At 35.9% G+C, this 72,089-nt stretch overlaps 2 protein-coding genes and 4 pseudogenes across 2 annotated transcripts; 5 read left to right on the top strand and 1 right to left on the bottom strand.

Moving 5' to 3' along the window:
• The first annotated feature begins 20,771 nt into the window (after nucleotides 1-20,771).
• Nucleotides 20,772-26,727, top strand: LOC127231385 (putative olfactory receptor 8G3; annotated as a pseudogene).
• A 7,579-nt stretch (nucleotides 26,728-34,306) lies between these two features.
• LOC127231250 (olfactory receptor 145) lies at nucleotides 34,307-39,134 on the top strand. The gene is made up of 2 exons (XM_051196739.1): nucleotides 34,307-34,394; nucleotides 38,278-39,134. Exons 1-2 carry the CDS (start codon nucleotides 34,307-34,309, stop codon nucleotides 39,132-39,134), a joined length of 945 nt encoding a protein of 314 aa, XP_051052696.1.
• Nucleotides 39,135-45,032: 5,898 nt separating this feature from the next.
• Nucleotides 45,033-46,018, top strand: LOC127231383 (olfactory receptor 147-like; annotated as a pseudogene).
• Nucleotides 46,019-59,131: 13,113 nt separating this feature from the next.
• LOC127231313 (olfactory receptor 8D2) lies at nucleotides 59,132-60,070 on the top strand. Its single transcript, XM_051196846.1, has one exon. The coding sequence runs from the start codon at nucleotides 59,144-59,146 to the stop codon at nucleotides 60,068-60,070; it is 927 nt and encodes a 308-aa protein (XP_051052803.1). The 5' UTR covers nucleotides 59,132-59,143.
• A 7,018-nt stretch (nucleotides 60,071-67,088) lies between these two features.
• On the bottom strand, nucleotides 67,089-67,825 carry LOC127231382 (olfactory receptor 149-like; annotated as a pseudogene).
• Nucleotides 67,826-68,143: 318 nt separating this feature from the next.
• LOC127231380 (olfactory receptor 8D1-like) lies at nucleotides 68,144-68,806 on the top strand (annotated as a pseudogene).
• The last annotated feature ends 3,283 nt before the right edge of the window (nucleotides 68,807-72,089 follow it).

Here is a 72,089-nt window from a genome sequence, read left to right as displayed (position 1 = left end):
TTCTCTCATATATAAATATTTATGTATATATTTATTTCTTGGGAATAGTTTTTAAATAGAGTAGTAATAGTTGACAAATTTAGTTAAGACTTTGAAATTTTAGTTTTTATTTTCTTAATTTTTAAATTATAATTTAATTACATTTCTCCTTGCTCTTTTTTTTACTCCAAAGTCTCTCATATTTTCCCCCACTTTCTTTTTACACAGTTATTTTTGAATATATATGTGTGTGTGTGTGTGTGTATTATATATGCTTGTGTATATGTATGCATACATACATATGCATTCCTAAATATAGCCTGTTTCATCTGTATAGTTTTACTTATATGCATGTTTTCAAGACTGACCATTTGGCACTAGACAGCTAGCTAGTATGCCCTTCCTTGGGGAAGAACTTCTGCTCCTAGCTTTCCTCAGTTGCCTATAGTTCTTCATGTTCTGCAACCCTATAAAAACAAAGATCTATAGCTATATTTTAATGTATAAAATGTGTTTTGACATACATATTTTTGTGGAATGGTTAAGCTTTGCTAATTTACACATATGCTATCTTGCTCATGTTTTGTGATGAAAACATTGAAAATCCATTATCAGTACTCTACCAACATTTAACATATGCTCACTGGCTTCAGTTAACATGCTGTGCAATACCAGACTGATAGCTGGGAAGCCAGAATGGGACTGACTCAGGCCCCCCTGAATATGGGTCTCAGCCAGAAGGACTGAGCAGTCTAAGGGACTTCAGACAGTGGAGCCACGATGTATCCCTGGAGCACAAAAGGACTTTGCGAACACATCCGCCATGGAGGATACTGTTTTCAAAAATGGATGCCTCTTTTAATTTGTATTCCTACTATGCAGTTGTTGCTTTTCCTTCCCAAAATGTGCTATGGTTTGTCAAATTACCTTAAGCCTTTGTCATAAAAGCTATTCTCATTGATGGGGCATTTATTCCCTTTTTCCCCAACTATCTAGAAAGAAAATAATTGTCCATGACAATTGCATGTACTTCTATTTGTTGGATGTTTGTGTTGTTCCTTTGTTTTTCTTTTTTTTAAAATTTAATTTATTATTTTACATGTCAATCTCAGTTCCCTCTTGTTGAAAACAGGATCAAACACCCATACATAAAACTGAGTCGAACTAGAACCCAGATGCAGATGGAGAGGACAAGACCATGTGGCAGAAATACATACAGACAGCTTACCTGAACAAGGAAGAGCTAACGGTCACTAGACTGATAGCTGGGAAGCCTGCATGGGACTGACTCAGGCCCCCTGAATATGGGTCTCAGCCAGAAGGACTGAGCAGTCTAAGAGACCTCAGACAGTGGAGCCACGATGTACCCCTGGAGCACAAAAGGACTTAGCGAACACATTCGCCATGGAGGGATAACTGCCTTAATCTAGAGACAGGAGAGAAGCCCTAGTCCCTACTTCACATGACCTGTCAGACCTACATGACCACTACTCGATGACATTCCCCTACATATGGAATTGGGGTGGGGGGATGGGAGGGTGATTAGAGTGCATGTGAGAGGGCAGAGAGGGTAAAAGGTAGGGAAGTAGGGAGGGAAGAAGGGAGGGAGTGAGGGAGGTTGGGAGGGAAGAAGGGAGGGAGAGGGAACTGGGACCAACATGTAAAATAATAAATTAAATTTAAAAAAATGCTTTGACTCCAAAATGTAAGTTGAAGGACAAGTTACTGGGGAAAAGGATTTCTATTTTTGTTTCCACAGAAAATGAAAAGATGTGGATTCCTTCCAGACTAATGTGGTTTGATCAAGCCAGACCGCCTGAAACAGAGTACCAGGTGATCCTACATTCAAAACAGCTGGACAAAGCAGCCTGACAGACTACAGCCAGGATTTCTGAATCTTCTTCGAATCCCGCATGACAGTGCCCCTTACCAGCAGGAAGTAGTTTGGAAAGAACAACGCCCAAATTCCCAAGTATTGTCTATAAATGTTTGTTTTCATTTAAATGGACTTGGTTATATAAAATAAAATAAAAACATGCTGTGCAATAAATTCTATAACTGCTTACTCTAATGTAACTAAAATGTTTATCTTTTAAATATAATTTTCCCCAAATCGAAACCTCTTATATCCAAACCTCTTATTCTAGTTCCTCCATTTTCCTCTGTTTCTGAGCATTGAATTCTTTTAGATTCCATAATTGGTGTTATATATTTAATACTTGCTTTCCAGCCCAGTTGAGTAATAATTCATTAAGCATGAGACGTATTTGCTTTACACACTCATCTGTTGATGGACCCTTAAATTGATCCTAGAGTCTGTAACAAATAGTAAAATGAACATAGTAGAACACACATCTTTTCAGCACTGCCTTTATATATTCTTACAAACCTGATGGTGGGATTTGGTGGGATTATTGGGTCTCATGATGAGTTTACTTTGGAGAAAAATAATACTGTTTTCAAAAATGGATGCCTCTTTTAATTTGTATTCCTACTATGCAGTTGTTGCTTTTCCTTCCCAAAATGTGCTATGGTTTGTCATATTACCTTAAGCCTTTGTCATAAAAGCTATTCTCATTGATGGGGCATTTATTCCCTTTTCCCCCAACTATCTAGAAAGAAAATAATTGTCCATGACAATTACATTCTCCCCTCCCATGTTTGACCCTACATCTTGAAAATCACAATATAAATAAATCATATTAGTACGCATTGTGACTATTATTACATACTTTGTCTCGTTCTCATTAGACTACCATTTCATGTCACAATTAATTTGATGGTCATATTTTATACATAAAATCATTGAATTTATTAAGTGATTTTACAAGTACTCAAGGAACAAAGGTCCCAGGCAATGGATTCCAGTATTCCCTCACAAACCACTTGTTTCTTATCTAACCTATGTGTTGTATTTCTTGAAAGGATTCTATTGGAAAATACTTGATGTCTCTGGACATCACAGTACTTTGTGAGACTAAAAACATAATATACTATTTATCTGTAAACAATTTCAAGGTTTCTGAAAAATATCTGAACCCCAGTTTATAGTTTTGGTACCTTTTTTGCCATGGAAGATTGGACAAGTTTCCAATGTTTGTTCAGTCACCTGCCAAACAAGAAAGAAACTGTCAAGGAAGCATTTATAATTATTTTGCTTCCTGGAATTTCTTAGTTTTTATGCATAAAAATTCTTTTAGTTTTGTTTATATGCTTCTGCAGGAAATTTTTGTGGGGCATTGCCTGGACATACATACAAATGAATATAGAGAACATTGCCTGGATTCTTTGTATTAACTATATAGTATACATATAGTATACATACAATTTCAACTATTTACTCATTTCACCTAATCAATTGCTACTGGAATTTAAACCTCCTGACTGTGTTAGATTATAGTATTATCACTCTGCTATTCAACTCAGACATAATAGAAATCTCAATGATGAAATGTGACACTAGTCCATACATACTTCTTTAGAGCTTAATGTATACTACTTTTCATATGTACAATGTTTACCAGAACACATTTGATTCTGTGAAATACATCGATTAATGTTATCATATTTTATACACATGAATATAAAAGCAGAGAGATTAAGCTATTTTCTTTGCTAATAGTTGCACAACTAGAATTAATAAATAATATGCAGACTGAATCTAGTGCCCTTGTTTTTAGCATCTTCTTTATATAGGCATCATTAATACAGAGAAACTACAAGAGCAAAAGTAACTGATTGTTTCTGCTTGTGGGGTCTTTCATGAGATTTTTTTTGGAGGGGTGGGGAGAAAGTACCGTGTGACCTAAGTTGTGAGTAATAAATGGATGTGGAAGATAAGTAAAAATTGACAAGAGTAGGACAATGAGCTGAGCCAGAAAACGTTGGGCACCCCTGGAAGCACTAAAGCAGAATGTGCGTATTATTGGAAACGATGTTTAGACTAAAAGAGGAGTAGATGTCAAGGATTTTGTGAAGAAAGATTTCAGGGGAATAGTCACTAGACTACTTGAAGAACCCTGGATTAAGGAGAACCGTATTCCAGTTTTATCAGGTAAGATCCATCATGATGCTTAAAATACCACAGTCCCCAAAATGTTCTTTGCTGTAAGAGATATTATATGGACATTTAATTTCTATAAAGCTAAAGAGAACTTGTTAATAGACACAATATTGCCAGGGAAAATGATTGACCAAATAAACTAAGTATGCATTCATTTCCAGCCGGTATCAAGATTAGAGGGGAATGGGTATATCATTAATAGAACCAATTATTCTGTCTTGTACTCCCAGAAGACAGTCTTACCATCTCAAGCACAGATGTAAAGTGTCACAGTCCAGCTACTTATCTCTGAGAACCCTTTGTCCTCCATTATCTTAGGACACTCAGGAACCTCATGGTAGGGTAAGAATGGCCCCCTACAACAGATCATGAGATTAATTTCTTTGACCTAAATAATATCAAATGTATAACTTAAGCTTGTTTCCCTCCAATGCAAGTAAATAGTGTTCCATTTTATTCCGTAATCTAACATAAAGCAGTAAATATCTTGGTTCCTTGTTTTCCAATCTTAAACTAATCATGATTAAGCATGTGATAAAAACGAGACGTAAATTTCTGTAGATTTTGTGAGAGTAACTAGAGATTGATGGATAAGCCACAGGAAAACTGAGTGCCTATCTAAAATAGGTCTTAAGTAAAAATAATCCTATCACAGAGGATCAGATAAAAGGATATTCTCATTTTGGGGCAGAGTTCACATAATCAGTAGGATGTGGTTGATTCTCATGTTTATAAGACAAGTGACTCACCAAGAAGATTCTTGTTGGTCATTTGGTCACAGACTTGGTGATTATTGTCATTGAATTTATTATGGTAGCAATCCAACTCTAGTTAGTGCTCTCAATCCACTGATTCACTTTTTCTGCTCACTGTATTTAAACTGTTATTTCCTATATTGTGATGGTTAGTTTTGATTGTTAATAACCTGGGAAGCAACTTGCATTGAATAATTGTCTAAAGTAGGGTGGTCTTGGGGTAGGCTGGTGAGGGATTTTCTTAGTTAGGTTGGATGAATTGGGAAAACTCAAGATGAACATGGGTAGGGCCATATTTAAAAAAAAAAAGAGAGAGAGAGCTAGAACTGGGTGGCAAACTGGCATGCTTGATTTATTTCATTGCTCTCTACTCTTGACTGTGGATATAATGTGACTAACTCCTTTATTTGCCTACAAAGACCAACTGTAATTTGGAACTGTGAACCAAACTTTTGCTTCCTTGCATTGATTTCATTGGTAGTATATTATAACAGCTGCAAGAAATGAAATCAAGATAATCATCCTGCAAAGAAATTAAAACAACTTTATCTTCCACTTTTATATTTGGTAGTTCTCTGCTAATTACTCAGATACTATGCTCATTGATGGAGTGATAATATACCTTTATATTTAAAAAGATATTAGAAAAAAGATATTAGAAATGATATTTATTTGATTTAAGAAATTGTACAAAGGCAGAGACTTCATTAGACTCATTTGCATTAATCTAATATTCTACATTATTTTTCAGAACTATTTTAATTTTTAAATATTTTCTGAATTTTGATAATCTCATTCATATATATATACATATATGTATAATGAAATATGATCATATTTGCCCTACATTCTTAAATTCACACTCGTTGAGTATTCACTCATCACATGCCCTCCAAAATTTATGTCTTATTTTCAACTTTAAAAACAGAACCCAATAGTGTAGGTAGTGCTGCCCAGTGCCATCTACTAGCACATAGTCAATACAGCAATGGCTACATCTTCAATAAAGAATCACCCCCCCATACACATCAAAACAGCAATAACAACCACAACAAGACACTAACCATTGCTAGTATTAATTAGATCCTGGAGATCATCTACGCCATCTGTGCTAGGATTTAGGATGACTTGACCTTGTGCAAGTCTTAGGCACCGAACAACAGCATTTCAAAACACTCTTGTATATAGCCTCTTACAGTCTTTCTTTCTGTTCCTTCTACAAAATTTCCTGAGTCTTGGTGGTGGTTGGGTGAACATATATATGCCTCATTTAGGACTGAGCTCTGAGCCTCTTCTTCTAAGCACCTGTACATCTTTATATTGATAACTGCTGTTCACTGAGAAAAAGAAGCTTTGCTAAACAAGATTGAGAGCATCCAACATCAATGGGTATGAATACAAATATATAGAAAACAGTTTGACAGTATTTAGCAAAATAACAATAGATTTCTACCCAAGGACCTATGACTTCTTCAACCATGGACATTTAGCATAGCCTACATTAAAAGGTATTAAATTCAATCCTCTACAGCTGGTCTTAAATCTAATTGGAAACCTGTTCTTTACCCTATAACAGTTGGGCCACTATTGCAGTAATAGTTTAATCTTGTCTACCAAGGCAGTACTGCAATATTCAATGTCTGGTACTAGATACAATATATCTTCTCTCTGAATAGCATGTTTGATTTGTCTGTGTCTTGTAGCCAAATTGTGTCATGGCAACAGAAATAACTTCTTAACCATATAATCATGGTAAGTAAACAATACAAATGGAAATGTTCTGTTGTGTTTTAGAGTCTTCTGAAGCCTCCTTGAACACTAAGAGAAGTGTGCTATATCTTATATTTGTGTTTTCATTTAATAACACATGTCTTCTTGGTGCATCATTGTCTACCCATGCAGAGAAATTTTTTCTTTTTTTTTTTAGACTTGTACTTTGAAAAATGTTTTGTAGTTAGTGAGTTTCCATGAGGCTTTTAAGTAGACTCTTAGTGTTGGTTAACCCACCTACCATCCCTTACTCTCCTCCATCTTTCTTAAATCCTTTTTATTCTCAGTATTCCTGTCACTTCTTTCTTTTCAAATGTGTTCTACTATCCTTCAACTTGTCTTCTAAGCTGGATTGTAGGATAGTAGGCTTCCATAACCCCTTTCTTTTGGTTCTACACTACTCTTCACCCCTTGACTTCCCCTATACTCCCACATCCCTTCCTGCTTGTGAATTTCTGTTCTTAGTATTCCACTTCAATAATTTTGATTTATTTGTAATCTTCTATTTCCTATTTAATGCACCTCCTAGACCTCCTTCTACTCGTTTGACTTCTATATTTTCTCTAAGTTAAAAACATAAACAAAACATTTGAAGTTACAATTGAGAAGGAACATGTGGTGTTTGTCTTTCTGAACCTGGGCACTTCCTCACCCTAGTTTTACAGTTGTATCCCTTTAATTTCGAATTTTAGTTTTTTTTAGAGCTGTGCCATATCACATTGTGTATACATGCCACTTCTGTTCCTTGTCCATCCTTCTGTTACTGAACACCTGGGTCAATTCTATTTCATATGTATTGTCAATAGAACAATAGTGGCATAGATATGCAAGTGTATCTTTATTATTGATCTATCCATACCGCATTGGTCTGCTGAGAATGTTGAGGTAGAAAATACTAGTAAGATATTCACCAGAGTACCTGCTACACATTAAAAGCTTAAGCAACACCATCTGAGTTTTTGTTTTGTTTGGGTAGATTCTAATGATCTTCAATTACATTTGATAAATCCTATTCCTTTTTAAATATGAAATAAAAAGCCAGAGGTAGTGCCTAAAAACTCAAATAATTATTGTACAAATTTATCTATTGAAATCGTTTTTGAATTAATCTTCTATTTTAGAAAGTATAATTTTAATTCATGAATCAAATAATCACTGTAAATTATAAGTTAAAAATTGAGTGATTTAGCTGTCTTTTCATAATGTGTATCCTTAATTATGGCATTTATCAAAAAGAACTACAACATTTAAAGAAAATTCTAAATCCAGATATAGATGCTTATGACTCTAACTCCAGCCTGTAGAAAGCCATGTTAGGATGCTGTATGTTCAAGTTCAGCTTGAGATATATACTAAGTCCAACAACAACCTGGGCGACAGTGCAGGACTCTGTCTCAAAAAGAAGGAGGAGGGAGGGAGGACACACACACACACACACACACAGAGAGAGAGAGAGAGAGAGAGAGAGAGAGAGAGAGAGAGAGAAAGCAGCTCAACTTCTATGACATTAAAAATGCAGATAATATAGCTAAAAGAGAAGAAAAATCTAAGAATGATTATGCATTATATTTGTATAGTACATCTTAAAATTATGACAGTAGAATTAACAGATAGGAGCTAACTTTGTCAAATGTTAATGTACAGATAAATTAAGAGACATAATGATGAAGATTACCTAGAACCAAACAAATACAAGAGACAAGTGATACCTTCTCCTATAATTTATTGCTTTTATTATTTTGAGGTAGACTTTAAGTTATTTCAACTTCAAGCAGCAAATGTTCTGGGTTTTGTAGTTACATATTTATTGCTGAATATCCTGAAAAAATAATTAAGGAGAAAATTTGACTTAAAATTTCTGGGATGTATAGTTTATCATAGTGAGGAAACCATGATAGCAAGCAGGAAAGACATGGAACCAGGGACAGGAAATTAAATGGTCACACAGCACCTGAACACAGGAAGCAGGAAGTGAGTAGAAGTTAGGGTTGTTCTTAGTGACCCAATTTCTTCAGTGAAGTTCAACCTCCTAACTGTTCATAATCTTTCCCCAAAGTGCTATGCTGGGCCCAAGTGTTGGAACACCTTAGCATACACAGAATATTCCCCACTTAAATCTACAACACTGATTACAAAATGTATGTCATAAATCACTGGGAATAACAAAACCATCATCTTCTGCTCACCTGTAGAAATGCATTATCAGGGAAACCAAAGCACAAACATATGTATACACATAATCTACCTGTGTACAACAGATCCTGTACCTGTTGATACTTAATTTTAGTAGCAAATTAAAATGTATTACAGGTAGGAGACACAGATATTTTCTTAGCTTTTCTAGTTTGTTACTAAACTCAACATGTGGAAAGTTCTAGAAATGGAAATTTGAAAGCAACCCTTATTCCTCCTTGGAACATCTATTTATGCTTTTCCCCCCTGTGTCTATTTGCTCTATATTGACAAACTCTTTCCTGTTCTTCTGAGATTACATTCTGTTAACAACAACAGCAGCAGCAACAAATAACAGATGGAGCTCCCAAAAGTCACATAAATAAATATAGTGGAAGTAGGAGGTAGAATTGGAACAAAAGTACAGTAGCTACTAAACTATCAGATAAAGGCAATCTGTTTATTTTCATGATTTCCCTTAAAACAAGAGATGCTTTATGCTGGTATCTGCAGCCCAGACTACAAATCATAAATCTTTTTGAATGCATATAGACTTGTTTGTGAGTTCCAAAGTTTTTAAATGCAAACCATTTGGCTTTATTCTTAGGACATCAGGTTGGTTAAGCTAAAAACATCTTATTACATCATTTGAAATACAGATATTACAGCAAAGTGTTTCCCAATAACTTGGGGGGATTTTCTCTGAGACTGTTATATTTTTTATAGTAAATACATTGTATATTAGAGAGGCAGACACAATAACTTTAAGAGACAGGATAGATTCTGATCCTGCTGGGGTTAGTGGTTAAGTTGATGAAATGTGGGCATTCGTCCAAACGGCAACGTGTGAGAGGGCATATATAGGCTGTTCAATTTTGAAACCACATGAAAAAAAGAAAATTTTAAGATAAATATTTACAAAAATTAAATGTACTATATGCAGCAAGAAAACTAAGCAAATGAATTGACAAATGAGAACAGTAGATTCTCAAAATAAAGCTTACCTGGATGTAGAGGGAAATGAGAGTTGTTGAAATGTACTCTGTATATTTTCAGAATTTGTGGATTTATTTATATTGAGATATAAGGAATAAACGCAACCACAATTTAAAGCACTATGCGGAGTGAGTCTCTGACTCAGGTCTAGCGAGTGGGATGGATGGGACAACATTTTCACAACTCAGAAACCTGGTGCTCCCTTTGAATGGGAACAGGGATTTTATGTCCCTGGAATTCTATGTCTCTAATTCTATTTATTGTAGTTCTATCATTAACTGTATCATTTACATTTTTATTCATCAAAACTAGAAATGCTCAACTGTTTACCTCATCCTAATTTAATGTTCTTTCTTAATTTACTAATAAAAGGCAAAACAATAAAAATCAGAAATCTATTAAATTTAACTCAATTCATTATTATATTTATTACTATTAAATTAGGCTCCTTCAGGCTATCTGAAGGGAACTGCAGTTAGAATATTTTTCCAATTTGTGTTATAAATTGGACTTTTGCTCTTCAGACTTCCTATATATACCAGAATATTTCTCAAACAGTTATATATAACGTGAATTAATAGTAAATTAACAAAATGCCTTAGGTCAGCACGTTTGATTATTGTTAAATAGATGTTTCAGGTCTGGATTTTCTGTGTGCAGAGAAAATTACGTTTCCAAGACAACAGAGCTGAAGGTCAGATGTCTAGGCAGACTAATTCACTGACTTCATTAGTATCACCCTGTCATCCTTTGGAACCACTGCTTGGTTTCTGCTGGCAACTTAACAGCATCATAGGCTAACTATTATTATGCTGATACTACTGATGAAAAAAATAACTCAAATATGTCAAAGCTGAGAGGACTAATTTGTAAGAGCTAAATCCTAGCCAAGGTTCTGTATCCAAAGTGCATCTCATTAGCAACTAAAGTGGCTTAATAGGCAGAGAATAACACAGCTGAGGAATGGTATAAAGTTGGAACTGGCAGAGGCTAGAGGGAGGATAATTAACTTGATATAATTTGCAGTAGCAACCTTATACATTTTCTATACTTCTATTTTAAAGATTAAAGGACATAATGTATCTTTTGTATTAAATTCCATAATAAATCCATTTTATTGTTTAAAAATATCCAAGCACTATTCCATCCACGTACTCTGAGTTACTTCAGACAGATAAAGAATATTAATTCTGATGCATTGCCAATCCCACATACACCTGGGGATACCCATTACTGACATAATATTCTGGAAAATTTAGTGATTTTGGTTTTTCCCTCTTTCTCTAACCCCACTCTCCATTTCTAGGAAATCCAATGGGCAACACAGTCCTAAGAAATAAAAGAACATTTGTACCAAGAAGAAGCAGAACTTTTTAGAAGTACAAGGAGACCAGCAGGAGGGCATGGACTCACCAGGAAAAGTAATGGTAGAAGAAGATATACACTGGTGAAAATGTTACAATGAAACCCATTATTTTATAGACTAATTTAAAACAAACTAACCATAATGGCAGCAGTAGCAAAAACAATACACCCTGGTCAATTAAAGATGGAGTTAGTGCCTGGGATTGTCCTAGGTGCTGACAATTGTTTCTGACCTGAAAGTTTTAACTGAAGAGCCATACAGGTAGGCACACACCAATCCCAAGCACATGTTTGTTGTTTGCTTATTTGTGTGTTGTTCACTTTTGTCTTTTGGAATAGAAAAGGTCCAAGCCAACTTCTGTGTTCAGCACTGAGCCCAGGTCTGTAGGTTTCATATAGGACACACATACACTTCGTGATAGGGCTTATCACAATGGCTACTTAGCACAAATGACCCATGTCACACTGAGATTCCAATCACTGTCATCCTTCACCCCAAACAGTGCCATAGGGTTTTTTTTCCCCTAGTAAAAATTTCTGTTTAGATTTGTTTTGTCTTCTGATGAATTTCTTTTATATCCCACTTCCAATGAATCCCTCCCAATGCTTAGTCAGATTTGTCTAGCTTTGTGATCTCTCAGGGCCTCTTAATCTCTGCACATGGTTTGGTATTCTGAAATCTCTATGACAATGCTTTAAAAAGTATGATTTTCTAATTGACTGCTGGGGGGGGGGTGTTGTGGAAACTGTGCCTACCGGGAAACCCCTCCACCTCCAAGGAAGTGACTCCCTACTGCAAAAGCAAAAGGTTTATATTGCTAAGAACCAAACAGGCTGGACCTCACTCTATCAGAAGAGTAAGCACTCCCCCCAACCTCCCCAACCCCTGCTACTTACAATTTCAAACTGTTTTTTAAAAAGGAAAAGGAAGGCTTGAAATCACTAGTCTCAGTTCTCAACGTTTCCAAGGTTACAGATTTCACAGAGTACAAAGTTTCCTTACAAGGTCATCATGGATCAAAGTGAAAAATAACTGTCATCATTTAGGCAAGATTGATTAGCACACCTGTAGGGAGTCTCTCTCTCTCTCTCTCTAATTTTTTTTATGATGGGCAGGCTCAGTGGCCTTGTTCTCAAGATAATGGGGCAGAGAGGGTGTTGACACAGCTGGTGGTGGGCTCTGGCTTTCTTCTTTAGCTCATGGGAACTGCATGTGGGCTCTGGTCCTCTACTCTGCAGTCAGGGAGTTACCTACTGACTGGAGTTCTCTAGTTTTCTCTTCTTGCCATAAGCCCTAATTTATACCTTTTAGTTATTAACTTTCCATCACAGAAACTATGGTCAGCTAACACAGCTCACAGGCATTCTCACAGAACTGAAGTGGGTTCTGATGCTACTTTGAAGAAATGCAAATTCATACCTGGAATGGTGGGCTTTCCCATAATGTCTGCAAACCCTAGGTGTGGTCCAAGTCTTACAACTTTGATATGAGATAAATCTTCACAATTAATTCACAGGAGAAGGTAGGTATTTATAAAATGAAGCGGTAAGACAATGGCAAGCCTGACAAAGCTTCCTGGTGCATTGTGGGCAGCTCATGATGATCACTCTTTTGTTTCTGAGAATGCAGCATAAGTCTAAGAAGGAATGAATTTTGGTCTCAGTTTGAGTGTCCTTTATTCTAGTCTTTGTTCATATGGGTGTGGATGTAGAATTATTTAATTTGAGCCATTTACATATTGTGTATATGCATATAAAATGTTTTCATATGAATACTGTATTTTACACAACTGCTGTATTTCCTGTTTGTCATGAATATTTTCCAGAACTTCTTGCAAAGGTAACCTTCCATATATCAGAATCAGAATTACAGCATGAATTTTTTTTTTATCAGTTTGATCGGTGCATAGTCTATTCTTAACAAAGCCAAGTAGATGTTGCTCAGGAAAAATGGAACAGCAGAGAAATTGCTATATTGGCAAATAGTATTTTAAATAAAATTGAAGTGACTCCAATTTGCCTTCCTGCTTAGAAAAAGATGCTTTTCTTATTTTTCCAAGCCAAATCCTTCATTATCATAAAGATGATCCCATGGCTACCTATGTGCAAATGACAAGGCAAAGAAAAATGAAGCAGATAAAATCTTTGGGAAGAAGTAGTAGTTAATTATCTGTTCAGTAACGATAATTGTGCTTTAAGATTTTCTGTACAAATGGGAATTACGACAGGTATTTAATTTTAAGAAGTGCTGTCAGATATTAAAAAAATGCTTTGCACTAACTAAAACAAATAAGGTTAAATATTTTAATGGCTTATTCAAGTTTCCTCAGTGTAGGAAGAATTAGGATTCAAGCACATGCCACTTCCAATTAAATTAAAACTGGTAATTATGACAAGTGAGAAGTGGTTTCTAACATTAATGAAAGAATTAACAAGTCAATGTAATAGAGTAAAAGAATACACTATAAAAAATTAAATACAAGGTAGACCATAACCACCATATATTTCTCTATACATAGAACATATTGATGTTCTTCCTAAGAACAAGAAAATTTATACACAAAGTTTTAAATTGTGTTGTCATCAGAGTTCTGTCAAGGTAGCTAGGAAACAAAATTGCCCTACACATATTATGTTGCTGTTCAAGAACTTGTTCTTTGATTCTTAATTCTCCCATTGGTATAATTTTTCATGGTATCAAAAAAGAAGCTAAGTACCCATGATAGACAGAATAGGATTTTAAAGCTATTTTACCAAAAGAGACAAAATTAAATGTTTATAATCCACCAAGGATAAAGAACTCAAGCAAACACAGAATGTTGACAGCTATGATCTTTAGAGGGATAGAGCATGGGGATGTTTGTAAGGTCAGGAAAGAGAAACAGCCTTAGCAAGAACGAACTCAATACTCTCTCTTTTATTAAGTTTGCCTTCAGTAAGTTCACACATGTACACAGTGTATAATGGCCACTACCACACCCTGTTCTTTCCTACCTCCTGACCACCTCTAGCTCCACTCCTCTTTCTCCAAAATCTTTCTGTCATGACATGTCTAATTGTTTTCCTTCCTTAGCTTATGTCTGAAAGTCCGAGTTCAAGCCCCACAATCCACAAAATGTAGAGAGAACCAGCAGAGTCCCATTAATGCAGCCTATATTCACTCAGGTTTGGGGCTGACCTCTCCTCTGGGATTGGGCACTACTAGAGACTGAACACCAAGGAAAACTGACTCTCTTTAACTGTGCAGCCATGAACAATGCAGCCAAGAACAATATAGCCCCTCAGCTAATTTTAGGGCCTCACATCTCTCCCTCATTCCATGGCAGACTTTTAAATTGGTGGATGTTGTGCAGGTCTTATGCACATAACCATAGCTCCAAGTGTTCTTGTGTGAAACAGCCATGCCATCTCCAGAAGGCAGCATTAAAAAGAAAAAGAAGAAGAAGAAGAAGAAGAAGAAGAAGAAGAAGAAGAAGAAGAAGAAGAAGAAGAAGAAGAAGAAGAAGAAGAAAGCATATGATAAATTTGGTAGATAACAGAAAACACTTTATGAATCTGTTTTAATCTAAAGCACATTTTCTGTAATAGGCTGAACAGCCATCACAATTTATTTCCATCTACACAGATGCATTCTTTAAACTTCTGTTTTGACATTTTGCTTAGTTAGTACATGTACATATTTATGGTGAATAGGTGTCTGAGTACTGTCATTTACACGTAATTCTGGCTTTCTCTCACTGAGTGTCTAACAGCCAAGCAGCTGCATGCTGTTGGCACATATCCTAGTCCCATTCCTTGTTGCTGCTCATCTTCTGTTCTGTCTGCCATGTTTGAGGTTTTTGACTTTTACCATCTATTAATAACTGGCTTAGGATTGCTTTGATCTTTTGCTGATCTCTCAGTCTGATGATCTTGATTTATACTGTTCTCATTAGTTGTTGCTTTAAACTTTCATTGGGTCTTAGAGAACAATCGCCTATCACAAGTATAGCCATACCTCTGCTAGGGTCAAAACCATATATAAGAGGAGAAACTTAGCTACTTTTAAAATTTATTGTTTCCAGGACTTGGAATGGAACTACTCATTGGCTAAGTACTCAAAATAAGGCAAGATTTGGTAGTTAAACGCACAGTTTTGTTTCATAAAGTCCCTTTTCTGGAAAGATATCTATTGGCAAAATGAACAGTTTATCATGACATGTTCAGACACAGATTTTCCATAATATATATTTTTTTTGGGAGGAGGGGCTTATGTATTTCAACCTGTTCTCAAACTCAATATAGGATCTTAGAAGACACTCCCAGTGTTAAATTACATCATACTCAATTTATACAGTATGGAGTTTTGGACCTAGGGCTTTGTTCATTCTAGGCAGATCCTCTGTTGGCTGAGCCACATCTCCAGCCAGTTTCTTACCGATCAATGCAGAAACATTTGTCTGATATTAAAATCAAAGATAGCATGACATACCCTGGCGGCCCAGGGATGCCAAATCCCTACTTCATCTCAGGCAACAACTGAAGTGTCAGTTACTGAAAGAAACTTCTTGGGTAGATTGCCTGAGAGCCCACTGATGATCTCTATGAGAACAATCAACATGTTAGCCCTGGGGAAATCTAGTGATGTTGGAATTTGATAGCACACCAGGCAAGAAGCCTGCCAGTTGGCATGGTAGGCTGGATAATTCTTCTCAAAGATGCAATGTTTTAATCTTGGAAGCAGCAGATATATTAGATTACATGGCAAGGGAGATTTAATGATGAATTTGGAGTTGAAATTGGGTTATCCCAGGTTATGTTGGGTACCTCATTCTAATCATAACTATTATTATAACCAGATGAGCAGATGAGATCACATTTTCAACAGTAATATTTAGTGTAACTAGCCCTGTTGAACTTCTAATCTCCAGTATCTAAGTTAATAAGTAGGTAAGAAAGTTTCCCTGCTGATCTTTTTTTTTTCCCCTGCTGATCTAAAACCTTCTGAGACGTTTTCTTCCTTAGTAGATATCTGAGCAGTGGGGCTCTATGGGTAAGCTTAGTGTCTGTGGGTGCCTAAGCCCTATGAAACAGATTAGCATCTCTGAGTGGAGATTTTAAGAGGACAGCAGGTGCTCACAGAGACATGGCATGTCCTGGAAAGACATCAGGATTACTGCCTTGTTCCCATCTGCTGTATTTGGGCCTCAGGTGAATGTACTTTCCCCTCATGAATCAAAACAAAACAAAACAAAACAAAACAAAACAAAAAAAAAAAAAAAAAAAAAAAAAAAAACAATTAATGCTAGTACTCCTGGCTCTCTGAAAACAAGATAATGTTTTAACTAAGAATTTCAAACCTTTAACATATTTAGAAGATGCCAAATATTATCCACTAAAAGTGAAGATGATAAATGAGTTGTTTAATGAAAATTATCATGAGAAATTACTTTAAAAAGATCCACAGCTTTAACCCAAATGCACACTCATCACACACACACACACACACACACACACACACACACACACACTCAAAATTAATATTCAAAGTACTTCCCTAATAGAGAGTTCTGCAACATTTCTAGAACGGGTTTAGTTTGTTACTACATAAAACAATTATAAAGCCACATATGTTGTTTCTATTTGGGGGAAGTACAATTAAAGCTAAGGTTTGTGGAGAAGTTGAAATGCCTGACATGTCCTGTAAATTTATGACAAAAAGGAAATAATAGGTCTAGTATTGGAAATAGACTTTGCAGGGGATTTTTAAAACTAAAAATATGTACCAACGTAAATGTTCAATCATAACAAAACAAAAGATAACACAAAAACCAGTAAGCAAGCTGAGTAAATTCATTTGTACACACTTGTTAATTAAGAGTTGAACATATAGAAAATCATTACCATTGACAGCAACTAAATATTCTACATTTTGTTATGTGAACATGTCTGATGGAGAGATGAGTTTATCTATGTAACTAACATAATTTATAACCCATAACCCAAAATAACACTCTTGTCACCTTTGTGTATGAGGAAGGTTTTATGCATTTCTGACTTAGCTTCATATTTCCTGTCATAAAGACATTCACGTGAGGTCCAGGGGTGTTCTTCCAATATGTTTTGTTTTTATTTCAGTTTCTTCTTAAGCTTGCCTTTGACTATTGGCTTTTGTGTAGATCACCTATGCAGCTCACTCATCCCATCCAGAGCACTTTCCCAAGAGAGCTTTGTACCACTTCTAGAATGCATCCATTTGTTTGTAACTTTCTAAAAGTTAAAAAATTATATTTGATTCATTTCTGCTTGAGAAAAATAATGCGTCTGTACCTTGATACTTTTTATTCCTTAAAGTCAGATGAGTAAAAATTGCCTCCCCAAAGATTACCATTTTGTTTTATTTAAAAAGATCACTGTTTACACTAGCTAAAACATAATATCAAACTAGTACAAAAACAAGGAAAAGAAATGGAGATGTAGAGACACCATTTTAAATAGGTTTTACATGTTGGTGATAGATCTGTTCTTTAATTCACATGTTGATCACAAGCTTCCTTAGTTTTCTCTGATTTCCATCTTATACTTGAATTTGCTTTCAGACCAAAACAAACACATTGTAACAACACAGCCTAGGTTTCCAGTTGATTGATGATTTAAAACCTGGATCCTCCAGTTCAATTTTAATATAACTATTTTATCTCCTTGTTGAACATTTTGCACAGTACCTGGTTCATGGAACCTGAATTCTGGGCCATTTATCACATATGCCCTGCCTTGGTCTTGTCATTTCTGCTCTGCACAACAGAGTCATTCATTTTTGTGGGTCCAAGTTACACTCATAATAAAGAATGTCCTCTAGACTTCCTGCCTCCCTTCTCCCTCCTCCCTCATCTCTCTCTCTCTCTCTATATATATATATATATTTAATATATATATATATATTTAGTATATATATATTTAATATATATATATATATATATATATTAAAAACAGGGTTTTCCTACCTGACCAGCATAGACTTTCCTCACACTCATGGTCTTCCTGCTCTCCTATCTTAGCCTCTCAAGTGAGGACATCTCAGGCATATACCCTCATCTACCTTCTAATTTCCTTTTTCCTTTTCTTTGGAAGTGTAGACTATTCCTAGCAATTAAAACTTAGAAGAATAAATTAATGAGTTTATGAAGCTAGGATGACAAAGGATATTATTTGTTTGTTTATTTATTTATTTATTATGTGTAAGTGATTGTGTGAATATATGGCATGTGTGCAGTTGCTCACAGAGGCCAGAAGAGAGCATTGGCTTTTCTTGGATATTAAGACATCCCATGCATGTGCTAGGAACAGAACTTGGGCCTTCTGCAAGACTAGGAATTGTTCTTACCCACTGAATCATCTCTTCAACCTCATGACAAAGACTTCTAACTAAAGATATTTCAAAATGGAACCTCATGGAAATTTATACAAAATGAGAAAATCAGAAAGAATATAGCAAAATATCTCCTATTCAGTTTCAGCAAAACTCAAGTGTTTGATACCTGCTCAAATCTCTGATAACCTATTGCAATGCAATGGGAACTAAATACTCTATTGGTTACTTACTCAAAGTGGTCAGGGTAACTATGAAACCAGAAGTTCCCACTAGAATTTACTTGTGTTCATTATGATTTAAATAAATTTTAATTTTTAGAGATCAGTAATCTTTTATAATTTCCTCTAAGTTCTACTTATATTTGTGTTTAAGTCAAAGAAAATAACACATGCAAACTCTGCAGACTGTATATACTGTACTTTAAGCTTGTAATGAAACAGAAATCCATTCACATTTGAAATTCTTGGTTATAAGATGATTTTTATGCTTTGATTCTTAGTAACATGGAGAGCAGGGGAATTTGGCATGCTCTTTGATAGGCATGTCCAGCACTTAATCCTTTCTACTTTAGAATCCTGTTCTGGTAATGTGAGAGGAGGCATGCTTGTACTGGGCTGTCTCCTGAAAGCTTTTCCATAGCTCATTTTATCATGACAAAGGAATGTAAAAAGCAAAAGCACAGCTGTCCAGTGGCTACAGTAACTCCCAAGTGTGACCTTCCCAACTAAACCAAACCAAATCAGTGTTTTCACCATTCACAATCTTCCTTGAAGGCCCCAAGGGTTGCAGAGAAGGTCTGAGGAAGAATATATCCAATAGGCTCCCTTTCTCTTTACATCATCCCTGGGTCCTCTGTCCTGTTTTGTGCTGTCTGTCTCTGCAGTGGGAGAGTAACTATGGTTGTCCTCCTCTCTGTGGATCAGTTTAACAAATACTAAGCATTCTTTCCACATATGCAAGCTATGATGCAGTCTATTGGATCAATAACCCATAAGTTAAGCTTCATTCCAGATTCTACCCTAGGATAAGTATTCTGTAAATCATGCTCTATCTTCCCCTGGTAGATGAAAGCAACAGCTCCAATTATCAATACATTAAATGAACAACCCTCATATTTATGTACAAATCTTTTTATCTACTATAATATTTATAATATTTGGATTCAGTGAAAATTGAATGATTAAAATAGTTATATTTACTTAGTGGATATACCTTTTATAATATAAAGCTTAAAAAATTAAATGAATAGGTGCTCTGATGTTAATCTAAGGAAATATGTTTAAATTAGATGATGAAGATATGAAAAAAATTCAATATATTTAAATATAAATTTTCACTATTTTAAATATCACTGATATTCATTCCATGCTTTAAAATTTGTGTCTACCAGTTGATGGTAGAGTAAAAATAAAAAATTTAAATGAAATAGACAATGATTTCTACAATACGGCAAAAATCTTATGTAACCTTTTCTATCAGTTTTAGTACTCTATAATCACCAAGGCACCTGTTAGCTTGCAAAGTCAACTATGAAATTTCAGTAGTATGCTGTTATTATAGAATGTGATTTTCTTGTCTGTCAAAATCTCTCTGAATACTATCTGATTGTATTCATATAAGAAGATGCAGACTATAGTCTATGTGTTCAAACTTCAGATGCAATAATGGTTAATCTTCAATGTGAAATTAAGTTGATGGGAGATGTCATTCTGTAAATATGTTTCTCTTATTGGTTAATGAATAAAGCACTGTTGGCCAATAGGAAAGCAAGATAGGCAGGACTAGGAGACAAGAAGGATTCATAAAGTAGTAGGGAGGAGTTTCAAGATATATGACCAACAGGGTAGAACTCCGGGACCTCTCTCCGGTAAGATAAGACCACATGGAAATCCTTAGATTAATAGAAATGGGTTAATATTTAAATTAGAGCTAGCCAAAAAGAAACACTAGTAATAGGCTAAAAGCTTTATATCTAATACAACACCTCTGTTATTTGTGGCTGATGTTGCTCAGGCTGGCGGGAAAACCTTCTTGTAACATTAAGTAGGTTAGGAATCAGTCAGAAGACATGTCTCTAGGTATCTAGGTTTCAGTGTTTCAGGAAGTTTCAAGTGAGGGGGCAGTCCACCTTGAGTATGGGCAGTACTACTTCATGAATGGGAGTCTCATACTGAATAAACAGTGAGACTGAAGAAGTCAATCTGAACATTTGTGTTTCTCTCTTTCTGCCTGCATCCTGAATGCAGGCAAGATGTGGCCAACTGCCTCCAATTCCTGCTGCAATGCCTTCCTGACAAGATGGATTATAGACTCTCAAACCATGAGCCAAGTGACCCCATCCTCTTTCTTGTCAAGGATTTTGTCACAACTAGAAAAACACCTAAAGCCAATGGTAAATGTGATGATACTACAGGTTATACAATGCATTAATGTACTTGGGTGGACTTTGCATTTCTGCTTTACACACATCTTACATGCTAAGGAGACACCATAGATGTAAGAAGCCAGAAACATACATATAGTTCAATAAGGAGAAGGAAAAGATACATAGTGTAGCATATTGTAAAACATAAAACCCCAAATGTCCCATCATGAGGTTGGTGTATATAGCATAACAATTAACTATAATATCATGTATCGGGGGTTTCTAGATACACACAGCCACATTGAATTTTTTGAACTATATTTCCTACTCCCAACCAGTGTTGTCTTTATCTTCTGCTTTTACATATTCAAGTTGGTAGTTACAGCAGAAAGTAAGATCATGCAGTGATTTGTTTCCCTGATGACCACATTAAAGAATGATCAACAAATAAGGATCAGTACTCTGGTTGATTATAGAAATAAAGCAGCTGTCATACAGTGTATGTACACATCAAATCTTTTCATAATATTTAAGAAACATACTTGATAAGGATTGCTACAGCTTACAACAGAGAGACTATTATACACAAGGACACAAGGGAGTTAGAGTGTCAAAAGCAACTTTTTTTTTTTTTTTTTTTTTTTTTTTTTTTTTTCTGAGACAGGGTTTCTCTGTGGCTTTGGAAGTTGCCCTTGTAGACCAAGCTGGCCTTGAATTCATAGATATCTGCCTACCTTTGCCTCCCAAGTGCTAGGACTAAAGTCATGTGCCACCACTGTCTGCTCTACTGCAACTTTTAATTGCTTTACTTCCCAGCAGTTGATCCGGATGAAGATTTTTCTCCAGGAAGTTGCCTTCTATAAATAGTTATGGGGTTGCTTATGTGTCAAAACTTTTGTGAAAATCATGTCGTTTTGGTGGGTTCTTTGGGTTGAAGCATGAGGAAGCTATTAGATGAATCCAACATTTGGCTCATAATGTACATGTGAGTCACATGGCGATGGGGATCTGCAATCTGATGCTGAAAGCAAAGGGGGCCAGAAATCTGTTTTGAATTACTGGCACCAGCTTCATCTGGAGTTTTTTGCCTCAGAAAGTACTCAGTCTCGCGTATATCTGCTCTGGACAGAGTTTTACAAATAACGAAATCTGAGTACCTAATCCCATTTGTCCTAGTATTTTTTAACCTCAGCATGTTGAAAGACCCTCATGCAGACTAGCATTCCCACCATGGGAGATTTCCTGACAAATCATCCAAAAGCCATCACTCACATGCTCCTGCGGCCACATCTGATAATTACTAATTGGCATATCTGTTCTTTTAGTTTTAATATGCAAGAGTGCTTGATAATATGACTACAAATCCCTCCTTGGGCACAGTGCAAAATAGGAAAATACTTTATCCTGTTCTGTGTACAGTCTGTTTCACTTTCTGAATGATGTTGTTAAATATCTAAACTTAAATCTACACAGTTTTCTTCTTTTAAAACTATTTTCACTAATTCAAAGTTCATTAATTTGATCTATCTAAAAACTGATAGTTTTGACATCTTGTCTAAGATACTATTATCAAAGATTACTTTCATACAGGGTTTTAATACTACTATATTAAGCTAGCATTTTCATGGAAGTCTGTTATATGTTTGAGTGAAGTTTTATGGTTGATTTGAGAAAGTGATCTAAAATAATTATCTCCTACTCAACTATATATTATTCCTGGATTATTTGTTTAAATTTTTTTTCTTTTTTCATTGAATTTTATGATTCCCTTTTAAAACACAATTAATCATTAGGGTAACATGGTGAATCATGCCAGTTCTAGTTTCTTAATCTCTGTTGCTATAATTTTGAAAGTGGCTTATAGTCTTATAACTTTGTATAATTTTTATAATGTGGAAACATGAAACTTCCTTACTTTATTCTTCTCTTTCAAACTTCCATTGATTATTCCAGGTTAACTGAATTTTTTATGAGTATTTTAAAGTCATCTTCTCAATATATGCAATTACAGGGAAAATGTTCTTCCAGATAACACATTGGACTGGAAAATCAATTTGAGAATGATAACTGCCATTTACATGAAGTTGATGCATTTGACACATGAACACAGAATCTTTTTTTGTTAAAAAAAAAGCATCTTAAAATTTTTGTTGAAAATATACTTTTTTCGTACAATATAACCTGATTATAGTTTTTCATCCCTAATTCTTCTCAGCTCTTCCCCACTTTCCCTTGTTTCAAAATCTGTACCCTTTTTTTTCTCTCTCTTTCATTATAATTCAAAAAGTTATCCAAAAATAATAAGATGAAATAAAACAAATCGGAGTAGGACAGAAAAACAAACAGAAAAGAAAGAAACAGAAAAAAAAAAAAAAAAAGAGAGAGAGCCAAAGGAAAACATACACACAGAAACAATGATGAGTCTCTGTGAATGGATGTGTGTGTCAGTCCTAATGTGTTTCAAAGGCTTAGTTTCATTGACATCCTCCATTGTCATTTGTTCTTATTTTCTTTCTGCCTCCTTTTCTGCAGATGTCACCTGAGCACTGAGGGGAGGAATTTTATGGAGATGTCCCATTTAGGGTTGAGTGTTCCAAGTTCTCTTATCTCTGCCCATTGTCTACTTGTGGGTTTCTGGTTTTTGTTCCCATCTACTACAGGAAGATGCTCCTCTGATGATGACTGAGCAAGATAATGATCTATGAGTACAGCAGAATGTCATTAGGAGTCATTTTATTACTTTAGCATAACAATAAGATGTGGTTTTCACTAGGCCACTGACCTATCTACTTTCATGTTCTTATGTACCCAAGCATGTTGGGCATGGGTTCCATCTCATGGAGTGGGACAAGTAGATAGTGGTTAGTTACTCCTTCAACTTTTGGGTTAGTATTGCACCCATGTGTCTGGCAAGTAGGTCACCATTGTTATTCAAAGAATTTATGGCTGGGTTGATGTTCATGTTTCTCTTTTGATAGTGTGCAGAGTTCCTTCTGGTTCCATGAAGGCTCTAGATAGGCACCAGCTTGACTTTTCTTTGTTTAATAAGTTATGTAGGTATTGTCTTCAGTAATAAGGTCATACCATCAGTTTGTGCAGTCAAGCCAACAGCCTTGGCAATAGCCTGGGTTGATTGAGGGTTTCAATGTGACACCTTTGGCCAGTAGCTTGATTAAATACAACCTATTCCTGGCATGGGGGGGTTTCATTTTGTGGCAAGAAATGTCTAGTTGGGACTTTGTCTTCTCTGCTATTTTCTTATTCCATTTAGATTTTGTTTATACATGTATATAGTTTAAGAAGTTTCTACTGTGTTAGCTTTCCAAATGACCCTAAGGTCAAACATCAGGGCAAGCAAACAGTGAGTATGCTGCAGCTAAAACATCTTGCAATTGGAAGTGCATAGCCTTTAATCATTCCTTATTATTATTATTATTATTTTTCTATTTGGGTCATTGCTTTCACATTATTTCAGTTGGGCTGTTTTGTTATTTGTTTCAAGTTTGTAGAAACACTATTATTTTGAGATTGTTTTAAATTCTGTCACCTTACATAACTTTAATTGTAGGTAGTACTTATTGCTTGTAGATTTGTTGGGGTTTAATATATACAATATTATTTAATTTACTATAAAATTTACTGTAATTTACAGAAACAGTTTTTATTTTTTCTGTCCTACCAATCTGCTTTTTTCTCCATTGTCTAAATTAGCTCCTACAGAATGAGACTGAAGAAATATGAAACAATTTTTTAATCTTTCATTATTATATTTAAATTAGAAAAAATCTGATTTTACATATGAATCCTAGTTCCCTCTCACTGCCATCCTCCCATTCCATTCCCCATCTTCTCCCTAGGAAAGGCAAGGCTTTCCATTATAAATCATCAAAATCTGTCAAGTCATTTGGGGTAGGGTCCAGGCCCTTCCCAGTGTCTCTAGGCTAAGGGAGTATCCTTCCATGGGGAATGGTCTCCTGAAGTCTGTTCGTGACTAGGGGTATATCCTGGTTCCACTGCCAGAGGCCATATAGACTACCCAGTCCTCCTGGTTTGGTCCTATGTTGGTTCCTCAGCTATCAGACTGGGGTCAGTAAGTTCCCACTTGCTCAGGTCAGTTGTTTCTATGGGTTTTCCCAGTATGGTGGCCTTGATCCCTTTGTTCATCACTCTTCCCTTTCTGAAACTGGATTCCAGGAGTTTGGTTCTGTGCTTAGCTGTGGATCATTCCATCAACTACTGGATGAAAGCTTTAGGATGGTAGTCATAAATCTCATTTTCAGGGAAGGGCATTTAAGGTAGCCTCTCCACTATTGCTTAGATTCCTAGTTGGGGTCATCTTGTGGATCTCTGTATATTTCCCTAGTACCAGATTTCTCTTTAAAGCTATAATGGCTCCCTCTCATGATGTGTCTGTTTTCTTACTCTCCTCTAATCATCTCCCCACTCAATATTCATGATCCCTCATGTTCTCCCCTCCCTCCTCTTTTCTTCTCTTCTTTCTCCTACCTCACCCTTCCCCTATGCTCCCAAGTTGTTTAGGGGCTCTTGTAACCTGAGGAAGGGATTGGAACTTTTAGACTGTCAGCTTTAAGTGTGATATTGATCACTGACCTTTACCAATACTGTCATTATCTCAAAACATCAAAAAGTACTTTCTTACTATAGTCCTAGTCTGATTACAAATTGGGCATGGAAATCTACTGAAATACTCAAGTCCAGTTATCAGAGTAATTTTTGTGTGATTTATAATTGGCTATTACATATAAGCACTCAGAGCAGGGACCATAAGTGACAATTGTTTTGTCTAATATGGGATTATATGCTTCAGGGCTCTGACTAAAAATATTGACTAGCAACATGCAGATAATTGAGATACCCGGTTGAGAAGACTTGAATTCTTTCAGAGTATGTCTTAACTTACTTTTCTTTCAGCATAGGATCCTAGAAGGAAAGGATATCATTCCACGGTCAAAGAGTTCATCCTCACTGGATTAACAGAGAAGTTGGTACTTCATTTGCCCCTGTTCTTTTTCTTCTTAGGAATCTGTGAAGTAACAGTCCTAGGAAACCTGGGCATGGTTGTGTTAATCCTGTTCAGCCCTCACCTGCACACCCCCATGTACTTCTTCCTCAGTAATTTGTCTTTTGTTGACCTTTGCCAGTCCAGTGTCAGTCATCACACCCAAACCTTTGTCATGGAGAAGAATGTCATTTATTATGCTGGCTCATTATTATGGCTCAGTTTTACCTCTTTGATGTTTTTGCTGTTTCAGAGTGTCATGTGCTAGCTGCCATGGCATATGATTGCTATGTTGCCATCTGTAACCCCTTGTTATATAATGTACCATGTCCTACAAAATGTGCTCCTGGATGGTTGTGGGGGTGTACAGTGTAGGCTTAGCTTGGCCATAGGTGAAACTGCCTGCTTAGACTGCTTTTATGCAAAGCTAATGATATAAATCACTACTTTTGTGATCATTTACCACTCCTGGAATGATCCTTCTCCAGTACATTTATTAATGAAATACTAGCTTTGCCCTTCAGTTAATTTAATATTATTTTCTCAGCTCTGACCATTCTCTCTACTTCTTCATCAGTGCCAGCATCCTAGGCTTTCCTTCCTACTGAGGGCAGGTCCAAAGCCTTCAGCACATGCAGTTCCCACATCTGTGCTGTTGCCCTCTTCTTTGGATCTTTAGCCTTCATGTACCTTCAGTCATCATCAGTCAGCTCCATGGACCAAGGCAAAATGCCATGTTTTTTTTATACCATTATTGTACCCATCCTGAACCCCCTGTTGCCCTGTGTAAATTTGTACAAAGATGACAATTCCTATGAAATGGGGAGCTTTGTTAAACAAAATTTTATAACTAAGGATGCAAAAGAGACTCAGCATCCTTATGAGTCTTAAAGGACATAGAAGAAACTCAGTGTATCTTCATGTGTGATGAAGGATATACATATAAGCTGTGCATCTTCATGAGCATTGCAGTTTTACTAGTGTTTGATTATTTTGAATAAAAATAACAAAAAACAAACAACAACAACAAAAAAGAAAAACAAAGGTGGTACTGATTGTGAGGATGGAGTCTACCACCTCTCTGGGATATTCCATAGTCTTCCAACTCAGAAATACCTGTATCACTTATAATAGTTCTTAAATAGAAAATTAATACATATGGTTGTTTTGCTTTATACGTGTGGAACACTGTTCTTTTTAGATGACATTTATTTTTGTGAAATCAGAGATTAAACTTTTGTCAGTAACATTTGAATTGTTTAATATTTGGGATTTTTGAAAATTTAAATGTCTTGAAACTATGGCTTTTAAATAAACAGTTTTAACCATTTGAAATATGAAATTCACAATCTTCTTTTTCATTGCATTAATTGAAATATGGTAGACTGTGTGTGTGTGTGTGTGTGTGTATTGAAAAAGATGAAATAATCCTTTATGCATATAAGGGCAGGAGTTGATGTCCATTCTGTAAACAAAAAGTATTGATATCTGAGGAACATGGAAAGAGAATTCCAAATCCCTCACTCTCTAAAATAAGCTTTGAGGATGTGTTAGTGACACCAAGTAGGCTCAATGTAGTTCACCTGAGAAGAACCATCACCATGAACTAGTAGCTGCTGTACCATCCATGGACAGCTCAGTTCTGAGACCTCCCTTGGGGTAGCAAATCCCAGGTGAATTCATTTGTCTCTCCACAGAGATGCTTCTCAGATCTTTGTAGACTGTGATCTTCTGTTTTGTTTCTGGGGTAGTCTACATAGCCTTTGGTATCTGTGCCAAAAAAAAAAAAAAAAAAATTAAAGAGTATTTAAGTATTTAAGTGTGGGGTCTTGTCTTGTTGTCTAAATCATCCCTGTATTTTTTGATTTATCTGTTGTCTGTTCCTTCATTAAAATGGCTGCTGTGACATCCCAGTTCTTAAACTTACAGATAACATGTATGTAAGGAGTAGGGTTTTTCCGCTCGACTCCAGTCTTGTCCCTCTGCTGCACCAGCCCCAATTAAAGCACTGAAACTCTGTATTTGATATAATGCTGCTGGCCAGTTACTTGTTTCTTATCGGCTAGCTCTGTCTTAATTATTAACCCATTTCTGTTAATCTAATATTTCCATGTGGTCTCCTCTTACCAGAGAGCCGGCTATCATTCTGCTCTCTCCAGACTCTCCATGTTGACTCCTCCTTACTCCTTCCTCTTTCCTCCTCATCTCCTAGTCCCGCCTATCTAGCTTTCCTATTGGCCAACAGTGCTTTATTCATTAACCAGTATGAGAAACATATTTACAGAATGACATCTCCCATCACATGTATTTAGTCAGTGTTTTAGATTTGTGATTTCATCATTGAACAATAGACTGCTGCAGCACAGGTCTGGCTTTAGCAACTGTATTTGGTTTACTATGCTCTATCGCCCCCTGGTGGACGATAAAACATTTTCCACTTGAGCTCAAGGGAAATAAAAACTGGGACATGGGAGGGGTAGAAGAGAGGATAGTATGGGGGAAACGATGTAATATCTTTTAATTAAATAAAAATAAATAAATTCAGGGACTCGAGAAGGTCAATCCAGTACTCATTCCTGATGGCCTGTGGACAGTTCATCCAGTGGTAACCTGGCACACTTTGTTCCCCTGATGCTTCCAATATCTGGTCTTGTGACCTTCACCTCTCTACTGCTCTGATCTTGTTTTCAGGATAGAGGACTGTCAAGATCAGAGGCATGATGTCCTTCTCTCTCCAAATAGCAGTCTTGTATCCCAAATCTCAGAGTCTAACCCAGTGCAGAGAAAGTTGGTGATGGGTCAGGTGTCAAGGGCCACCTGCATTGCATTCCCATGTGAAATATAGATCGATACCCCCCTGCTCATGGTCTATAGTAGACCATTCTTACATTCACTCTGCTCCTTCATTAGGTCATACAAAGGCATCTTTGCATACAAAGAAAGCAGTCTTTCATCTTTAAATTTTGTCCCTCACAGACCAGAGAACATGGGCAAATTGTAGTTAAGTTCTTTCCAGAATATAACATGAGTCACCTGTAGCACAGTTCCCAATAGAACTAAAATTCATCAGCACAGTTGTTCCTGTTCATGCTTCCATTGACATCCTGGTATTCCAAGAACATGTCATAATTGCCCATTAAGCCCTGCTTTCAGACTCCTGTGTTTCTGACCCACATCTCCAAAGTGCAGATTCCTATCTCAAACCCATTTCAGTACTCCACTACCTGGTCAGATACTCAGGACAGTTAACTGCTCTTGATACCTATTTCTTTGTCTTTACTTTATCCATGTGACTACAATACCAAAGAAAACCCACAACAGGGCACAGTTCATTTTTTCTCCCCATCAGAGAAGACACTGTGGATTATGTCTGGCTGCAGTGTTAGACTCATGATGAGACAAAGCATTGTATGGTTGTTAATAATCTTGTGTTAGTCAGGGAGTAGAAAGAGAGCAACAGAAGAGGATCCAGTGCAATCATCAAAGAAATGTCCCCAGTGACACACTTCCACCAGATATTCGCCATTTCCACCATCTCACAGAGCAGTATGTCTGTCACAAGCATTTAATACATGATGTTATGAGGAACAATTCATATTCAATCTGTAACACAATCTTTCTTTATATCTATATTTATAGGAACTTGACCCATATCTGTGAACTTATGTACACATATGTACATACACATATATTAGGGTAATGCGTGTGTACTGCTCTGAGATGTTTTGCAAGACTATGTATGTATTAATAATCACATTGACCTGAGCATTAAGGCAGCTTTTTAAAAAGCATAATAGTGGGAAATAGGCAGAAATTACAATTTATGACTTTTTAATTTTCTAAGTGCAGGCACAAAACATTTGAAGTGTTCAAATGAGTATGTGTGTCTAACGGTTTGTAGTAATTATGAGAACTGGTAGATACTACACTGTGAAAATATTAGCACAAACATGAAATTGATCCTAAAATGCAGAGAGAATTCTACTACAAACAGTAAAATATAAAATAAAATAAAGGAGAAGAAAAGTACAAATACATAGTTATTAAACTCAATTACATAAGAAAACACAATCAAAGGTTTCAGTAATTGAGAGAAATGTGACATAAGGATGTATTTTACCATATGGTTAACTTTCCCACATAGTGTTTATCTTTCATATCTCTACACAGACATACATTTACACAATAAAGAAGTCTCTCAATTATAATGAGCAATTTGGGGACCATCAGGACGTGACTGAGAAAGACTTGGGAAAGCAATTTTTATTTATATTTGTTATAATTAGGTATACTTGTAAACACATATGAAGATGTGTACATATTCCATATTGTGTTCAATTAGAAAATAATTCATGGGTTCTGTAGTGGCTCATAAGATATAATCTTTCTCTGTTTCTGTGTTATATAAGGCTTGGAGCGTTGATCTCAAGTAATGGCTCCAGACTCAACTTGCATCTTCTACTCTTGCCATCAGTCAGAATGATATGGAATATGAGAGCTGTTCCAACTTTAAGATAGTCTGGGAATGGGGGATCTTATTGCTGCCACCTATATCTTTGTGATAAACAAAGTTATCAAAACATAAGGTGCAGAAATGCAATGATGAACTTAATGATAGTGCCAAACTAAGGGCACTTGCTACAGAGTAAGAAAGAGAAATGAATATTAGAAAAACTATTCTTCACTTTCCATAGTTCATATTAAGTCAAAAATGATGGATTCTCTGCTGTACCTAGACCCCAATATTTGGGATCAGAATTGAATGTAGAAAAGAATAGTGGTGAAGTTGAACAAAATAGTATTTGCTATATGAATAAAATAAGCAATATTCCTGTATCTATAAAAGTATCTCAGAAATGAATATATCATGCTCTTTCAGGAAGCAGTAAATCAATATTATTTTAGATACATACTTAGAAGCTTATCTTCAATGTTCTATGCCCCTTCATCTAGAAAAGTGGTTTTTAGCGGCAAAGATCTCCTTTGTGGTAAGGAAGAGGCAAATGTCCCAAAGCTGTGGTGAGTCCACCTGGTTAAACCCTGCCCGTTGGGGAAGGTGGGGGAGAGGGGGCTTCTGCCGCCTGGGTGAAATCCAGGTAAATCCGCTTCTGATACCAGATAACGTGGTTAAATAAGGATCAGGATAAACAAATAGGCCAAATAGATGTTTATTCAGGGAGAAATAACTTACAACCTAGACAGATGAACACCAGAAAGTTCAACCTGATCCTCTCCTGTCCGAGTCACGCCAGAAAGAGAGCCTTTCCTGGCTTCCCTCTGACCTCCTTCCACAGGTCACTCCGCCCATGGCTCCACCCCCCAATGGGCATGGTCAGTGCCACAGATGAACTATCTCACTACAGTGGTTCTCAACTGTTATGATGCTGTGACTCTGAAATATAGTTCCTCATGCTGTGATGACTCCACTATGAAATTATTTCATTGCTAGTTCATAACTGTGCTGTTATAAATTATAATACAAATATCGGATATGCAGGGCATCTGATATACTACCCCCAATGAAGTAATGAAGCACAGTTGGGAACCACTAATCTAGATGAACTTTCTTGACTTTATCTTGTCTTTCCACCTTTTAATACCCACTAGTGATTAAATCTTATCCATTTCTCACTAATTCATGTTATAATCAGGTACACCTCTGCTTCATTACTTAACTCCTCTGACATGAATTTTAACTTTTGTCTTCAGACAATGTCCATATATTAGAAACCTGTTAAATTCTTGAAGGAAAAATACCATCTTGCAAACATTGACCAATAGTTCAGACCTGTTTTGATATTTACTCATGGAAAACTTCATCCACATGGTCTATGACTTATTCATTTACTAAGTTTATATTCTTTAAAATTTTTAAGGATAGGTATTAGTGAGTTTTAAAAGACCCTGAAGATTTGTTTAAAACTATACATCTAACAAAAACTTATGACATTCCAAAAGATTTATTCAAAATTATTATAATTACTATGTCTAACTTTACATTTTGTTTCATGAATATGGAGAAAAAAGTTAGATTTATCTTAACTCCAAACACTAAGTTTATATGAAAATGATTTTTAAAACACATGTTCTTCAATTTTTTTTTTTTAAGGGAAAAATGTCCTCACTTTCCATTGCTAGTCTGGTTAGGCAGTTCTTGTACATTATTTATGACATCAAATTATATTGGCATGGGGAATGAAAGCAAGCTGCTTTTATTAAACTCTCATGTAAAAAGTCTCAAGTAATAAGAATTCATAACCATTCTTATACAATATAAACACACTTTTGAGTGCAATAAAAATTAAAATGCTGGAAGATGTGGGCATTTTCAGTTTTCTTTTTTTTTTCTTTTTTCCTTTGTGATAAACCACTGTATAATATTTGTTTAGTGTATATTGTTTAAATTTCAGGAAGTTTTGAGTATTTTAGTTTCTTGGTCATGACATGTGTCACACACATGTATCAAATCCTATTATTATAAAGAGCAAGGAAGCACCCTCTTGACTATACATATAGAGACAATTTCCTTCCCTACTTTCCAATCTGTCTACTTTATTTCATTTTCACGAATGATTGTCTTAGTGAATATTTTAGTTTAAGATATAATTAAAGTGAAGTTATAGAGATCGTCTCTTATTCATCATCTTAACTGATCACTATTTTATTCTTTTACAATTTAGTGTGAGTTTTGTCATACATTTCTTGAGGATAGTATTTTAATTTTAACGCAAAAATCACTTTCAGTAGAAAGAAGAAAGTATTACACATAGGATGTGATGTAAAGTGTTCTCAGAGCAATTAATCAGCTATTACTAGGGTTAGTGGCACATGTCTTTAATTCCAGCACTTGGGAGGCAGAGGCAGGCAGATGTCTGTGAGTTTGAGGCCAGCCTGGTCTACAAGAGCTAGTTCCAGGATAGGCTCCAAAACAATACAGAGAAACCCTGTCTTGAAAAACAAACAAAACTTGAAAACAAACAATCAACTGTGTCAGAACTGCTGAAGGCTGGAAGAGACTAGGTACTAGTATAACCCCCTGCTATAGCAAAGGTCATAAAGGGCAAGGCTCTTTGTTATAATTTCTTTGGATGTCTCTTGTTTCTAGGTTTAAATCTTTGAAAGCAGAAAAAGACATATGCAGATAACTTGAGCTGCCCAAAATAATTTACCTTCTGTCTCATACTTCACTGAGGATATGACAACGAAGAATTCTAAATTTTTTTTCTATATAAAATTATCTTCCCCATAACAAAATGTTTAAAGTTGCTACATCTATTGAATGATGAACAGCATATGAAATGTTTTCAATGGGATAAAATTACTTTATATATAACAATATAAATTATTGTGGAATTTATTTGAATGGAGTGAGACATTTGTTGAAGTAAAAATGCTAAAGTGAATAAATTTAAGTATTGGCTAAAATTTACTTAAAAAATTAAGTAGTACCCAGTGTTGTGGCATAGTCATCATATCAGAGAAATTAGGGTGAATAGGCAAGAGGATTGTGAGTTCTAGGCCAGTTTAAAATAAAAAATGAGCATCTTACATCAAACAGACAATAAGAAACAAAGAGCAGAAATCCATGTCAAGTGTAAATAGAAAGAAATCCTACATCAATTACTTCCAGTACTTCATCCTAGGAACACTATGCATCCATGTATAGAAGCACCATGTATCCAGTACCTCAAGCAATGGTTGCTCCAGATGTCACTGAATTTTCACATTTGGAAAAAAAAAAAAAAAAAAAAAAAAAAAACTTTATATATCTTAAGAATTAGAAAAAAAAATAGAAAATTTAAAAAAAGTTCTCCATAAATCCCTGGAGAAAATAGATTTTGGATATCAATTCACTGTTTTTTAGGGAAATTTGCTTTCTCATGAGTATCTGCCATTTTTCCTCACTGATTCCCCCCCCCCCACTCTACATCTGAACTTACGGACATTTTTTTGAATCATAAAATTATGAACACTTCTACTGAAATATAGAATTTTATAATAAATTCATTTTTAATATTCAAGGATATGTTTAAAAACAATAATAATATCTACTTACTATTTATGTTAATAAATGAAAATTGTTACATTTATTTTAATGATCCATTAAGGTAATTATACAGAAAGCAAAAATAGTCTAAGGAATAAATAATTTCTATGTGGAATTTGTGTACATGGAAAAGAATAATGTCACTCAGAGAAATCTGCACTCTTTGTCCCATATATATATATATATATATATATATGTATGTATGTATGTATGTATGTATATATATATATATATATATATATATATATATATATGGAACACTTATTTTGTGTGTAGAATTGCCTTTCCTAGCACTAGCTCTGTTTACCAGGCTGATCTTGAACTCACAGAAATCTGGCTGCTTTTGCTTCCCTAGTGCTGGGATTAAAGAGTTGATTTACCACCACCTGGCTCAACCAATTTCTTTACCCCTTCAGAGTCTGAATGAAGAACATGGCAGCAGGAAACCATTGCACAGTGACTGAGTTCTTCTTAGCTGGGCTCACAGAGAAGCCAGGACTCCAGATGCCCCTCTTCCTTCTCTTCATAGGGATAAAATAGAAAATTATTTATTTATTTATTTTCTTAATTATCTATTTATAATTCACCATACCTACTCAATGTTGCTGCACCAGTTTGCAATTCCAGTAACATATCTTCTCCATAGTTTGTAATTTTGGTGTTCTTGAATTTATTTCAACTTAGTAAGTTAAAATTGTTAATGTTGTGATTTTGTTTGTTTGTTTATTTATTTTATATAACCAAGTCCATTTAGATGAAAACAAACATTTATAGACAATATTTGGGAATTTGGGCATCATTCTTTCCAAACTACTTCCTGCTGGTAAGGGACACTGTCATAGGGGATTCTAAGAAGATGCAGAAATCCTGGCTGTTGTCTGTAAGGCTGCTTTGTCCAGCTGTTTTGTATGTAGGATCACCTCGTACTCTGCTTCAGGCGGTCTGGCTTGATCAAACCACATTAGTCTGAAAGGAATCCACAGCTCTTAATTTTCTGTGGAAACAAAAATAGAAATCCTTTTGCCCAGTAACTTGTCCTTGAACTTAAATTTTGGAGTCAAAGCTTTTTTTTTTTAATTTAATTTATTATTTTATATGTCAATCCCAGTTCCCTCTCCCTCCCTCCCTTGAAGAACCCATCCTGATTGAGGTTACCCAGTCACAAAAAGGGGAACATGGTATGTACTCTCTCATATATGGATTTTAGACCTAGAGCAAAGGATCACCAACCTATAATTCACAACAACAGAGGAACTAGGATAGAAGGTGTATTCTAAGAGATTCATATAAAGTCCCTCACAGAAGGGGGAAGGGACAAGTCCCCCAGAGCACAGGAGAATTGGGGGGGGGCAGTGAATGGAGAGAGAAGTAATAGAAAGAGAAGGCGAGGAGAAGAATGTACGTGGGACTAGGAAGATTAAGTCTGGGTAGGGATAGAAGACAGATGTGGTAAAGAGAATGAGAGAGAGAGAGAGAGAGAGAGAGAGAGAACATAAAAGAAGTACCCATTATTGGTTTGAAGAGAAAACTGAACCTAATGAAATGTCTAGAGACTTACAAGACTGCTGCCAAGTAACAATTTGAGCAACCATGGAAAGGCTACCATAAATGCCCTTCCCAGATAGTGAGATCAACAACTAACTTTCTACCACCATGGAGCCCTCATCTAGTACCTTTTGGAAACAGACGCAAATACCCATACCTAAACACTGATTCATACTAGAATCGAGATGCAGAGGGAGAGGACATGACCAGTATGCAGAAACACATAGAGACAGCTGAACTGAACAAGGAGGAGCTAACTGGCCCCAAGAGTGATAGCTGGGAATCTAGCATGGGGATGACTCATGCCCCCCTGAATATGGGTCTCAGCCAGAAGGACTGAGCAGACTAAGGGACCTTAGACAGTGGAATCAGGATGTATTCCTTGTGCACAAAAAGACCTTGTGGACACATCACCCATGGAGGGATACTTCCTCATCCTAGAGACAGGAGAGAAGTCCTAGTCCTTACTTTACAGATTTACATGAGCTCACCTGGATGGTATTGCCCTACATGTAGAATTGGGTTGGGCAGATGGAGGGTAGGGTGGTCAGGTTGCATGTGAGGCTAAGAGAGAGGGGAGGAGGGATGGAGAGGTAACTGGGATTGACATATAAAATGAAAAAAATATTTTGTAAGGACAAATTTATGAAAAATATTCAAGCTTCATAATTGGCTAATTTGTTGAAAAGGAATGGTAATTTGCCATTTACTAGATTATCACACTTTTTAAAAATAGTTCCTTTTGTTTTTGTCAGATTAAAATGTAATTACATCATTTCCCCCTTCTCTTTCCTCTCCTAGACCTCCCATATACCCTCCTTGATTTCTTGAATATTCATGACCTCTTTTTTCATTAATTGTTGTTACGTACATATATCAATACCCATATGTACATATATATTCCTAAATACATAAGTGCAGTCTCCATATTGTGTATATTGTTGCTTGAATGTGTATCTTCAGGGTTGAACATTTATTTGTAGATAACCAGTTGGTATTCTCTTCCATGGGAATGACTATTCAGCACGCCTAAATTCCTATAGTTCTTTGTGTAGGATTGAGGTTTGTTGAGGTTTCTGTGTACAAGTTCAAAGAGAATGAATAATAATTTCATATGCTGCTTTTGGTGATGTGATTACAACATATACAAAAAGGGCTTAATATTAAACTTAAAAACAAATCTGGAACTTTATTATACTGAAATACAGTTATGGTCATATTGATGTTTATAGAAAAATCTGAGTGCATAATTTTTATGATAAAAGGGAAGTAGACTTTCCCCTTTGACAGATTAATTTATTAAGATACAATGTTAGTGACATTTTAAGTTCTTTTAGATCATAAAAGTAAAAGATCAGTTGTATGCTTTGCAAATCAAATGGGCAGCCCAGTAATAGTATTTGTTCTAAGAAAACAGGAAAATATAGAATGCATATGGGAGATATAAACATGAATAACTGAGGCTTGGTGGGGTAAACCTGAAGGGAACTGGCAAAGGAACATACTAAGACAAAATTAAAAACCAGTACTTGTCATAAAATACAGTGGAGAATATAATTATACATGATTCAATACTATTATATGTGGAAGATTGTTCATGAGCCTGTAATATTTTGGTAGCTTCTTACAATGATTTTAGTTATGTGTTTGCATTTGTAGCTATAAATGAAAGAAAAACAAGGAGAAGTAAAAGGGAAGTGCAAAATTTACTACCTCATCTGCCCTGGGGAATGTACAATCCCATAAGTGAAATTTGAGTTGATTATTATCCTTAAGGACACCAAAGTGAAATCATCCTTATTGGTCTAGAAATAATTTATTAAACCTGTTCTTCCTAAAGGAGTTTAATTAAGGAAGAGGATCCAGAAGAAGTCTCTATATCAAGTCCCAAAGATAATTCACTTACATCATATGATTTATATAATGCTACCTGGTATTATGTTGAGAAAAGAAATGGCAGTTGTTTAAATGTTTGTTTTCTAATGTAGAAAATGGGCAGAATCACAGCAAAAAAGGAAATGATGGTTTTTAACTCTCAGATGAAGTTAGATATTGAGATTTACAAATGCTTAGAACCTTTGTGTACAAAAGAGTAGGAACGTTAATTTCAGAACTGCCATTTCCTTCATAGGTAGAGCTATTTCCCTGCAGAAATGAAGGCAAAAGGTGGACCACAAACAAATATCTAAGCCTTCTAGGCAGAGGGTAAGTATCATCATTGTGCTTTTATTCCATGTGCTTTACTGCTTTATCCAGCTTTGACTAAGAAGTGTAGAGTGCTGAAAGGTTCTTGTAGGAGGAATGTAGATCCAAAGTTTTCAGTTTCTCCAGCGTGTTTTTTAAATCAGAGAACTATCTGTGAAGGTGACCCCAGCTCTCCTGACAATTTAATACTTGTTGTTCATTTTAGAAAGGAAATAGACCACTGTCAGTCTCTTCTATAGTTCAGTCCTCAAGATCTCTGTCCACATTGACTCACAATTTTAATCAGCTGTCAATGTAGTGAGTGAATACTGACAAGCTTAAACTTCAATGATAGAGACAAATAGAAGCAGAGGGATGAGAATGGCTGTGTGTATTCGCAGCACATTTCTCACATGTGTTTTCACTATGCTTAATCTTCCACCTGTGTCTCCCTCATAGAACCAGCAATAAATCATATAATAGTCATGTTTCTGGGAATGTTCTCTGGGCCACTGGATGCAGGATGACTATGTGTATCATAATTCTGAACCTGACTCTTCTGTCTTTCAGACCCTGATAGAAGAGAATGGACGCTAGGAACATTTCCTTCATTACTAACTTCATCCTGGTGGGTTTAACAGAATATTCAGAGACCCAGTTCCCCTTCTTCTTCCTCTTCCTAGGCATCTATGTTGTCACTGTGGCAGGAAACCTGGGCTTGCTCACTCTAATTGGACTGAATTCTTCCCTTCACACCCCTATGTACTACTTCCTCTTTAATTTATCTTTCATTGATCTCTGTTACTCTACTGTCATCACCCCAAAATTGTTGATAAACTTTGTTTCAGCCATGAACACAATTTCCTATGAAGCATGCATGACTCAGCTCTTTTTCTACTGCTTCTTTGTCAGTGCTGAATGCTATGTGTTGACAGCAATGGCATATGATCGCTATGTGGCTATCTGTAAGCCCCTGCTGTACACAGTTACCATGTCCCCTCAAGTCTGCTCTCTGTTGGCTCTCATTGTATATGTGGGAGCATTTATTGGTGCATGGGCCCATACTGGATGCATGCTGAGATTGACCTTCTGCAAGGACAATGTTATCAACCATTACATGTGTGACATCCTTCCACTGCTAGAACTTTCGTGCACCAGCACTTACATCAATGAGCTGGTAGTATTCATTGTTGTAGGTTTTGATGTAGGTGTGCCTAGCATTACCATCATTGTTTCTTACTCATTCATTCTTTCTAGCATACTTCAGATTCATTCCGCTGAAGGAAGGTCCAAGGCTTTCAGCACTTGCAGCTCACATATAATTGTGGTTTCTGTTTTCTTTGGGTCAGGGGCATTCATGTACCTCCATCCTTCCTCTGTTTTGTCCATGGATCAAGGGAAAGTATCCACTGTCTTCTATACCATTGTGGTGCCCATGCTCAATCCTTTGATCTACAGCTTCAGGAACAAGGAAGTCAAGGTTGCCTTGAGAAAAGCCTTGAGTAAGAAAATATTCTCCTGAACTGAGGGTAGTATTGGTTATTAAAGAAAATACCTGCTTGTTTTGAAATGTGAAAAGAAAGAGCATTGGGTTTGGAGTTGACCTGGCATGAAACTTTGGAACAATAAGGATACTCTATCATCTGACAAGGTGATTAGAAAAACATAAGTTAAATCTACATCATATTGGTTGTGGAATTTCTTTCTCCTTTCTTTTATCCTTTTCCTTCTTTTTATACTCATGGTAATTCTCCTGCCTCAGGCTCCTGAATGAAAGAATTATACTCATGAAACACCATGCCTGAATGTTTTCTTTCATTATAGTCAATGTTCTCCTCAGTGTTTCTGAGTAATTTCCATATCTTTTAAAGCACAATTACCAGTTAATTATAGGTTAAAATATTATTATCATGTAAAGAATCCCTTGTGAGACAAGTAAATATATGTATGTACATATATATAATTGTAAAATATATATATTTCATACCTGTAAGTATCATTGCTGCAAAACTGAATTCTCTAAGGCAAAGCTAGCTACTAGGTGACCAAAATTAACTATGGTGGGTTTGAAGGACTATAGACAGATAGGAAACAAGAATTATTAGCAAATCAGCTCTGAAAGAGGATCTCAGCCCTTTTGGAGAAAGGCACAGAAGACGTAGTAAGTCGCTGGTGGTTGCTCCCTTGCTTCTCTGCTCTTTCAGGTTCTTAACTCAATATCTGCCTCCAGAATTTTTGTTGATAAAGAATAATTAGTTCAGCTTTCAGATGTCCCTTTTTAAGGGGCAGGGCAGTGAAAAGAGTGATTTGAAAAATTTATGCATGAAGAAGTATACAAGGGTACAGTCATGTAGACTTGGATACACACCAACTGAAACAGCTATCATTTATTTATGGGAAATTATATTCAATATCTTTCCTACAAGAAAATTTGAAAATTATAAAATTAAACTAAAACAAAATAAACAGTCAAAAGGTAGAAAATACAATAGTTTTCACATCATTTGACCCTTAGAATGGGATGTTTTTGAGTCTAACTTTGATTCCTTAGAGAAAATAAATCTCTTCAAAGGCTTGAAAGAGAAACTAAATTACTCCATAATTTGTATTATTTAATTATGATCTCCCAAAAGGACAGATGGATTTTAAACAAATCCATAAAGAATTCATCTTCTTCAGGACAAAAAGCAAGCTTACTTTGTGGGCCTTATCTTGTCTTTATACTGAGGTATTATGGGTTTCCATCCTGTTCAATAGTGTGGGGAATTAGTCTCCGGATTTGAAAGACATTGAACTTATGAAGCACTCCTAATCTATAGTTACACAGTTACTGATTGAGTTTTCAAGAGCCACTCTTTGTCTTTTTACATTATGCCTTTAAGCTGTTGTTATCTAGCATAAACTCTATACTTAAAATTAATAATCATTTCCTCTTATTTAGTATGTCAAAACTAAAAAAAAATTGTTATCTAGAAACAAAAAAGGTCTCTAAAATTTTATGAGTATGATGTTCTAACATAAATATTTTTGAAAGAATATTTTACTCCAAAAGGCAATACTTTCCCATGTCCACAGCAACTTCACTATCATTGATCATCACCATCAAATTATTTTAGTAAGGTTCTGAGTTTATGCTACTTAACTTACTTTGGCAGAGCATATTTCCATTTATTAAGGAGCTTATAATATAGAAGGAAAAATCAGTAGAAGATGCTCACAGAAAATTCAGTGCAATGTGTTACTTTCTACAAGTCATTAGGGGTTTATGGAGATACAGGGAGGAGAATCCAAGTATATTAATGGGAAACATAGACGGGTTCTTGAAGAAGATAGTATGTGCAGACCTACATGAAGCAGGGCTTACCTAATTATGAAGAAAAGTAAAAAAGATGGTTGCTTAGGAAGGAGGGAATTCTGTACTTGTATCTTTATGTGTCTGTCCATGCATGCCAAAAGACAAATGATCTAAGTTCATTCTTTTTATATTAGCAGTATCAAATCCATTAACTTCCCTTCATAAAGTGGTTTCTGTGGGTATATTAACATTTTATTTGGTCAATGTTTTGTCATTTTTTCCTATGTTCCAAGGTCTCCAAAATATAATTTTATTTTCTCTTATTCTTGGTTTTTATATGAACTTTTCTTGGATGCCCAAATTATATCATTGTTTCTGTTGACTACTCATAGCGTGTAGCCCCATATTTCAAAACCTCTGGAAAAAATATTTCTAACTTTTTTTAAATTCAGTTTCTTTACATTTACTCTAGGACTAGGGTTAAATGGCTTACACATTCCCCCTTCAGTACATTTTATATTTGTGTGTCACAACTTTTTTATTCACATTAGAGCTAACATTTTTCTTAATTTTCCAGTTAAATATTCATAATTAATAAAGTTTTTGTAAATTCTGTTGAGACTAAGATATGCAACTTTGTATTCTCAACACAGCTTGACAATACAACTTAAAAGATTGTATATTATACTCTCCATTGCCTAAGTACCTTAAAAATGATATGTCCAAAAATTTTCAAATATGACTATCATTATTGCACAATTCCACCCCATAAATCCATCAAAAATAAAACAAAGTCAGGAAACATCTAGAGATATAAAACATATCTACACTCTCATGTCAAAAGAGTCACCCTTCACAATAGCAAAAGGTTCAAGTGACCAAATGTTTAATTTGAAAGATAAAATAAAAATGGCAAAGACATAAAATGGAATATAACGAAGGCTTAAGAAGGAAGAAATTTTATTGGTACCATGCATGGTCCTAACAAATATCATGGTCAGTGAGATAAGTCATTATCAGAATAACAACTGTGTGGTCTCTCTTCTACAAGGCATCTAAGATAGAATAATAAAAACCAGTGGAAAACCAAGGGATGAGGAATGTGATCAATGAGGATGAAGTTAGTCATAAGTCAGTAGCTTCTAGATGTCAACTGTGCAGAATAGTGAATTTAGTGGACAGTGTGGAAATATTCACTTCAAACTTTTATAAGAAGGTTTTTCTAATGTTACGCATTCTTACAAAAGCATAAAACTAACCAAAACCAATCCAAAGAAGTCAAAGAAATTTTGGAAGTTGATGAAATATTACCTTAATTATGGTGATGACATAATGTATGCAATCATAACCCAAAAATTATATACATAAATTATATATAATTTTTAGATACCAACTAAATTTCAAAAAACTGGAAAAATGAACATGTAAATTAAGTGCAATATTTCATCTAGAATTTTGCAAGTAAATATAAGACATTGTTGTAACACAAATACATAAAAGACCCAGAGACTGATATTTGGGTTCAAGCTACAAGCTGATGATCAGAAAATCAAAGCAGTTGGCACCTAACTTCTTACTGCTACCTCAGTCTGAATGGGCTGTTCCTGTCTCTACAAGCTCTTACCAAACCTCAGACTGTAATGTCTCCTCAGCATGGTTGGAGAATGAATGCCTCTCTGAGACCTTGCTTCTGTCTTATATACTTCCCTAATGTTGGAATTAAAGGTGTGAGCCACAATTCTCATTTAGACTGATTCACTCTTGTGTAGATCTGGGTGGTCTTGGACTTATAAAAATCCCTCCATCGCTTAATCCCGAGTCCAAGGATTAAACGTGTGCACCACCACCTCCTAGCTTCTGGTTGCTAATATTAAAGGTGTGTGCCTTTAGTAACTTGTGGCTGATGGCTTTCTGAATCCCCAGGCAACCTTTAATAAATCGTAAACAATATATCATCACACATTGTTCCTTCTCTAATAGAAATAAAAGTTATTGTAATTCCTAGCAATTTTTAGGTTGATTCTAAAGTTTTGGTGTCTATTAGTAGCCATTGTATTCATTAGGGACAGTGTAATACAGATAAATTCAATCAGAGACACTCTGTAATTATAAAACAGTCATCAAATATTACAGGGAATATGAGAACAAACATGATAAGTATGTCTATATTTCTAATCTATGCCCATTTAACAATACTATGAATAAAGCAGTGTAATATTAGTGCATATTACTAAGATTCCTTTTACATGTTGATTTATATCTGTTAAGTATTGTTCAAATAGTTATGCTATAATGTATTGTTAAAGCACTATTGTGGGGGAATGAAAAAGGCGAAAACAGCCTTTCTGTATGTTTTTACCAATTACCCCAAACTTCATGCATATGAAGGAAAAAATTGCAGCTGTTTTTGATGTCATGGAAATTCACTGAGATTTATGAGAGTTTTATTTTATACTTTTAACTTACCTATAAAGTTTAACATATTATCAAAGTACTATGTGGGTTTGTTATAAAAATATTCAGACATTCTAAAAGAATTGTGTTAGTACTATTTAGGTTTAGTAAGAAGTGGTTTTTAACAAAGTTTGACTTCTCAAGTGGAAATATTGAGGCTACAGCTAAATAATAAGACATTTCATCCTACTGCAGTCAGAAAACACCTGAACAGCCCATGAGAAGGATGAGGCTGATGTGCACATGGGTTGCGCTTAGAGAACCTTAGTTCTATATATCTATTTTCATTGTTTTCTACTTTAATGTAAAACACAGGACATGATCCTTTAGCAAGTATTGAGTCTACTTGACATTTGAGTGAAGGACTAAGAGCATCTAGAGAAGGTCTCTGAAGATGTCTCCTCCTGCATCCAATTTAGAGAATGAAGTAATGATCAAGGAGATGCATTCTGAGAGGAAGATTGTGTCTCTAAAGGGACTCTGTGCTCATCACTGTTCAGATGTAAACAGTCTGTCTGTTTCCAGGGAAAACTATTCAGGATATTAACTAATCATTGACATTACCAAAATATGACAACATTCACTGCATTGACCACCTAGACTGCTCATGTGATCATAAATGATAAACTTTCCTCTGTTGTGACTGCACTGAGCTTCTTGCTGAAGGCCAGAAAAATGCACACTTTATGTTCATCCCTAGAAGAGTCCCAGGACCACTCATGGCTACAAGCTGTGTCCTAATACTGCCAGTATTACAGAAGCCTGAATAGTTTGTGGTAACACTCTTCTATTCTCCAGTTTTGGAATTATCCTCATGCAAATCAATTTATTAATCAAATAAAATAAAGACTAGAAGTGAGTTCTAAAAAAAAACAGGTCTGTGAGTATGCTAATTTATACATTTTTAGAAATATATTTGATTAATTTCCATTTCTATTCATGTGGTATATTTTAGCATTTATTCCCTATCCCCATACTCTTCTCAGAGCCTCTTTTTTTCATATCCAAGCAATTGCATGCTCTCTGACTCTCTTTTAAAAAGTAAAAATGAAAAAATTCCCCAGGAATTCATTGAATCTGATTTGTCTTTTGTATCTACTCCATCTACTCCAGAGAATGAGCCCTGCCCTGCAGTGTGTTTGATATGCCCAGGGCCACTCATTTGAAGAAAATTAATTTTCTGTTTCACACCAGCACCATTTTAAGGAACGGTTTTATTAACTCTGAATATGAAGGTCTGCTGGGTGCAAGAGCTGCTGCATAATTAATGCAACATAGAAAATGTAATCAGAAAATTAGTTCCATTTCATAAGGTGAGCTCTCATTACCCTTAAATTTCCTAGGTACGTATGTACTCAGTGAGATTCTAATTATTTACCTTGAAAGAGGCACACATTTGTGATAACACATTTCCAGCAATTCAGAAATGTGTATGGCCACATCTGTAGAAAGGAAGGGAACTATACCAACGAAGACACCAGGAGCTAAATGGGTACCAGGCAACCTGGGACAATCTCTCTTGAAAAGAAATTTCTTCAAATTAGATGATGTTTTAGCTCATTCAAAGGTCTGAGGAGGAACCCCAGAGTCCAGAGGATAGATAGGAAATGTCTTAGTTAAGTTCAATTTTTTTGTTAATCTTTCCCTCTGTAGTTGAAGATCTATAGAAGAATGACAGATGGAAATTACACCCTGATGACAGAATTTATCCTGGAGGGCTTAACTAACCAGCCAGAACTCCAAATGCCTTTGTTTTTCCTGTTCCTGGGAATTTATGTGGTTACCGTAGTGGCCAATCTGGGCTTGATCACACTGATTTCATTGAATTCACACCTTCACACACCCATGTATTATTTCCTCTTTAATCTTTCATTTGTAGATATTTGTTACTCTTCTGTCTTTACCCCCCAAATGCTAATGAATTTTGTGGTAGAGGAAAACACCATCTCCTAAACAGGCTGCCTGACTCAGCTCTACTTTTTTGCTTCTTAGTCATTACAGAATATTATATACTGACTGCAATGCCCTATTATTGTTATGTTGCTATTTGCAAGCCACTGCTGTATAACCTTATATTATCTCCATGCATATGTGCTGTGTTAGTACTTGGGACATGTGTGATGTGATGCTTCAGCTCTCTGGCCCATACCCTTTGCATGGCAAGACTGACCTTTTGTGATACAAACCTTGTCAATCATTATCTGTGTGATATCCTCCCTGTGCTCCAACTTTCCTGAACCAGCACTTATGACAATGAGGTTGTGGTCTTTGTTCTGGTTGGCATGAACATTGTGGTTTCTACCAGAACCACTTTTATCTCCTAGGGTTTCATCATTGCCAACATCCTCCGCATCAACTCTACACAGGACAGAGCTAAAGCCTTCAACACCTGCAGTTCCCACATAATGACTGTATCCCTCTTTTTTGGAGTAGCTGCATTCATGTACATGCAGCCTTCTGATGTAGAATCTATGGATAAAGGAAAAGTGGCCTCGGTGTTTTACACAAATATTGGGCCCATGCTGAATCCCCTGATCTACAGTTTAAGAAATAAGGATGTCAAGCTTGTTCTGAAGAAAACTCTGAAAAGAAAACTATTTTCTTCAGCAGAAAGAGGAATAAGTAATTATCTTACTATATTAAGATTTTTATCATGACTAGATACTGACTTTAATCAAGACTGAATCAGTATCTCTATTAATTTAGAGTCATGTTTGCTTTACTTGAAATTTATCCATATCCTTGCTCTTTTTCTTACAACTTTCACATAATTACATAACTGAAACATTAATCAAAATTAAAAGATATTACTTTTTAATTTTTATATATGGAAAAAATGTTTATTGCTTCAACATATGCAGTTGGTTGATAAGCAATTAATCAAATAACAGCACACAACACTGACTTACAGTGTGAGGTAGGAGGTTTATTATGGCTGGGGACCCTGTTCTGCTGTGTGCATCATTGATGTCACAGTGGAATTCATATGACACAGAAACAAGCTCATATTTTCTCATAAAACAAACCTAATGAACAAAATTAGTGAGCTTTTTATAAAATTTGTTTCAACCATTATTTCATGTTTTTTGGCAACAGTTGCAAAATCTGCACCAATTTCCACTGCCGTAAGGGATTGATAAAGTTGAGCATAATGTTACCAGTATAATCATGTACTGAAGGTAAATACCACAGGCATCATCTACTTTCAACTTTTGATCTCAGTCTCGGAAGCATTAAGATATTTTTTGCAATGCATTTTTTTTCTTTTTTTTAAATTTAAATTTGAAAGAAGCTTGTGCAGCATCCCCTATCCCATCCCCTTTAGGCTCCCCAGGCAGCAGACTTCCATGGGGAGAATTCAAAGTCTGTCATATCATTTGGAGCAGGGCCTAGACCCTCCCCCCATCATGTGTCTAGGCTGAGGGAGTATCCATCTATGTAGAATGGGCTCCCAAATTCGATTCGTATACTAGGGATGAATACTGCTCCATTACCATAGACCCCATAAAATGTCCATTCCTCCTAACTAACATCCACATCCACATTCAGAGAGTCGGGGTTGGTCCTATGCTGATTTCCTAGCTTTCAGACTGGAGTCATTGTTCTCCCCATTGTTCAGGTCAGCAGTTTCTGTGGGTTTCTCCAGCCTGGTCTTGACCCCTTTGCTTATCACTCCTCTCTCTCTCTGCAACTGGATTCCAGGAGTTTGGATCAGTGTTTAAATGTGTGGGTGTCTGCTTCTGCTTCCATCAGCTACTAGATGAAGGCTCTAGGATGACATATAAGGTAGTCATCAATCTCATTATAGGGGAAAGACATTAAAGGTAGCCTCTCCACTACTGCTTAGATTGTTAATTGAGGTTATCCTTGTATATCCCTGGACATTTCCCTAGTGCCAGAATTCTCTTAAAACCTATAATGGCTCCCTCTATTATGGTATCTCTTTTCATGCTCCACTCTGTTCTCTTCCTGACTCAGTCTTCCTGCTCCCTTATGCCCACCTCTGCCCTCCTCTCCCTCCTAACTCTCTTTTCCCTCCCACCATGATCCCAATTTGTTTTGGTTATCTTGTCCTGCTCCCCTTCTCCAGGCAACCTTGTATGTCTCTCTTATGGTCCCCCTTGTTTTCTATCTCTTTTAGTGGTGTGGATTGTAGGCTGGTGCTAATCCTTCATTCTGTCTAAAATCCATATATGAGCAGTACATACCGTGTTTGTCTTTTGTGACTGGGTTACCTCACTCAGGATGGTTTCTTCAAGTGACATCCATTCGCCTGCAAATTTCAAGATTTCATTGTTTTGTTCCACTGTGTAGTATTCCATTGTGTAACTGTGCCACATTTTCTTCATCCATTCATCAGTTGAGGGGCATCTAGTTTGCTTCCAGGTTCTGGCTATTACAAATACTGCTGCTATTAGCACAGTTGAACAGATGTCCCCTTGTTGTATGCATATGCATCTTTTGGGTACATGCCGAATTAAGTGAATTTTTTGTTATAGTTATCAGTTGATGTATTTGGCCTCAGTAAAACTAATTTCTGTTTTTGCTAATATATTGCTAATAATTTTGCTAGTCTTTGTTGTGAACACAGTAACATAAGATATGCTGAATAGTTCTCATTTTCTTAGATACAAAGGTTCTATTTCTTTTGCCTCTGTTTAAGGGATTATCATCAAAATTTTAAACTTACTTAATCTAAAAAATTAAGAAATAGTTTAAATATTTATAAATTTCATGCTATGTCTATTCTTGCATATGGTCTCAAGGGAGTACATTAATATATATTTTTCAGAAGCTAAATCATGAGTGAGGATGTTACTTTTATGGATAGGAAGAAAACCTTTAGAAATAATTTTAATGTTGCTACTTTGGCACATCAGCACATGTGGAATATGAGAATGTTTAACTTAGAAAGCAAATAATTCTATTTTGATCTACATGGTAAAGTGACTTTTTTTTCTTTTTTTAAAATTTATTTTATATAACAAAGTCCATTTAAATGAAAACAAACATTTATAGACAATACTTGGGAATTTGGGCATTGTTCTTTCCAAACTACTTCAGACAGTACTTGGGAATTTGGGTGTTGTTCTTTCCAAACTACTTCCTGCTGGTAAGAGGCGCTGTCATGGGGGATTCGAAGAAGATTCAGAAATCCTGGCTGTAGTCTGTAAAGCTGCTTTGTCCAGCTGTTTTGAATTTAGGATCACCTCGTACTCTGTTTCAGGCGGTCTGGCTTGATCAAGCCACATTAGTCTGGAAGGAATCCACAGCTCTTAATTTTCTGTGAAACAAAAATAGAAATCCTTTTCCCCAGTAAGGTGTCCTTCAACTTAAATTTTGGAGTCAAAGCATTTTTTTTTAATTGAATTTATTATTTTACATGTCGATCCCAGTTCCCTCTCCCTCCCTCAATCCCTCCCTCCCTCCTTCCTTCTCTCCCTCCCTCGCTCCTTCCATAGCTCCCTCCCTCCCTCCTTCTCTCCCTCCTTCTCTCCCTCCTTCCCTCCTTCCCTCCCTTTTACCCTCTCTGCCCTCTCATATGCACTCTAACCACCCTCCCCTCCCATCCCCCCACCCCAATTCCATATGTAGGGGAATGCCATCCAGTTGGGGTCATGTAGATCTGACAGGTCATATGAAGTAGGGACTAGAGCTTCTCTCCTGTCTCTAGATTAAAGCAGTTATCCCTCCATGGGGGAATGTGTTTGCAAAGTCCTTTTGTGCACCAGGGATACATCCTGGCTACACTGTCTGAGGTCGAAGGCTTTTTCTGCATCTAGGGAGATAATCATATGGTTTTTCTTTTTCTGTTTGTTTATATGGTGGATCACGTTGATAGATTTTCGTATGTTAAACCATCCCTGCATTCCAGGGATGAAGCCTACTTGGTCATGGTGGATGATTTCTCTGATGTATTCTTGAATTCGGTTTGCCAGTATTTTATTGAGTATTTTTGCATCGATGTTCATCAGGCATATTGGTCTGTAGTTTTCTTTCTTAGTTGTGTCTTTGTGAGGCTTGGGTACCAAAGGTATTGTGGCCTCATAAAAAGAGTTTGGCAATGAACCTTCTGTTTCTATCTTGTGGAACAGTTTGAGGAGTAGTGGTATTAGTTCTTCCTTGAATGTCTGGTAGAATTCTGCACTGAATCCATCTGGCCCTGGACTTTTTTTTGGTTGGAAGGCTTTCGATGACTGCTTCTATTTCATTGCGGTTTATAGGTCTATTTAAGTTGTTTGTCTGTTCTTGATTTAATTTTGGTAAGTGATATATTGTTAGCTGACTCTAAAGGAAAAATATTAGAAAAAATGTTTGAGAAAGTAAAGGAAGTTTTACCTTGCTGGGGATTACAAATTGCACCTAAAAAATGCAAAAAGGAGAGTCTATCAACTACTTAGAATATAAAATAGGTCTACAGAAAATTAGACCACAAAAAGTACAGATCAGAAGAGATCACTACCAGACTCTTAATGATCTTCAAAAATTAGTAGGAGAGAATTCTCAACTGCAAACCACTATTGGAATAGAAGGGCATGAAAATTTGAAAATGGCCCTAAAAGGAGATAAGGACTTGAATAGTCCACAAATACTATCAGCTGAAGCTGAAAAGGAATTAGAATGAGTAGAAAAGGGGATACTAGAAGCACATGTGGACCATGTGGATCCAAACCTAGACTGTATTCATGTGGTGTTTCTTATGAAACATATTAGATAACATATTAGAATGGATATTCGTACCACATAAACAGAATAAAAAACTAAAAACATATATAGAAAAGATCTCTGACTTGATTATAAAAGGTAAATTAAGACTTCATCAGCTAACAGGAAGGGACCCAGAAGAAATTATAGTACCTTTAGCTAATGAGGAAATTTCCTCCTTATGGAAAGATAATGAATATTGGCAAAGAGCTTGCAGTAACTTTTTGGGAACGATTAGCCACAACTATCCCAAAACTGAGAGAATCAAATTCATAAAGAAAATGATTTGGATCCTTTCACACATTGTAAGAAAAACACCTATTTCTGGAGTTCATACATTCTACTCTGATGCAAAGAAATCAGGTAAGGCAGGATATAAATCAGGAAAAATTAGCAAAGTTCAAAGCCCTTACATTTCTGTACAAAAGGCAGAATTGTATGCCATTATCATGGTACTTATGGATTTTACAGAACCCCTCAATATAGTTATTGACTCTTAATATGCAGAGAGAGTCATTTTACACATTGAGACTGCGGAATTTATTTTTGACAATACAGAATTAACTTCATTGTTTATACAGTTACATGATACTATCAGAAAGAGGACTCATCATATATATATATATATATATATATATATATATATATATATATATATCACACATCAGATCCCATACAGTTCTGCCAGGTCCTCTAATGATGAAATTGATCATTTATTGATAGGAAGTGTGCTAGAAGCCTCAGAGTTTCATAAGAAACACCACATGAACACCAAAGGTTTTAAAAAGGATGTTTCTATCACTTGGCAACAAGCCAAGGAAATAGTAAGGAAATGTCCTACTTACTCATTCTATAACCAAACTCCTTTACCACCAGGCAGTAACCCTAAAGGTATACATAGGAATGAAATATGGCAAATAGATGTGTTTCATTTTGCAGAATTTGGAAAATTAAAATATGTACATCACAGTATAGATACATTTTCAGGGTTTCAATGGGCCACTGCTCTGAGCTCTGAAAAGGCTGATTCTGTTATCACACAACTATTGGAGGTAATGGCCATTATGGCCATACCTGCACAAATAAAAACTCGCAATGCTCCAGCATATGTCTCCAGCAAATTGAAACAGTTTTTTGAGTTTTATAACATAAATCACATAACTGGTATACCACACAATCCTACAGGACAAGCAGTGGTTGAGAGATCCAATCGTACTTTAAAAGAAATGCTCCATAATCAGGCAAGAAGAACCAAGACACCCAAACACAGATTACATAATGCTTTATTAACATTAAACTTTCTTAATGCTGATGAAAAAGGGAAAACAGCTGCAGAAAGACACTGGACAATTGAAAAAACTTCTGAACTAAATCAGCCAGTGTACTTCTAGGATTTATTGACCTCAGAATGGAAAGCAGGATATGTGTTATGTTGAGGTAGGGGTTTTGCACTTGTATCTCCAGGAGAAGAAAAACTATGGATACCATCTAAATTAATAAAGATCCGAGTTGAACAAGAGAAACATCTTAATGAAGAGAAATGACAAGTCATCCAACAAATTAGGTCCCATGAAATGTGCGGAGACCTCTCAAAGGTAGGGGAAGTGTTCTGTTCTTGTTGCTATAGGAAAACAGAGAAAACCTATCATCAAACAGCCAAAAGACACATGTAGGTACCTACAGAAGAGAAGACAGCTCTTCAGAAACAATCACTTAAGGAAGCAGAATCTGATATATGGTAAAAATATTTAATTCTAGTAAACTATCTCTATACAGAAATCTATTTCTCTCTACTATCTAATATTCCTGAAGTCCCAATTCATGTAAACCAATGCTGGCTTTCGAGATGGATTTGGCTTTCCTTCTCTAAATTCAAGCATGTTGTTAAGATTAAATTCATGGTTTCTGCCTTAAATCAAGAAGCCAATTGGTGTAAGGCAGAAGAAAACAAAATCTGGGGACTCATTTCTTATATGCAATTTTCTCTCTGAAATCCTAATTTTCTCACATACATTTTCATGCTTATTGTTGACTTTCCCTAATGTATACCTTAAAACTTGAAAATTCTACTTTAATATTGATGTGTAACTTTTCCACAAGAAATAATAACAATTATCTAACAGCAGTCTTTGAACTCTTTGGAAAGAAGATGGGGCCCCATGTCATCGTTTCCACTTGACTCAACCTGATGCATCTGAACTACAAACATCACCCTAAAACCCGTTTGAGACTATTTTGCTCGAGACAACTCATGACTAGCTCGCTGTAATGGTGCACCTTCTTATTACACCCTGGCCAGAGTTTCAAATAGAACTACAGTCAAGCATTTTCTGCCACACAGTAACTAGCTACATATGTCACAGCCAGTTCTGTTGTGAAATTTGGTTTGTAAAAATTTTCTTCCTACAGGATTCCATGGAGCAATCATCATCCCATTTCAGCAGGAAGTAACCTTGAGATAACAACGCCCCCTTTCCCTACCCTTGGAAATTTGGGATAATAGTCATCTTCTTTGGGTTGGTCTTAGTTATTTAGGGTTGGGTATGGAAGGTGGTGCTTAGACTTGGGTTTATCTTTTAGACAGGAATAGGGTATGGTTGGGAAAGGTATGGTTTAGATGGGATATAGGTAGATTAGCCTATTTTCTTGTGAATTTGAGTAAGAGTGAGATAGTATTTTACAGCTTACATTGTTATATATTCTTATCTGTGGTAAGCTATGTAAAATTAAGTTTATATTTTGTTATATTGTGTGAAATCTTTCCATTTATGATGTTTTATGCACATTATTTTTACCATTTTCTACGCATGTATACTTATGTTCAAGACATTTTATATATTGATACAATTTATGCACATTTATTCTTGCCATATTCTATGTATGTATACTTTTCTTGTATTCAAAACATTTTGTATATTGATACAATTTGGGATATTTAACATGCTGCCCTTTATAGTTCTACCTCTTGTCTTGACATTCTACTCTACTTCTATTTTTGTGATTTATATGTATGCATATGTATATAGTTATATTGTTTAAGTATTTGTTCCTGCTTTACTCAGGGAAATTTCAATCAGTTATTTTAGCTAAGTTCCTGAGTATTACAGATTATCTTCACTCATGTTTCCTGTACCTATGAGATTAGTCAGATATAGATGCTTAATCTTCAATCACTTCATAGACATGCAGAACATGGCATTTAAATGTTTTAATATTAGTACTCCGTTGACATGAGACACTGTTGCTCCTGACAGCACTGTGCACTTTCCCGAAAATATTGAACACTGTTGTTGCCCTTGCTGGAGTTCATTCTCACCTCAGCTAATGGCCTGTTGGGCAAAGAACTGCCCCCACCTTGACCACTGATTTGGACATGCAGTCCTATGTGCTTGCAGGAGACAAATATAGAAGACTGCTTGACCTTGCCAAGTCAGGGTAAGACAGCCATTCTACCTCCCTTCTGCTGTTGTGGTCTGTCAAGTTCTCTTGGCCTTAGCCAAAACTGGGTGTACCAACATTGCTGTGAGACCTAGGGTGACTGTCCAGGTTGCTTGCTGTTTCTGTCCTTGCTGCACCTTTTGGAAGTTGCCCATCGGCACTTCCTGTCTACCCTAGTATCGTTATTTTCCTTCTCAGGTCTTGATGAGGTTGAAGATTAAACTATCACAACTATAATTCTCTCTTCCTAGTTAGATATATTAGGTACTAGACTTACGTTTTCCAGCTTAGAAGAACTCTATTGTAAACTCTATTATGCCTTCACCCTAGGACTAGATATGTAGGTCATTTTGTTCTCGATTTTCCTTTTCTTAGAACACACTTGTTATTCACTGTTTTGTATATAGTTTTGTATTAAGCCTAAATATTTTCTTTAGACTAAAAGGGGAATTGTAGTGAGATAGTCACTTTGTCTCTTTCTGTAGCACTGACCAAGCCCATTGGGGGGGTGGAGCCATGGGCAGAAGTGACCTGTGGAAGGAGGTCTGAGGAAGAACCAGAATGCTCTCTTACTGGCGGGACTCAGAAAGGAGAGCATCCGGTGGAACTTGCTGGTGTTCATCTGTCTAGGTTGTAAGTTATTTCTCCCTGAGTAAACATCTATTTGGCCAATTTGTTTATCCTGATCCTTATTTAACAGCAATACCTAGTATGGAAAGAATAGTTGAACAAATACTCCCACTCCTACTCATGCAATTATTGTTAATTGTTAGCTGCAAGGTAGTCAGAGACAGATTTCTCTAAGAATGTAGCGCTGGTATGTCAACCATACCAAAAGAAGACAACTCATAAGAATATCTGTGCATCACCAATTAATAATGAGTTTTAAATGAATTAATTAATATCAATAAAATTTCCACAAAGTTTTGTCATTAGAAAATTTGGAGTTGATCTCAAAAAACGTTTCTTGGAGTAAATATGATCAAAACAGTACCTAAGAACTAATTAATTTTTAAACTAAAACTAAGTATGGCGGTGCATGACTTCTCTGGAGGATGGACAAGACATGTCATGAGTTTCAGGTGAGCTTGGGTAACAATAAAATCCTGGTCCAGAGTATGCTTTATTTTAACCAAGCAGGAAAATATGTGAAAGGGATACTAGAAGCAAGATCTCACATGTTTTGTGTGGCCAATGGTTTCACACAATGTTAACGATTATGAGGTTCTAGGTCATAAAGCATAAATTTGGGATTTGAACAAGTAGTCTAAATTAACGAAATTACTGAGGTAAGTCTTGTCTCATGGGGAAGGATGTTTTAATTACATTTAATCTTTTAGCAATAGTAGTTGCGACACTGTGTATCTTCACAGATTCTGTGATAGAAAACATATAAGCTAGTGAATAGAGAAATCTAGTTATTTCTCCAGAGAGTAAACCCCTTTAAGACTGATTGGCATCTGCTAGAGTTAACTTAAGATAACAACAAATGAATTCCATGACTATCCATCTAGTTTACTGATCTGTGTAAGAATGGACTCAAATATCTGTAATGAGCATTATCAGTGGGAACCACAGGACCCAACTCCTCATCAATGACATATCAAAAGCAGAAGATATTATCTTCCCTACAGAGTGACTTTGGTACCCATCTTTGTGGACATCCTTGTAATGTCCTTTATCACTTTTAAATTTATTTACCTTGGAATTTATTAACCTCTCCTGCCACTTGATTTCTGTTTTAGGGGACTTGAGTTCTGTCTTCCCTCTCTTGTGATAGTCTTGGATTAAGTACAATATCTTTTCTTAGCACTCAATAAACATTTGTTGTATTTGAGTAATTTCCAATAAATAAAATAAAATAACATAATTTGTAAATTATGTTATTGTAGGAAGACAGCATAGGATTTATTATCGAGTTTTGTTAATAGTGCTGAATCCCTGAGGCTCTGAAATGTTACTGAGATCATCACAGCTCTAGTTCATTTCTTTATTAATTGTGTATCACACATAGGCCAAATCTTCAGAGAGTTTGTGCTCCTTTGGGAATGAATTACTTTTGTATTTCTAAATCCAGGCTCAACATTTCTAAATAATATAGGATCTCATTGTTTGAAGCAAATATCTTATGGTGAGTAGATTCAAATTTTTTAGAGAGTTGAATAAGTCTTGAATGATATGTGAGTGGTACTATTAAAATTGCCTTAACAGTAATTAGCTCATCAATACTGTAGATTCATCTTGCTCACTGTAACACTGTATATACCAAAGTTTAGAAATTAATTTAACAATTATATTGACGTATCTCTCTAAAAGGAGGCTCTCATAATATAATTACCACTGAGGTAATTAATTTGTAGTTAATGACTAACAAGAAATCACCCACAATTTGATGCCATGCAGAGTATTTCCACAGTAATGTTAAAATCTTTAACACTACGCTATATTATGTGATATAGCATTTGTTTTATAGATTATATACAATTACTTTTTATGTGACTTTAGATACAAATGCTTTAAAAACAGAATAGAAAAAAATTATGGTTTAATATATTCTCATTTGCTCACTGTCTATCTGAATGCACACTGTTCTAGTTATTTGTTTAAAAGTTAAGGATTTATAGTATTTCCATATTTTAATTAAGGAGGGAAGCAAAATCTCAACATATTTTCAGTCTCTATATCTTTATCTGTCAAACTATCCATCTACCTGCGTGTGTGTGTGTGAGTGTGTGTGTGTGTGTGTGTGTGTGTGTGTAAATGCTGATTTTTTCATGGGTAACTAAGTAGACTTTGTGGGCATCTGTATCCTTACATATTGAGTATTAGTTGTCTGTCTTGCATTCTCATTCATACATATCAAGAATTGCAGCAGACAAGTTTTCCATCTGATACCATTATGTAATGTGGAACTACAAGGATAGTGTAATTGTGGGTGCCAAAATAAGGGAAAACACATTAAGCACCAAAAATCAATATCTCATTCTCTGCCTACAGAAAGGATATGTCCTATGAAATTGGAAGTTGTTCATTTTCACCTCCACTACATATAATATCTTATTTTCAGTCAAAGATTTCATATGTAATATTTTATCTTGGTTCATTTGTGACTCTAACTATGGATTACTTTGGTAGGAAGTATAAATATTGTGTCAGGCTATCCTGCCCCTTTGAGATGACAATCAATGTAATAAAAAAGAAAACAAAACAAAACAAAAATTCATGTAATTTTTATCAACTATTTGAATGTCTCTGTATTCTAAAAGGATAAGATTTTCTGATATCTATATAACTTTAGATTGAGGAAATATATTTATACAAATTTTCCAATTGAATTTGTAGACACCTTCCATTACTGTTAATCTGAACTTCCTGCAATGGCTCTCACTTGCCTCCCTAAATCTTTCTAATTTTGCTTCATTTTGAGCTCTTCTTTATACATCAAAAGTATTTCCTAAGAAAGAATGATGCTAAGAGTTAACAAGAATGAATGAATAAAAGAATTAATCCTAGCACTTGGATATTATGATCTCTATATTGGTTTTGTATAGATATTTTCTTGTATTTTTTTGTAGCACTGAGGTTTTAACTCACTAAATAAGCATCCCCAGACAAGGGAGATGTTCATGCTCATCTCATATTGAGCGCTACCAAAACACACACTGATGGATTTGCTTGCTCCACCATATGAACAATTTAAACCTCAAAATCATATGTACTTTACCTGGAAGACACATCCCTTACAAAAGGAAATTCAGTGAGTAATATTTCCACTTAACCAAAACTGTGGTACCTACTAAATGTCACAAACTGTTGTGTACCTTTTCCTGCTGTGATGCATGGTGTGATGGGATATCTACAGGTGTAAATTAAGAATCTCTCAATCTAATTCATATTTTCAACTGATCTAGTGCAGAGCATCCATCTGAAAGGATTACAGAAGTTGTAGAAGGCCTTCAGAAACTTAGGAAAAACAGATTTCTCTATTATTTTAGGATATTAAGAATGTTTTCCATACAAAATAAAAGTAGGTTATTTATTGTATGTATGTTATTTTCTACATTTATTTTTCTCAAATGTTAAAAAATGTTCTTTTAAACCATATTGATATCGTGACTTTATCTATTTTCCTCTAATGAAATTTCTAGTAATATATTACTAATATTGCTATGATATAGTATTTATGGTAATTTTATGTGCATGGGTGTTTTGCATGCATATCTATCAATGCATCATGTACATTCCTGGTGCCCACAGAGACCACAGGAAGAAACTCTGGGACTGAAGTGTTATATGGTTGTAAGTTGGCAGGTGGGCACTAGGAAATGAACGCATGTCCTCTGGAGGAGGAGTAATCAGCGCTCTTAAGTGCTATGTTGTCTCCAACACCTGTAGAGACAGTTTCCATATAAAATTATTTAATTAAAATCATCACAATTAACTTTTAAGAAGCATATGTTATAACCATTGAAATTTCAGTGATACCAAATGAATAAATAAGAAAGCATGGAGTTCTGATCTAATGGATTTGAGAAATTGGTGAGTTTGGCTTCAAGTACTGCAAGGAAAATAAGCCCCTAAAGGAATCAGTGAATTATTAGTATTTCAGATATTGCACCTGGAAGTCAGCTCTGCTTTGCTCTTTCAAAGACAGGGCTGGCCTCAGCTGTGCTTTATGGTCAGACAGTAGCAGTACATTTCTGTTTGTTACATCCATACTAAGGAGAATGCCTTAACCTATTCTGGCTTTCTCTTCTGAGAGAAATATTGCAAATCTATGGAGAATAGACGAGAAATTTCTATAATCGTTTTCTTTTATAAACCCACTTTATTGTGTATCCTCCCAGGTTTAGAGATTGTGATGTTGAGTCATATAAATACATTGAGAAAACTAACTTATCTAAACCCTATTGGAAATTAAGTTTTGTAAAGTGGATGATTCCTTTGGCATGTACTCAAGTGAAAATGATATGTAGTCTTATTTTTATTATACAAACAAAATATTCAGAGATTATGCTTATTCTTAACCTGTAGTATTTACAGAATCAAGTTTATAAGTAAAGTTAAAAGACACTGACAAAATAATGGGCAGTCAATAAGGTGGAGTGCAACCAGGACTGCTAAATTCAGCCTTTGTCTATAAGCCTTTAAAGCTCATGAGGTCTCGACCCTACACAAAAAATCACAGACAACAGATTTGCTGAAAGCAGGAGAAATCACCCTTCCTCGGGAATTGCACAATGCTTGCCCACCCATTTCCAAAGGGTAATCCCTGTAACATTCATGCAAATTAAACAATACAGGGTAAACAGGTTGTAATAAGGAATGCATATGAATATACACATATGCATATATCCATGTAACAATACTTAATGAAAAGGTGGTTATGATTTTTTTTATGAAACAAGGAGAATAATATGGGAAGGTTTTCAGGTACGAAAGGAAAATGATGTATTATATTATAATTTCATGAAATAAAATAATTAATGTTTTAAAATGGTCTATTGAGTGCACAAAGGTATGGGAGAAATGAGATTGTCAGAAAATGAATCCATCAAACACAAGCAGAAAATAAAAGCGACTATCAACCCTTTCTCTCCCTTCTCCTTATAGATAACATTTTATGAGTACTGGCTACTATGAACCATTCTGCAGTGACTGACTTCATCCTTGAAGGGCTGACAAAACGTCCAGAGCTTCAGTTGCCACTCTTCTTCTTGTTTCTTGTAATATATTTGGTCACAGTGGTGGGGAACTTTGGCATGATCCTTTTGATAGCCATCAGTTCTCAACTTCACTCCCCAATGTATTATTTCCTCAGTCATTTATCCTTCATTGACCTCTGCTACTCCTCTGTCATAACACCTAAGATGCTGGTGAACTTTGTATCTGAGAAGAACATCATCTCCTTTCTGGAGTGCATGACTCAGCTGTACTTCTTCCTCATTTTTGTCATTGCAGAAGGCTACCTCCTGACAGCCATGGCCTATGACCGCTATGTTGCCATTTGTAGCCCACTGCTTTACAATATTGTTATGTCCCAAAGAGTCTGTTCCATAATGATGGCTGTGGTATACTCACTGGGTGTCTTTGGGGCTACTGTCCATACCACACGTATGACAATGTTGTCCTTCTGCAGGTCTCATATTGTCAGCCACTATTTTTGTGACATATTGCCCTTGTTGACTCTGTCATGCTCCAACACCCATATTAATGAGATATTGCTATTTATTATTGGTGGAATCAATACCCTGGCACCTACACTGGCTGTCATAATCTCTTATGCTTTCATTTTAACTAGTATTTTTCGCATCCGTTCCAGTGAAGGACGTTCCAAAGCCTTTGGCACTTGTAGCTCCCATATTCTTGCTGTGGGAATATTCTTTGGGTCTATAACATTCATGTATTTCAAGCCTCCTTCCAGCAATAAGATGGAAGAGGAGAAAGTGTCCTCTGTGTTTTATACCACAGTGATCCCAATGCTGAATCCCCTAATATATAGCCTAAGGAACAAGGATGTAAAGAATGCATTGAAAAAGCTACTTGGGGTAAGGCTGTCATCTTAAAATTGAGAGAAAAAAAGATGAAACATGAGAAGTTAACATCTTTTCTTTGAATTTTTTATATACCATGAGAAAATAGTCATTACTTGAAAAATTATTATTTTATGTTTTTGAGAATGTCTGAGACACTTTTAGCATTATCAAACAATATAATTTACTGATATATAGTATAAGTACAAGAGAGAGACTAGAGTCATGAAGTCACACACCTAGGCATTCCAGTTGTTGCAAGAAGCTCAGAAATGTTTGTATGAATCTAGGAGGATAGAAGAGCAGTTTAATAATCAGGTTCATCAGTAATTTTAAAGTTGTCTCTAGAAATGTAGCTTAACAAATTCCTGTAAATCTAAGCTATTGCATTTAACCAAATAATAAAATCAACTTCAAAAAATCAATAGAGAGTTCAAGGCAATGATTTGTGATTTTGTCATTACTTTATGAAGAGTGGTTTCCCTCATATTCCACAGCATAATATAAACCATGTGTCAACAGAAAGAGTTGCAGTGATAGAATAACTATCACTGAATATACTAAATAATGGCATAGAAATGAGAAATGTGTGTGGGGGGGAAGGCTTGGTGTTTTCAAAGCGAAGGCATATTCTACATCTACACCTCTTACATTGAGAAAAACTGAAATTATTTTCTGCAGATTACCCCTCTGATGTTTTTCAGCCTTTAAATGTTTACCTTGAGGTGGGTTTTCCAACTTCATCAAAGTGTGTTTTAAATGAAAAATTATATGTGTAGTGTAGTTAAATGTAATTGAGATATATATATATATATATATATATATATATATATCATATATACATGTATATATATGGCAGTTAAATAAGGATCAGGATAAACAAATAGGCCGAATAGATGTTTATTCAGGGAGAAATAACTTACAACCTAGACAGATGAACACCAGCAAGTTCCACCGGATGCTCTCCTGTCCGAGTACTGCCAGTAAGAGAGTGTTCCTGGTTCTTCCTCTGACCTCCTTCCACAGGTCACTTCTGCCCATGGCTCCACTCCCACAATGGGTGTGGTCAGTGCCACAGAAGGAGGCAATGTAACTATCTCACTGTATATATATATATATATATATATATATATATATATATATATATATCATATGACTGAAGATTTCAAAGCTGGGTGTTGGTGGCCCACTTTATTCCCAGAACTTGGGAAGCAGAGACAGAAAAAAAAAAGACTGAAGATTTCTCCAATTTCTGCAAGGTACCTAAGAAAAAGCTATAAAATTTGATTCATAATTTCCCTAGATGTCACTTCATCAATTAAATGCTCATTTATCCAAAGTCTCATCCCCCTTTTCATATTATTTCACTCCAACACTACACCTCTTATAGGGGTAAAATGTGTGTTTATACTGAATACACCATATTAGGGAAGCATCCTGGAAACATAAGGGGAGTCACAAAGAGTAGAAGAGGGCTCTTTGGAAAGGAGGTTTTCCAAATGAACAGGATTGGCTCACATATAAAGACTGAGGCAGCATGCACAAGGCCTGCAGGAGTCTACAACAGAGGCTTTCCTGGAGCTGAAAGGAGAAGTGGACACATGCCCCTTACCTAGCCTACAAGCTATCTTCAATGGATAACCACTTGCAAATGTAAACTTTGTTTCTGCAAGGGAGGCTCAATGGGGAAACAAACTACTCTGAAAGATAGGCTATATCTCAGCAGTAGATGGACAACAGAAAATGAAGTCAATTGCATCTTTGGACATTCCTTGACTCCTAATGTTATGACAGGGATTTTTAAACTTAGGCTTTTTTTGTTGTTGTTTTTGTTTTTTTTGTTTGTTTGTTTTTGTTTTTGTTTTCCTGACAGGGTTTTTCTATATTGCTTTGGAGCCTGTCCTGGACCTAGATCTGTAGACTTGGCCAGCCTCAAACTGACAGAGATTCACCTGCCTCCACCTTTAAAGTTAGTTTTTAATTTACAACATACAGGTATACAGGTCCTTGGTATATATAGGCTTCCAGTTTTCCAAATATAAAAATGAAAATTAGTGTGTCTCTGCATCTATACCATTTTTCGTGCCTTTTTTGGGGTTCTTTTCCTTTTGTTTGTTTAATTTGTTTTATTTGGTGTTTTTATATATTATTTTCTATTATTGATATCTCTTAGAAAACAATTTTCTGAGTGACAGAAAGGGGGTTGATTCAGATGGGAGGGGAGATGGTAAGGAATTGGTAGGAGAGGAAGAAATGGAAACTCTAATCGAGATATATATGGGGAAAATATACTTCCAGTATGTGAAATTAATAAAAAGAACAAAAGCAATCAGGCCTATGTGTGATCCAAGCCCTTGGATGCTGAGGCAAAAACATTTAAAACGAAATTCTTAGTCCTTGGGTTAAACAGCATGATTCTATCTCAACAACAAACATGACAAGCTACAAAAAACAAGAGAATGGTATAAGGAGAAGAATTCTATGTATAATGGTGGGATGATAAATCTCTAAATATGCTGTTGAGAGAAAAATCTTCAAAAATTCAGATATATCTGATCTGGAGACTGGAGACTGGAGACTGGTGGATAGCCTGAATGTTTCCACCTCAGACACATGGTAATGATTCCTTGACTCTCTGAGACCTTGCTTACTTCCTCCTCATAAACAAATCTCTTTTCACAAGGCTGTTCAAATAAATTGTTATAGTTATACTGGATGGTTTTATGTGTCAACTTGACACAAGCCAGAGTCATCAGACAGGAAGGAGCCCCAGTGGAGGAAATGCCTCCTTGAGATCCACCTGCAAGGTATTTTCTTATACAATGAACAGTAGGGGAGGGCCCAGCCCATGGTGGGTGGTACCATTCCAGGGCAGGTAGTACTGGGTTCTATAAGAAAGGTGGACTGAGCAAACCAGGGGTAGCAAGCCAGTAAGTAGCTCTTCTCCATGCCCTCTGCCTTAGCTCCTGTCACTGGGGTCCTGCCCTATTTCAGTAACTGTCCTGACTTCCTTCACTAATGAACAGTAATGTTGAAGTGTAAGCCAAATAAACTCTTTCCTCCCCACCTTGCCTTTTGGTCAACTTGTTTCATCACAACAATAGAATCCCTAAGAAAGACAACAGTTTTGCTTTGTTTAAATTACTCAAAACCAAACAAAAGGAATGATTTTTTGTATAAATAAAATAAAATCTTAGTCAAGGGAGAGAGAGCAGTTTCAAATCATGTCTATTGAGATGATAAAATATTATTCATAATTTTCCTCAGAGAACATATTATAGGCTATTGATGGAATGTTTGAGTTTGAAATCAGCTATCCAGTTGTGTTACTACTATGTCTAGTAGACTCTAGTTCTAAACCTGTGATCATATATGTTCCTGGTCATAAGAAATGGATGAAATAAATATACACAAATGTAAAAAAGATCTTAGTATGGGAAAGGTGGGTAGACATGAGAGTGAGGAGCATGAGAGAGTCTAGAGTGAAGAACAATCAAAATACAAAATGCATGATACACTTGTATAGAACTGACAAAGTACAAATACTATTTTCCAAGAAGAAACCTTGCAGTATGTGAAGTACTGGGCAGCTCACTAATATGGAATGTTTAGAAACATGGAACTGGACCGTAGGTCTACCCATTGATCTTTCAGAGGACAAAACAAATGCAAAAGAAAATCAAGAGAAGCATAAGAGAAATTACTTGACAAAAAGATTGGCAATTTCACAATGCACATTCTGATCATTGTGTTTTAACAGTTTTTTATTATTAATTTTTAAATTTAAATTAAAAACAATCTTATTTTACATGTCAATCCCAGTTTTCTCTCCCTCTCATCCTCCCACTGCCCCTACCCTTTCCCTGTCCCAGGCCCCATCCACTCCTCAGAGAGAGTGAAGCCTCAGATGGGGGACAACTAAAGTCTGTCACATCGTTTGAAGTGGGACCAAGACCCTCCTCTCTGTATCTAGGCTGAGATAGTATCCCTCCATGGGGAATGGGCTCCAAAAAGCCCCTTCATGCACTACAGATAAATAATGGTTCCTCTGTCAGCAGTTCCATAGACTGCCCAAGCCCCCAACTGACATCCACATTCAAGGGATCTAGTTTGATCTTACGCAGGTTCCCCAGATGTCAGTCTGGAGTTCATGAACTTCCTCTTGCTCTGGTCAGCTGTTTATGTGGGTTTCTTGTTCTTGACCCCTTTACTCATCACTTCTTCCTTTCTACAACTGGATTCCAGGAGTTCAGCTCAATGCTTAGCTGTGAATTCTGCTTCTGCTTATATCAACTACTAGATGAAGGCTCCATGATGGCATTTAAGGTAGTTATCAATCTGATTATAGGGGAAAAACATTTAAGGTAGCCTCTTCACTATTTCTTGGATACTTAGTTGGGGTAATCCTTGTGGATACATGGGAATTTTTGTAGTGCCAGGTTTCTCCTTAAACCTGCAATGGCTTTCTCTATCAAGGAATCTCTTTACTTGCTCTCCTTTTTTGTCCTTCCCCCAATTAGACCTTCCTGATCCCTCATGCTCTCTCCCCCTCCTCTCTCTCCTACCTCCCTCACCCTACCCATTACTCCTAGTTTGCTTAGGAGATCTTGTAATCTTCTTTTCTATTCAGAGTATGCAAGACCATTTGATTTCCATTTGCCTGCTGACTCCATAAATTAATAGGTCCTTATATCAAGCAAGGTAATAGAAGTGTGTCTCCATTCTATCATGATTTATTATTAAATATACATTAGCTGTGATATGAGAAGTCCCAACAATTAGAAAAAGAAGGAGAAATGCCATCTTTGATTGTAGATGATAAAGTAGCTTAATCCAAAATCCTTAGAGTATCTGTGATAAAGCCAACTTAAGACTTCAGTAAGGCACTGAGTGGTAAATTAACATTCAGAAATCTGAACAAATCATATCTAGCTATAAGACATAAACCCCATTGCAAAGCAATGAGGGAGCACTAATATAAGTACATGCGCCGAGCAAAAAGAGTGATGAGCTGACCTCAGGGAAATTATAAAATGTTTCCAGTGGATCCAGATGTGTACTTCAACCCCTGAAAACAATACATGATGTGAATGGCATAATATTTAAAGATAATAGCAATATATAAATTTGAGAAGACACTAACAAAATTCCCATGATAATTTTTATGGTTGTGAATATTAATTATTTGTTTTGGTGAAGCAACTCATGATCAGAATTGTCCATGGGAAACCGAAGGACATGAAACGTCGTAAGAGGACAAAGCTTACTTTTGACACATTTATAAATTTTGAAACTAGTATTGTAGGCAAAATAACAAACAGTTGATTGTTTTATGATTCTTCTTTTTACCTTTATATGCCTATAGACAATACCTGATTTTAACACTGCCACAGAGGACTGGTGATTGACATTTCTACCATTTCATATGAATAAATGTTTTATTAATTTGTTCTTAGTTTATCTTTATTCAAAGTAATCATTTAAAATCGATGTTATTGTTGATAATACTATTGTATAGATTTATCAGAGTCTACTCAATATTGGTAATCAGGTATGGACTTTTAGTCTACAATAAATAAAGTTGTTATCTATTCAATATATTTATGATCATATATATTATTTAATTTGTACAAATATCTAGTTGAAATACTTGTATATTATGTTAAATGAGCTATTAACCCTCCCTCAGACTGCAAATCTACTTCTGAATCACAAAAATTACAGTTGGTCCAGAGAAGCAGAAAGGGAAAAATCTCCCAAGCAAATTGGGAACATAGAGGAAGGGGAGAGGGAGTTAGAAGAAAGAGAAGGGGAGAAGAAAGGGGAGACATGCTCATGAGGGAGCAGGAAAAATGAATAAGGGAAAGAATAGAGAAGAACAAGAATAGAGATACCATAATAAAGGGAGCCATTATAGGTATAAAGAGAAATCTGGCATTAGGGAAATGTCCAGAGTTCTACAATGATGACCCCCAATTAACAATCTAAGCAATAGTGGAGAGGCTATTTGAATGTACATCAATTATAATGAGATTGATGATTACATTATATGCCATCCTAGAATCTTCATCTAGTAGCTGATGTGTGTGTGTGTGTGTGTGTGTGTGTGTGTGTGTGTGTGTGTGTGTGTGCGCATGTGTATGAATTAAGAGATGGCTCAGAACCCACAATCTGATTCAGGCATCTCACAGATTCCTGTAATTCCAGCTCCAAAGCATCAATATCCTCTCCATTCAAAAACAGACACACATGCATAGGGCACGGGGTGCATGTGCTCACACAGATACTGTCATTCACATACACTTACACATACACAATCAAATAAGTAAACAAAGGTACACTTCCTGTCTATCAATGTCACCAACAGGAGGAAAGAAAAGTTACAAAATGTTTGAAATGACAAAGCAACTGCAGCTTGGACATTGCAATGGCTTTAGGGAGTGCTGAAGATTCTAAAACAAAATTCACAATTTCTAGAAGAGAAAAACAAAAGTTTTTGCCTTGCCTTAAAAGAGACTCTCTGTGGACTCTGCCTACATTCTCTTTTGCCACTCTTGATATAACACATATACAAATGTTTTATAGACGACTGAGTATATCAATATATCACTACTCTAATTCATTCATAAGAGCACAACTAGGTCTCATCCAGGAGTGGTCTTTTGATACTTGGCTTAATTGTGTTTCAGAAGTCACAAATGGATGTCAAAGCAATTGATTAAATTTCTTCCATTTATATTAAGAATGCAAGACTTTGAAATGAGAGCTTATTTATTTATTATGTACTATTAGGGAGACATTTGATGGAACTTGTGTTGACGAAGAAGTAGTAGAGAAAGGGAAAAAAACAATTTGTATGGATAGGAACAGAAATCAGGTAAAGAAAGGAAATCCAAGACACTTTGACAACTGAAAAGAGATGGTCCTTGCAGATGAAGTAATTTCTTAGTTCACAGTGAGTAATTTGCCATCCATCCCCAAGTCTACAAAGAAAGGAATAGCTTTCAAAGAAGATATAGTATTATTAAAGTATTAGACTCTAAGCCATTTTTTATTTCTTCTTACACAGATTCAACACTTGCTGTAACACTTTCTTCAGAGAACATTTTACTTCCTCATTTATCAGGCTATATATCAAAGGATTCAGCATGAGTGTGACCAGGTTATTCAAGACCTGAACAGCCATACTAAGCCAGGGATTGGGAGTGTACGAGAGCCATTGACATAAATGCAAGGAGGATGGCAGTGAAGTGGGCACTGCAGGTAGAGAAGGCTCTATGCTGCCCCTCAGCAGATGGGATCCGCAGAATGGAGCATCTGTCAGAGGTGAGGATGAGGAGGAAGCAGCTGAGGGACATCAGGTCCACTCTGATGAGCCCCACCTGCTCCAGAGCTGATGTGTCTGCATAGGCCAGCTTTAGCATAGCAGGAATATCATAGAAGTAATACTTCACCACATTGGGACCACAGTAACACAACTAGAAAATGAGAATGATCAGAAAGGTAGCCTGGATACAGCCAAAACATGGTGTTCCTGTTGCCAGCGTGGTGCACACTGTGTTTTACCATTATTGAGTACTTTAGAGAGTGGCATATGGCCATAAAGTGGTCATAGGCCACTACTATATACAGGAAACAGTACAATCCAGGAAGTGTATTTTCAGGTGGAGTATTAGGTGATTGGAGTACATATATGTTCACAGAGACTGTAAAAGTAAAATGAAATCATAAGTACCTGTTTCTTCATGCTTTTGTTTGTTTTTGTTTTGTTTTTGTCTTACAGATCATCTTGAGATTTTAGTGTGAAAAATGGAGCTCAAACCTGCTCACATAAGGGGTTATATCCCTTTAAGGATGCTTTGGAAAAATATTTTTTCATTTTTATCAAATATTTAATATGTCCTTTGATAAGCTCTGTTAAAGAAAAAAATCTAGTTTTCCCAATTTTAGTATTTTTCCAAACTAGATAAAATTCTGGGACAAAGCTCTCTTTGTTATACTTGGTCCATTGCTGTCTTAAAGTGTCTAGGATGAGATCCAGTCTCAGGTTGTTCACTGTAAGGGGACCCCAAGCCACTCCTCTTTCATACCATTGTATTCCTCTTTATGAGAAGATTGAGAAATCTAGACCTTCTTTTGATATATGAAATAATTCACATTGGTAGTTATCTCCTGACTGCCATGGCATCTGATCGATATGTGGCCATCTACAGACCAGTCATGTACAATGTGATCTTGTCATCTAGGCTCTGCTCACTGTTGGTTCTGGTTGCCTTCATCCTAAGCCTTTCGTCTGCCATTGCACATACAAATGATATGATGAAGTTGAAATTTTGCAAATCCCACATCATAAGCCACTACTTCTGTGATTTTCTCCCCCTCCTCAACCTCTCCTGCTCTAACACACATCTCAATGAGATTCTCCTGTTTACCATTGTTGGACTCAACACAGTGGTCCCTAACCTAGCAGTTACCATCTCCTATGTCTTTATCTTTGGCTGCATCTTTCAAATCAGCTCATCAGAGGGCCGGTCCAAAGCTTTTGGTAGCTGAAGCTCTCACCTCATGGAGGTGGGGATCTTTTTCAGGTCTATCACCTTTATGTATTTCAAACCTCATTCAAGTAATACTCTGAAGGAAGAGAAGGTGTCCTCTGTGTTTTATACCACAGTGATAAGTATGCTAAATCCATTAATATATAATTTGAGGAACCAAAATGTGAAAAAATCATTAGGCAGATTCTTGGTGGGTAATAAGTTTTCTTGTTGATAAACAATAGATGGAGAAGAGAACGTTCTATTGATGCATACCTTACCTATGTTTGTTAGTCTGGGATTGATCTCATAGTAACCTATATATTAGGCATGTACTACATCACAGAGATATACCCAGTATCTATACATCTTAAAATGCTTTTCTTTGTGTTGTTTTTTCAAATTTTCCAATAAGATGAACCATTTTAAGTATTGCTTTGAAAGGAAAACTGATCTGTCTTTCATATAAATGAAGTGATGATTTAAATTGTTCTTTAACATCAGTCTTGTCATCCAAATATTCAAGAGCTGTTAAGCCTTATATAATATTTCTTTGTTAGTAGGTCAGCAGTTAGAGATGTGGTCCCATGTAGTGTTCTACCATCCATGAATAACTCTGAGTGAGCTACTCAGTAGAAGTACAAGTTCAGTAGAAGTAGTCACAGCTTCTTTTATTACATCCATTGTCTCCTGCTATCTTCTACCTCTTACATTACTTCTGCCCCTCATCTGCAATGATTCTTCAGCATTAGATGGTATAGTAGTCCAAATGCCTTATGTGAACTTCCGATTTTATCTATCACTTATTCTCATCATCCTAGGGTGCCATTAGACTCTGTTAATTGTTCAGTGTGAATAAAAGCTTCTCTTATTGATATTGAGAATAGATTTTGCTTAAGGGTATAAACATAAATATTTAGAAAGAAATTTGTAACTATCTCTCTCTAGATAATTATTGGTGTTATTCCCTCTCACAGAACTAATACTTAGATTACAGATGGAACATGGGATTTGACACTTCACCATCTTTTGTTTTGTCAGCACTACACCAATCAGAAACAAGCACATTGTTCCAATAACAAAAACACAGGTATGTCTGAACATAACTAGTAGACCGAAATCAATACATCCATACAAACATGAAGAGGATATTATTAGGGGAAAAAGAGTAGACATGAGAGGGAGGGAGATGAGAAATGCTAGAGTTAAGAACAATCAAAATGCAAATTGTATGATACACTGCATGGAATTGTTGCAACACAAATTTTATTTTTCAAAAGAAAAATGTGCAATATGAGACATACTCTGCTGCTAACAAATATAGAATGATCAGAAACAAGAAATGGGATCCTATGTTTATTCATTGATCCTTGACATGACAAGACAAATAAGAAAATCAAGAGAAACATAGGAAAAAAAACAATAGCTGAAAAGATTGTCAGTTTAGTCTATATGTTCTGCTCAGTGTGTTTTAATACTTCCTGTCTATTCAGAGTATGCAAAATCACTTGATTTCCAATAGCCCCTTGACTTTCATAAGTGAGTATCTCCTTATACTCCTTATACTCCTTATAAATGAACTGTATCCCCCAACACAATATGATTTATTATTAAGTATACATTGTTATTCATAAATTGTGACAGAGTGTACATTATGTTCTTTGTATCTTGTGCAAAATCAAGCCATTTTATTTTGGGCCTACATGAAGCAAGATGGTCTTGAAGACCAAGCCTTGCTATCTATAGGCTCCACAGAGTGCCAATATGGTTCCCTAACACTTCACTAATTAGAACTTTGCTTCCCTCTGTTACTATACTATCCAGTGACCAATGACTGCCTCAATTTTTGTGTTCAAAAAATAAAAACACCATTACTATCATATTTCTTCTTTATATCAATGTATTTTGTAAATGTTTAATTTACTTTTTATGCTACTGTATTATATTTATATCATTTCCCTGTACCTTCCCCTTCTCAAACCATCCTAAGTACCCTTCCTTGTTCTCTTTCTAGTTCATACCATCTACTTTTCATTAATTGTTTCTTACATAGAGCTAGTGAATCATGGATCCTGAAGAATAACTTACAATTGCCACTTTACTACACCAACAAAATATTTAACTACTTTATAAATAGTTTTTCTTATATACATAGTTGATACATGTTCTATTATAGATGAATGTTGGGAAAATAACTCTTTATTCCTAATGGGTCCAATGACCTGGGACTCATGTATGAAGTCAGCCCATTGACAAAACTCTGACCACTTGTTTCAAAAAAGTGGTTCTGGATAGCCTGAACTATTTTTATTTATACAGTTTCAATGGTTTCCATGAACAGTTATACAATCTAATTTGTTTCTTTAAGTTTCTAATAATGTTTACAACAATTGCCAGTTTGTGCCTTTATCTCATTTTTTGTTCATTCCTCAACTTCCCCATGGGTAACAATTTCCTACTTGATTCACAACTTTAATATTAAAAGCATAGCAAGTAACAAAGGATGTTTTTTAATTAGGCACACCTACAGGTAGAACAGTGTGCCCAGTCAATAGCATTTATGGGTACAGTGTCATGGAAAGTGAAAGAATTTTGGCTGTAGTCATTAATGTTTTACCTCTGGTCAAATCTAAGTTTTCACAATCGACTCTTCCATCAAAGCTAAAAGAACTTATTCTTCATTCTGTCCTAGCCTATCTCCTCTGTGGGGTATACCAGGTTTTCTCCTATCATCCTGTAAACTACATAACTTAAAAGTTTACTCTTAGTAGGTGGCATTGCTTATCTCTTGTTCTCATGCTCCCTTTCTCTCAGCTTCCTACAGTGTTGGCTTCTAGCATATTGGCACAACTATAGAAATGAGAGCACTGTATGTTTCTATGATTTTGCTTCATTTCCTATTCTTAGACTTACAATTAACTCCTGATATCATCTATTTATTAACATTTCTCCTGGACTCTTATGGTTAATATCATTCTCTCCAAAGACGTTATGCAGATTTGCAATGTCATGAACTACTGTAACTCTTTTCAGACCAGTCAAAAAGTGTGATGGAAAGGCAAATCCTTTTCTTGAGAATCCAAATTCTTGACGCTTGAAACATCAAAGGATTTAGGAGCTGAATCGGGTTCGTGTATGTAGTTTCTATATTTAATTTGTTTTATTTATTTTACATACCAACCACAGTTACCCCTCTCTCCTCTCCTCCTCTCTTGCATCTCCCCACCAACCCACCCCCATCCACTCCTCAGAAAGGTTAAGGCCCCTCATAGGGAGTCAACAAAGCCTGGAACAACAGGTGCACCAGGACCAAGCCCCTCCCCCAACATTAAGGATGATCAAGGCATCCCATAATAAAGAATGGGTTCCAAAAAGCCAGGTAAAGCACCATGGATAGATCCTGGTCCCACTGCTAGGGGCCCCTCAAACAGACCAAGCTGCATAACTGCAGTCCACTACTTAGTTCCCACATAGGCTCCTCAGCTGTTGGTGTAAAGCCTGTGAGCTCTTAAGACCTC

This window comes from Phodopus roborovskii, unplaced genomic scaffold, assembly GCF_943737965.1.
Source record: "Phodopus roborovskii unplaced genomic scaffold, PHOROB, whole genome shotgun sequence".
In the NCBI taxonomy this organism is placed as follows: Eukaryota; Metazoa; Chordata; class Mammalia; order Rodentia; family Cricetidae; genus Phodopus; species Phodopus roborovskii.
This window is presented reverse-complemented; position numbering and strand designations above follow the sequence as displayed.

What these genes read in the sequence shown, in the direction of transcription:
- LOC127231250 (XM_051196739.1), top strand. Translation starts at nt 34,307, where the DNA reads ATGAAGAACATGGCAGCAGGAAACCATTGCACAGTGACTGAGTTCTTC. An exon ending in GCCAGGACTCCAGATGCCCC is followed by an intron (nt 34,395 to 38,277) that starts TCTTCCTTCTCT and finishes CCCAGTTCCCCT; the next exon opens with TCTTCTTCCTCTTCCTAGGC.
- LOC127231313 (XM_051196846.1), top strand. Translation starts at nt 59,144, where the DNA reads ATGAACCATTCTGCAGTGACTGACTTCATCCTTGAAGGGCTGACAAAA.